The 72,089-nt window shown below is 40.3% G+C and overlaps 1 protein-coding gene across 1 annotated transcript; it reads left to right on the top strand.

Annotated features, from left to right (window-relative positions):
* The first annotated feature begins 20,739 nt into the window (after positions 1–20,739).
* Positions 20,740–68,378, top strand: MMP20 (matrix metallopeptidase 20). The gene is made up of 10 exons (XM_001500052.5): positions 20,740–20,965; positions 28,397–28,644; positions 32,975–33,123; positions 34,954–35,079; positions 35,889–36,050; positions 38,370–38,511; positions 50,756–50,892; positions 51,898–52,054; positions 65,072–65,175; positions 66,218–68,378. Exons 1-10 carry the CDS (start codon positions 20,840–20,842, stop codon positions 66,316–66,318), a joined length of 1,452 nt encoding a protein of 483 aa, XP_001500102.1. The 5' UTR covers positions 20,740–20,839; the 3' UTR covers positions 66,319–68,378.
* The last annotated feature ends 3,711 nt before the right edge of the window (positions 68,379–72,089 follow it).

Here is a 72,089-nt window from a genome sequence, read left to right as displayed (position 1 = left end):
GGTGGCAGAGAAAGGGCATTTTATTACAGCTTGCTAGCAAGAGAGAAGATGGCCGACTAATGTCCAAAAGAACCTTCTTAAGCAGGGCACAGAATCTTGAAGCAGTTATATAGGCCAGTGGGTTATAGCGGAGGGAGTTAGGGATACTGACCTTCTGGTGTTACAGACTGGGAGTAGCCACAGCAGATCTTTCAGTTTCATTGATGATGGCTATCAGCATAGACTCGCTGTTTGGGGGGTCATCACATTCCTAAGGATCTCAAAAGAACTAAGTTATCGTCCTATCCCAGCTGGAAGATATATGCACTAGCAGGGGTCATAAAGTCTAGAGAACAGGTGGCTCTCCTGGAGGGTGCAAATCCAGCCGGGTTAGTTAGTCAGAGGTCATTCAAAGTTGTGACATGGTCTCTTTTCAACAATATGGCTTCCCTTATGATGCGGGCTTGGCGAGACAAGGAGTCGAAAGAAAGATTTCTTGGACTCTCAAGGTCTGGTAGTAGTGTTCCTTTTTTCAGAGACTAGCATAGAGTAGCATGGGGACAGAACCCATGGGCAGCGAAGAGCTGCAGACATGGGAACAGGACCCATGGGCATCAAAGACCTGCAAGGGTTGAGGGCACGGCTAAATTTATAAGGCATAGGTATATGAGTTATTTCTTTACAAGACAAAGGAAAGAGTATGGGAAAAAATCGTTGAAATGGTATTGGTGTAGGTGGGGTCTGGTTATTGCGTGGTCCTATAATTTGGATAAGAATTAGATCAGATCAGGTCAGGACGTCCTATGCTTCCCAGAGGATGATACAGATTCTGTGTCGGGCAGGAAGACTTGGGCTTTTCTCCCTGGGGCAGGCTTGATCTTCATCATCCTCTGTCAACCTTGTGTTGAGTTGGTTTCAAAGCTAGAGTTAATTTGCATGGGTATGGTTTCACAGAATGTTTATAATATTTTTTAAAATTTTTTTCTTACTTGAGTATTGTCAAAATAGTTCCTACTTTTCTAGGGTATTTATTCCTCTCTTTGGTTAATACAACAATTTAAATTTACAAATAATTTTCACACTCTTTCATTAGCTCCTCGGAGAAACACTGTGAAGTAGGTCTATTTTTTAAAAAAGATTTTATTTATTTCCTTTTTCTCCCCAAAGCCCCCCAGGACATAGCTGTATATTCTCAGTTGTAGCTCCTTCTAGTTGTGGAACATGGGATGCCACCTCAGCATGGCTTGATAAGCGGTGCCATGTCCATGCCCAGGACCTGAACCAGAGAAACCCTGGGCTGCTGCTGCAGAGCGCGTGAACCCAACCACTGGGCCACAGGGCCAGCCCCTGAAGTAGGTCTTATTGTTTGAGTCTGAGTCCTATATTTCCAGCGTAGGAAATTGAGCCTGAATTATTTAGCTGGCAATTTAAAAAAAAAAAAAAATTTAATGTCGAAGCTGCTTAAAACTTACAGAGAAGTTGTAAGAATAGTAGAAAGAACTCCCACCCAGAGACTTCATTCAGGTTTTGCCAATTGTGCCACTAATGTCCTTCATGGCAAAGGGTCCTTTCTGGCACCCGTTGTCATGTCCTTCTGGTTTTTTTCAACCTGGAACAGCCCCTCGGTCTTTCCCCCCCTTTCACGACCTTGACATTTGTTTTAATTAAAGGTGGTTATTTTATAGAATATCCCTCGATTTGGGTTTGTCTGCTGTATTCTCACGAACAGGCTCAGGTTAAGTATTCTTAGCCAGATACTACAGAAACTTCATTCTTTTCTTTGCAACCCATTGAGTGGCACACGATGTCTATTTATCCCATTACAGGCAATGGTAACTTTTTTCCTTGGTAATTAATACATAGTTTGTGGGATGATACTTTGTAATGATGTAAAAATTCCTTTCTTCACCCACTAGTTTTAGCATCCCTTGATGTTTCTTGCCTGAATCAATTATCACTAAGATGGTTTCCAAATGGTTATTTTCTAAAGCCATCATTCTTTCTACACTCATTTACTAGCTGGCTTTCTACTGAAAAGAAGGGCTTTCTCTTCTCTCCATTATTTGTTTCTTTATATCAGTAGAGACTCATGGGTTCCTATTTTATTCAATGGACTACAACCCATTACTATCATCATGTATTTTGTTGCTCAAAGTGTCCCCAGATCAGGCCAGAGGAGGCTCCAACAAGATGGCTTGTATCCTTTTGACACGTCTCCATCATTATTTGAGCACTTCCTTATTACCCGGCACCAGAGGATATTCCAGGTTCATCTTTTAATTTTCCTCCCCCAGCTCTAGAATCTGCCATTTCCAAAGATGTCGAGGTTTTTTTGTTTTTGTTTTTGTTTTTATTCCACCAGAGGTGGTATTTGGAAACCAAAATCTGGTGCAAGGTGTGCATGTTGTAAGGGATGTATCCCTGCTCCCAGCCCTTTGACTCTTTCAGTGGACAAGGTAGAAAATGTATGTGTGTATACACATACACACACTTGCACATTTGGCTTCATGTTTATTTGTATGCCATGTGAGCTTACACCATTACCCTCACTCCCACTCACTCAAGCTTCATTGCAGCTTTCCTCCTGTCCATATCTGTACCTCTCTTTTCTGATGGTGAGAAACCTGGCTCCTGTCATCTTAGCCCTCTGTATGTAGCCAATCTCTTGACCTTGCCATGCTGCCGCCTCCCACTGACCCTCATACCTACACCCTGACCTCTGCTCAGGCCTGCTGTCCCCAAGTAGCCATCCCCCTTAGGTCTTGCTTAATGGCTTTTTGATAAAGAAGGAAGGAAGAGAGGGAGGGAGGAAGGAAACCAATAAATTATTTTTTAAAAAAGGAAAGGGAAGACCAAGGGCCAGTTTAGGAGCTAGAGAAGCAGGCAACTAGATAACTTGTTTAATGCTGAGGAACCCCCAAGTCTGCCTTATTTCTCTTCTCTCTCTACTCTCTCCACAGGTGATCTCATCTAGTCTTGTAGCTTTAACATCATCTATACTTAATGCCTGCCAAATTTATGTCTCTAGTCTTAACCTTTCCCCCGACTCCAGATTTATATCCCACTGCCTGCCTAAAATCACATGTAACAGATCCAACACAGAACTCTTGATTTCCCCCGCTATCAAATTTACACCTTCCCTAGTCTTCCATATCTCAGTAAAAAATAATAATTGATATTCACTGAGTGCTTACTATGTGTCCAACACAGTTCTAAGAGCTTTATATTCTCTAACATTTAGTCCTCATGACATTCCCATCAGGTATGCATTATCACCATCATTCCCATTTTCCAGATGAAAATATTGAGGCACAGAGAAGTTTGGGTTGCAGACACTGTTAGTGACCCATTCTTATCCCATCAGCCTACACGAGAGGTTACCTACAGACAACTGTCTCTTTCTGAGGCATTTTCTGATCGTGGGTGCATACCCAGCTCGTGTGGGAGAGTCTGGACGCTCCTAAAAATGAATGTCCCAACCAGCTTCCTCACCCTTCCTGAGGACAATTCTGAAGTATGCTCCACAGTGAGGCCCCACTGGGGCTGAGTCCCAAATGCCCACAACAGTAACTTTCTCATTAATGTCCCCTTTATTGGCTTTCTTCCTTTCCCTGGGAAATGACACAGGAAGCCCCTCCTACTACTTCCGGTTTCACTGCACCTAAATTGTTGCCTCGGAGTCTACTTTTGTAGGAGACATTAAATAAATTGCCCAAAGTCACACACGTACTTAATGTTGGAGTTAGGAAATAAACTCAAGCAGAGTGCCTCAAACGAATGCTCAAAATCACCATTCTTTACTACATTCCCTTCACCATTTGCTCAGACTGAATAGGATGCATTCTTGATGCCTCTCTGTGTCACCACATTCATGCCATCAGTAAGCCCTAGAAGTTCTCTCCCTCTATATCCCAGATCTGACAACTTCTTCCCACCTTGGACTAAGCTAGTGGCCCTCATACTTAAGCATCTATCAGAATCCCCTGGCAGGCTTATCAAAACACAGGTTACAGAGCCCCATACCTAGAGTTTCTGACTCAGTAGGTCTGGATGGGGCCCAGGAATTTACACATCTCCAAGTGATGCTGCTGCCGCTGGTCCAGGGGCCACACCTTGAGAACCACTGGTGTAACCATCATCATCTCTTGCCTGGACACTGAGCAGCCCTCCTGGCCTCCCTGCTTCCACTTGCACATCTCCACAGCAGCCAGTCACCCTATCAAACATGTTAGATCCTGTGGTGCATCTGTTCAAAACCCTCCAGGGCCGCCCCATCACACACACAGCACAGTGCAGGAATCCAAAGGCAGCCATGATTCACCCGCTGCTGCTCTGCTGCCTCCTACCACACTTTTCTCATTACCCCGCTCTAGCCTTCTCCTTGCTCCTGCCTCTTCCCCAGACACACCAGGCTCTTTCCCAGCTCAGGCCTTTGTAGCCACTGTTCCCTCTGCCTGGAACATTCTTCCCCTTAAATATTGACAAGACTCACTTTCCAGTACTTTCAAATCTCTACTCAAATGTCATCTTCTCACTTTGGTATCCCCTGCACTCAGAACAGTGCCTGGCACACATACAGGACACTCAACATTTTTGAACATATATAAAACAAAACTGAAGAGGGGGATGTGGTGGGGGGCATGGTAGATCCTTCAAAATGGTTAAATTGATTTTATGTATAGACAGAACTCTAGAGGAAAAAAATAGAGCCTTCAAAAGAAAACTGCTGGGCAAACTATCAACTTCTAGAAATCGCTGATTCGTACACTGAAATACGTCTATAATTTAGCAAATTGACTCACTAAAACGATTGGGTGAATGGAATGTGCTCTAATGAGACTTCTGACATCCCACCCTTTACCTGGCTGCTGGAAACACATTCACTACCCAACCTCAAAAGCTTACATGGGTGATCACTGCACAACACGCCCGGGATTTTACAAAAATAAACAAAATGCTAACTATACTGACATGCTTGGTTCTCATGGATCATGATCTGAGATAAACATAACTGTTAGCCCTCTGACTTGGGTCTCCTACAGCCCGCCCCTCAGTGACCCTCTCATCTCCATCCTCATTCCCCTCCAATCTGTGCTGCATACTCCTTTCAAAGCAATCTTTCCGTAAATACAAACCCAATCATGTCATTCCTGGGAAAGAATCTCTCCAGTGGTTTCCCATCACAAGCCGTTAATGTCTAGATGCCTTAGCCTGGCACACAAGGATCCCGTGACGTTGCCCAGTTCACCCCTCTCCGGGCCCTTTAAATAAACTCAGCAAGCCCTCAAAAGCCCTCGCTGTTATTGCGGCTGCTCCAGACTTGATCCATGCCATTCTGCTCACCTTCTGCCTTTTTTGTTTTGCCAACCATGTTCCAGCTCTGTGCCTTGGAACCTTATTTCTGTCCTGTCCCTTGGATCTGCAGCTTGGGTTAGAACTTGCTCTCCTGGCTTTCACCGTTGGCCATGGCTCACCCAGCAAATGACTCCTGGCCTCTGCCTTCCTGTTTGAGTCATCGGAACTGCGGGTGAGAGGTGTTCTCCAACAGACAGGTCTCTGCCTACCTTTCTGTCCTATCTCCTGGTGCTGCCTCCAAATCGCCTTATACATAGAAATGCCTTCAATTTCCTAAGAATAGATGCTTTTTTGACATCTCCTCACCCATTATCCCCTCAGCTTGGAATTCCTCTCTCCACTTCCCTTTTTCATTCCTCCTTCTCACCTCACCCATCTTGCGGGTGAATTCCAACTCCTTCAGCAATCAGCACTCAACTAAAGCTCATTATAATGGAAAGCACACTCTGATCACTCCTTTTCTCCATCCCACTCCCATTCTCAATAGCTTAGGCGGAAACAGGCTTTCCCTCTTCTGCTCACATTTGAATCTTTAAATACTTCTATTATTCCACTAATTACACTGTAGGATATTTTGAGTTTACATCTGAGTCTCTCCCTGGAGACTCTAAGACTCCAGCAGGAACAGGTTTTTATTTACGTTTTGTATCTCCAGAACTAAGGCTAGTACCACCATATAGAATAAATGCAAGTTTTAGACTAAGAAAATAGATGACGAATGGTCAAAAAAATGAAAAAGTAAAATATGCCACTGAGTTCATCATATAGGTCTTCTGTTTTGTCAAATACAAACTTAAAGGGTAAATTGACACAGTCTTTCAAAATTTCACAGACTGTTTAAAAGATGTACGGTAACGTTAAAGGAAAGTTTACGAGAATGGTAGGTATAAGTTCTTACCACCTTAACACTACTGTTTTCATTTCTCCAGATTTCCAGCTTTTTTAGTCTGTATGTACATACTTTTCTATAGCAAACAGAGAGTCATATTTTTGTCTGACTTTGTATTTTGTTTTTTTGGTTAGAATTGTTCTTTAAATTATGTAACATTGAGTTGTCATGACTTATGTAATCACTTCTCTATTTTTAGACATTTAGGTTGTTTCCAAGATTTTGCTTTTATAACTAAACATAAAATAAACCTCTTTGTTTTTATTCTTTTAAATGATTTTCTTAGTAGAATTTCTAAGAAATGGACTATGGCCTAAAAGATATGAAACCGTTTACAGTTTTGAGGATGTATTGTATAATTGCTTTTTAGAAGGATTCTACCAATTTGCAATATAAAGGCTCATTTTTCGCCACAAAGAGTCAGGCCATTTTTATGTAAGATCTTACTCAAGTTCTCAATCTTACTGCAGTAGTAAATTTTGAGCTCCTGGAGTGTAAAAATAGTGTCTCATATCTTTGTATTCCCAGTGCTTAAAAAATAATTGATGTTCAATAAATATTGAATATGTGAATGAATACAGGTATTTTATGTATATAGAATAGAGGTTTCATATTACATATACACACACACATATATAATTTGAAAGAATCACCTAACCTAACTTCTCCACGTACATCCTGAATCCAAGCAGAAAGGCAGAATCCCACGTAACTCAATCCCTTGTGAAAGTGTGGTGTTCTATCCTATAGTCACAGACTTCTGGAGGCAACTCCACAACCTTCTTTAATAGCTCATTATAATGGTAACAATTGCTGGATCAGATGTTTCCTTCTCTCAAACCAAAATCACCTATGGTACAGGGTGAGTGTGTTTTCCTCTCTTCTCCCCTCCTCTCGTTTCTTTCTTTTCCTACTCTTGGTAAAGATGAGCAAGTCAGTTTCTGAATCAGAGCCTGCCCGGCCCTCTCTGAGCTTCTCATTCTCACAAGCGGTGTCAGATCCTCTGCTTATTTTCTGTATGGGATTCAGAAAGTAGTCTTTAGTTTCAAATACACATCTTTCTTCTCTTTTTATTCCATCTGATTCTATAATATTTGTTTACCTGGAAATTCAGACCATCCATTATTTTCTATTCCTAATAAAAGCTTCTAAACTTTTAAAAAATAATATCATTAAGAAACAAAGTATGTGATTTACAAGTTAAATAAATAAACATTTTTTAAAAGGCAGGCATTCAAACTAGGATATATTTACTGAAGAAGTTTGGAAGAAAGACTGTGGTAAGGCTGGGTGTGGGCTAGAAGGCTAGCTGGTGGCTGATTGCTAGAAGCCTGACTCACTGAGAGGCATTCTTCAAGACTGCGACTAAACTTGGCAGCCCAGAAATTTAATCATTTATGAAAGCTAAATTCACTAGAGATAGAAATATAGAAACCAAAGTAACAATTGGATCATTTGCGATGAGAAACATCATCATCAGTTAGGGAGCTGGGGCAGTCTGGTCAGCCCATCTTCTTTGTAGGCAGACTCACGGGAGTGCTAGAGAGCTGCTTGGTGACTGGAGTCAACCAAGTGGTCTGCCTACCAGCCAACTAGAGGTCCAGTATTCCCCAGGACACTGCTCACCATACACACCAACCAATATTCGCTTCCAGTAAGTGTTAAGAACACAGACATTAAGCACTAACAGATCTGGGTTAAAATCTTGGACCCACCACTTAATATCTATGTGCATTTCAACAAGTTATCTACCCTTCCTAAGCCCAAGTTTCTTCACTTGAAAAACGGAGCATTCTACAGTTGCTTAAAAAATGTACAGAAGGTGCTTGGCTCAATGTCTGGCATATAATAAAGGCTTAATAAATGTTCTGACACCTTAGGATAATGCCACACACCTTTGTTTGATTCTTTATATGGGTTCATTTAAAATTTATCCCTCTGAGGACAATCTTGTTTTTCTTATTCCTAGCTTTAATCATTCAATCAGTCAATCATTCATGCATTCATTTGTTCAGCAACTGTTTATTGAATGCTTATTTTGTGCCAGGTATTATTCTATGTACTAGGGATAATGTTGTGAACAGAATATATAAAGTCTCTATCATTATGGAGCTTACATTCTAGTGGTGAAAGACAGATAATAAGAACATAAACAATATATATAGTATGTCAACGTATACATTTAATGATGTAATTCTTTTTATCCCCACAATTGTTATTTTAATTGATGGTCAATTCAGTAACCAATGGTATCTTAGAAGTAAGAAAATGTCATGTATTCATTTTTTATTAACCCATCACAATATTTTTGGGAAATATTTGCAATTCATGGAAAAAGCAATTCTGAAGTCTCCCATTGTGAACTAGACTGAGCACTAAGCATCCATTGGCTGTTTTAATCCTCTCAACATCCTTCTGAGATAGGTATTATGCCCTATTTTACAAAGCAGAACATAGTTTAGGAGATTTCACAGATTGTAGTACACATTTTCTGGGTTTGGTTTTTGATTTGTCCCTTGACTGCCAGCATCAATTTCCTCTCTGGGGAACATTCCCAATACATATATATTCCCACTCCCATTATATGTGTATATATGTATAATTGGTGGTCTGTATGGAAGATGTCCTGCCTCTCAGTATGGAGGCCAAGTTGAGGAGGTCCTCCTGCTTCTTGCCTCTGGACATCAAGATGACGGCACATGAACCAGGCCCAACCAACAGAATCTCCCATTCCTCAGACTCTGAATGCTGAGAGTGTGAGACAAAGACAGAAACAAGAGCCCAGCAGCAGTCACCTTGGCCGTCCCGCTGGAATACTATCCAGTGGTAAGAGGCAAGGTCCCCAGCAACAGATCACGTCTCAGTTTTGGTTTCTAGTGCTCTTGGCCCTGCTGGTTCTCCCAGCCTGATACTCCGGCCTTCCTGACAATTCTTTGAGATACCTAATATTCTTTCAAAAAAAAAGCATATTTTCTCTTAAATTAGCCAGAACTTGTTTTCATAGCCTGAAACTTAAGAACACTTACTGGTAACACATCTAGAAAATGGCCAAGTCAATGTTTAATTCTTTATCTATCTACATACAAAGTCTGTGCCTTTTATTTAAGCAAGGCAACTAGGTAGTCCATTATTTATTCAACAATTATTCATCAACCCATCACATGCGTAGCAGGCACCGTCTCAGAAACTTACCTGTTGGGGATTTACTAAAACACCCATGGAATTGAATTCGGCTGGCACCTAGCAAGTAGTTCTCTACAGTGAAATTAATTCTATCATTTAAAACCCCATCTCCTTGTGTTAATGGTACATGGAAATTTGAGTTCTGTTTAAAGTTTCTGAAAAGTAGGATCCCCAAAACATCATTCCTGTCCGGAGGTTCCCAGCCTTCTGTTTCACGTATACTATTTTTATCATCCAATTTTTCTCCTCTGCTTTCCACATTTCTCTGTTGTATGGTCTCTAATTTCATTGCCTTTTCATCATTGACTTGCTTTGACATGATCATTTTAGGTTCGAATGATTTGGATTTAACTTAGATTTGATAAAAGAAAGATTGAAAGAAAACAGCCTATGCTCCCCTGTGAAGAGAGAAAAATCAGGATGAGGAAATGCCTAGTGAGAAACTACCAGCTTGAGTCTGTCACTCTCTTTGGAAAGGTCAAGAGTGTTGCGTAGCACTGGCCTCAAAGTGCAATCTATTCAAACCAACGTGTAAATGACTTATAATAACATAGCTTGGTATTTCTCTGCAGTTTTTGCACTTAACAATCAAAGTGTCATACTTGGGAGATTGATTGTATTTATACATTAGAAGAGTGGATACTGGAATCTTCTAGAAATATCTAGGTCACACCTTACAGGCAGTTATTTATCTCAATTTGCTTCCAAAAATGGAATTTAGCATACTCTTTAGAGTTCTAGAAGTGAGAATATTTTCTGATGTGGATTAAGGCTGCCCCAGCTAGAGAAGCCCAAGGTGACCTGGCCTACGTGCCAAACTATACGACCCAGTGGACTTTTTTTATGGTATGAATTAGGACTGCCCCAGGGAGAGAAGCCCGGGGCATCCTCACCTGCATGCCGATCTATATGGCCAGATTCGTATCTAAAGTTATATGACCGCACAATAACCAGACCCCATCTGCACTGAAATCATTTAATGACTTTTTACATCATCTTTTCTTTTTTTTCCAGTAAAAATAAGTCACGTACCCATGCCTTATTAGCCCTAACCCTCAACTCAGGGCAGCAGCAGGAGCTCTGACTGCCCGTGGGTCCTGTCCCCACGCACCAGCTCTGCCTGCCCATGGGTCCTGTCCCCATGCCAGCGGGGGCAGCAGCAGCGGCAGCAGCAGGAGCTCTGACTGCCCGTGGGTCCTGTCCCCACGCACCAGCTCTGCCTGCCCATGGGTCCTGTCCCCATGCCAGCGGGGGCAGCAGCGGCGGCAGCAGCAGGAGCTCTGACTGCCCGTGGGTCCTGTCCCCACGCACCAGCTCTGCCTGCCCATGGGTCCTGTCCCCATGCCAGCGGGGGCAGCAGCAGTGGCAGCAGCAGAAGCTCTGCCTGCCCATGGGTCCTGTCCCCATGCTATTCCACACTATTCTCTAAATAAAAGAGCACTACTGCCAGATCTTGAGAGTCTAAGAAATCTTTCTTTCGACTCCTCGGCTCACCGATCCCGCATCATTTCTGGTGGCCCGTACGGGGACTTGCTTCATCGGCTTGTGAGCTCGAGTTCTGGTAAGTGCCCTTTTCTTCCTTATGCCTTTCTCTTTTTCAAGGATGGATCTAGATTCACTGCTCCATCGGGAACATTCTCGGACAGCTGTATGAATCCACGTTTGCTGCCCATGGCTACTCTATGGGGCAAATTGTGGCATTCAGCTTGAAGAGATTCAGTACCTTAAGCCTCAGGGTGATGGAGAATGAATTAATCCATTCCTTCCTGCTCTTTTTCAAGGATGGATCTAGATTCACTGCTCCATCGGGAACTTTCTTGGATGGCTGTATGAATCCACGTTTGCTGCCCATGGCTACTCTATGGGGCAAATTGTGGCATTCAGCTTGAAGAGATTCAGTACCTTAAGCCTCAGGGTGATGGAGAATGAATTAATCCATTCCTTCCTGACTCTATCTCTAATAGACAAATTTTACGTGGGCGCGGGTCGGCCACTTAAGTCATTAGGCCGGCCGCCAATCTCCAAGACTCCCGTGGAAGGTTTCTTTTCCTAAGGCTGGATTGGGATCCCTCCCTCTGCCACCTGACCACGCTCTGAACTGCGAGGAAAGTCCCACTCGGGGCTCCAGTTCAAGGGAAGTACCAAACTCTAACCTTTGGTGGAGTATGGGAACCCCTTCTTGGGAGAATGGCTCCAGGATGCAATTGGGTAGAATGTCCCCCAGACTGGCGGAAAATTCCTCACTGTCTTTCTCTTTCTCACTGTCTTTGTCCTTTTCTCTCCTGGGGACCATACGCCAGGCACCTATTACTGCCAGGCAGAATAGGGAAGATGTTCAAGGGATGCCCCCATCATCCCTTGCTACAGGAACCCCAATGGGGGGATTTTCAAGGTAATGGCTCCCTTTCTCTGGGACCATACGCCAGGCACCTATTACTGTCAGGCAGAATAGGGAAGATGTTCAAGGGATGCCCCCATCATCCCTTGCTACAGGAACTCCATTGGGGGGATTTTCAAGGTAATGGCTCCCTTTCTCTGGGACCATTCACCAGGCACCTATTCCTGCCAGGCAGAATAGGGAAGATGTTCAAGGGATGCCCCCATCATCCCTTGCTACAGGAACCCCAATGGGGGGATTTTCAAGGTAATGGCTCCTTTTCTTTCTCCTTTTCTCTCCTGGGGACCATACGCCAGGCACCTATTACTGTCAGGCAGAATAGGGAAGATGTTCAAGGGATGCCCCCATCATCCCTTGCTACAGGAACCCCAATGGGGGGATTTTCAAGGTAATGGCCCCTTTTCTTTCTCCTTTTCTCTCGGGAACCATTCACCAGGCCTATGCTGTCAGGCAGAATAGGCACCAGGCACCTGTTACTGCCAGGCATAACAGGGAAGGTATACAAGGGATGCAATGCGGGGGGGCGCCCCCATCACCCCTTGCTATAGGAACCCCACAGTAGGAACAACGGGTAGGACGCTGCCCTAGGTTCAGGGGGGATTTTTCATGGTAATGGACCCGTTTCTTTTGTCTCTCTTGGAGTTACAATGGCAATTTTCATCTCCTTTTGAGCCTTGTGACTGGGAAACAAAGAAATCTTTAAAGAGTAAAAGGCTCCACCCCTGGGAGCCCCAACTTTGGGTTTCTGGGCCTGATCACCCCAGCAACCCTAAGTGGGGGTGCCCTCTCTTGACAGTTGACTCATTGAGTATTTTAGTCACCTACTGAGTCGGTTATGAGGGTAGGAGACCTGTGATTTATTCTGTGAACTGTTGTGCTAGCGTAGTGTGCCCCAGTACAGGAACTGTTGTGTGACTCTTATCTTGATAACCCTCTGGAAGAGGCCATGAGGGTGAGGTCTGATCTCTTCTTTTCCTTTCTTTGTCTGTTTTGCTCACCATCTCTTCTGTTGTCACCAAGTAGAGGTTAAGTTCAGGCTAGACCTGAGCAGAACCTTGACCTTCTGTAAAATTGGAAAAATAAGCCTTTTGCCAGGGATTTAACTCTCAAACCTGGCTCTGGGAGCCCCAGCCTCCAGCCAGTTCCAGGCCTTTGCCTCCTGCTTCCCTACCTCAACTTTGCTGGCTCAGAGACAAAGTGCCCAGGCTGAGCGGGACTTGACTAAATCTTATAACTATGTCAACACCCGCAATCGGCCTCTGCACACCCGCAATCGGCCTCTGCACCCTTTCTCCAGCTGCTGTCAGTCAGACACTGGCTTTACCGCCACGGGGAAGGCTCCTAAGCATCCCCAGAGACCCACCCTGTGGATGCGTTCTAACTCCATCTGGGAGAAAATTTGAGGGGTTTCTCTGTGCCTTTGTGATGCAGTTGGACAGGTAGATCAACCTGGAATGTAATTTGAGTTACAATCCAGTTTCTGGGAATCAAGAGCAACTGTCCTTAGAAAATCCTTGCAAGACTGGAAATACAGCTCTAGAGGCAGTTCAGATTCCACCTAGTTCCTTTATCACAGAAAGGATTATCATCTCCCCTCTCCAGGAACTACTATCTAGCCCATCACTAATTCCTAAGACTGAAAAAAAAAAAAAAAAGAAAGAAAGAAAGAGGAGGGGAGAGGCAAAACGGCCATAAGCGTGCCCTTGCAAAAAATCTAGCATCTTGAGTATCTTCTCCACAAATATTGGTAAAAAACAATAGCTCTAACAATAGCTGTGCAGTCTCTGTGTACGTGTGTCTATGTGTACGTTATATGTGTGATATTTTACCTCCGGATGGTGTTACCAAAATTAAGAGCTCTGTTTAATTGGCTTCAAGTAAGCGCTTACATAAATTCTAAATGTAGTAGAAATTAATCCAATGTCTTTCAAGTTAACTTGATGTGAATTAACTTTTGGCAAATGAAAGCTTGTTTAAGTTTGTTGGTTTGATTGAAAATAGTCTTCTTGTCAGAGTTGTCAGTATTTGCATATGATGCAGGCATGCAGCCTGGGTTTACTAGTCAAATAAGTTCACATTGTCTGTTAAATTCGTCAGCAAAATAATAGCTTTAAAGGATGACCAGTTTTGTCTAATGTCTCATGAAGTTTTTGTGGGTACAATAACTGTTTTATGGTCTGTATACTTGAAAAAAAAAAAAAAAAAGCTTCCAAATTGTTTTGATAACAATCTTGAGTTTTGCCAAGTTAAGTTAAATGATAAAAATCTGAGCATCTGGGTCATTTTTGGATTGGATAGCACACAAGCATTACAGCTAAACTTATCTAAGTTATCTACTTTTGGCTTCTTATTGCAGAGAGGCTAAAAGTCTTTGGGTCTGTTATTGTAAAGCAGCGTGTTTCTAGAAATTATGAAGTGTTTAGAATGCTGGTATAAAAGACAATTCATAATTGCTTACCTTTTTAGTGTTTACTATGGTCTGTTAAGGGTTAAAAGTTCTTATTAACCTATATAATTAAAGCTACTGGAAATTAATAAGGAAAACAGCTCTGTATCTAAGGAAAGTTAAAATGTATGTTTTCAGTAAAGAGGGTATAAAGAATGGAAGTATTTTTGTTTGATGGGTTAAGAAAGATAAGTTTGCCCTAAAGTACTAGAAAGGAAAAAAGACAGACTTTGGGACAAGTTCTGAAGGCAAAAAGAAAGTTGTAGAAGGTTTGTGAAGGAGAAATTCTGAAAGGAGTTTTATGCCTGGTCAAGTAGACTAAAATTAGAGTAAATCCAATTAAGTGAATGAGTTTTAATGTTAAAAATAAGCTGGTACAGAAATTAAAATTTGGTTTCCTCTCAAAGCATAATTTTCTTGAACTTTTGGCCTGCTCTAATAGAGTTAGAACAACATAGACAGAAAATCTATGTTTTGTTAAAATAATTTCCTATATTCAGAAAGAAATAGGTCTCTTCTAAAATTTTTTGACGATGTTGTTTGCTCTTGACTGTCTCTGTTGTCACTTTGAATGGATGCCTGAGCATTGTTTAACAGTGATCATTGTTTCCTATTTGAACAAGCATTTTAAAAACTTTTGATATTTTTGACAAGCTTCTCCCTCAAAAAAAATATTCAAATCCTGAATGAAGGCTTTCTTTTGACCTGGTAGATGGAAGAAGAATTTCTCTGAGGATTTTCAGAGGGCCCCTGAGACTTCTCAAAGAAATTTGCTCTCTTCCTATAAGGAGGAAAAATACTAAATTAATTAGGTTTATTTGGTTTATTAAATTACATGGGAAGCATTGTCAAATAAGCGATGATAAACTTTCTTATGTGGTATTACGTGGGTGAATGTTATTAATATACGTGTCTTAACATTATATAGCATTCCTAAAATTCTAATCTGTTCTGGTTATCAGTCATAATTCCAGTTATTATCTTAAAGTGTTATATGTCACAGAAATAGCCAAGTTTCTTTGTCAATTGCCCTTTTGAGTCTTTTGTCCATTTGCAGATAGTTGTTTTACTGTGATACTTTTTGCTTTTGCAAATGTTTCGTCTTCAGAGAAATTCCTGGAAAGGATTATGACAAAGGTTCTAAACTATAGGTTTCTGATAAACTTTCAGATTGTAAAACTGAACCGGGTAAGAAATTACAGAATTCTAACAGAAACTAAGCTCATAGACCTGCTAACAGAAGATTAAGCTCAAGAACTGATTATACAGGACTGTGTGAACTGATGAGGATGATTATAATTTTTTATGACTTCTGTTTGAAATATTGCTGAGTTTTGATGTTTTGTTTTGTTTCCTCATGTTTAAGGAAATCTTTCTTTCTTTTCTCTTATGCTAACTATGACTTACAGCAATTTAGTGACATATATCTTTATAAGCAAAACTGAAACATTTGTCTTTTTCTCCCGACCTGATCCCTCCAGAATTTGGAAACTCTTTGTGAGTACGGTTATTTCGTGGCAATATAGTTATTTGCATAAGTTCAATAAGAATTTGGTCTCCTTATAACAGGACACATTGGTTATCTTACCAAGGCTTTGACTGGAATGTCATATTTGAGAGAAACATACAGGCTCAGATATGACAACACAGCTTTTCAGGAACAAAGATTGGACATTCTGGAATACAGCCACTTGGAAACATGGGCCTGGTACCTTGTTTACAGAGATTCTGGCAATCTTACCCGGTAAGTAAGGAAGCTTGCTTATCTGGCAGGTGCAAGGAACCTCAGAATATTTTGGGGGACCTCGAGAAGAGAGGAGTCCACCCAAACCTGTAGGTACTGCAGGCAAAATCTGATGGCAAGTCCTTGGCTTGGCTTTTCTGGCCTCGAGAGGCCTTTACAGTTCAATCTGAGATTCTTCATAAAAATTCCAGCAAAGCAGATTTAAAAAGCCTGTATAATCAATTGGTATTCTTGCTGCACTTATGTAAATAATTGGCAGACCAGTTAATCTTAATTTGGCTATCTTTTATAAAAATGAGGGTGATTTTAGGGAGAAAAAAATTATGTTTCAGTAGAAGGTATAGTACACATTCATGGATATTAGATTCTAGCTCTTCTGCAAGATTCATCTGTTACTAATCATAATGTTTCCTTGTGGCCATCCATCTCTGATACCTGGGAGTTCCCTGGCCACAAGCAAACCTTTTCCTTCAACACTACTGCCCAAATACTAACTAGATTTGCCTTGTCACAGGTGGATCATAAACGACAAGTTCCAAAGGTAAAGTCCCCAATTTATTGATACACACAGGATGGACTATATCAAATTTGGGACGAATATATTTGGCTCACTCCTGCTAGTGATCAACTCAGTAAAAGTCCACTCTATGTTGGGAACAAACCAATCACACCTGTGATACATGGCCTAATAGCACCCGACCTATGGGAAAATTCCCTGTCATATGTGTTCTCATATCATAACCTTAAAAAATACTGATTGGTTTGAGACTGACTGGGATAGACGACCAAGCACACGTTGGTTAGCCCCTAATGGCACTCAGTGGCTATGTGGCTCCAACTTATGGCCTTGGCTGCCACCTGGATGGATTGGACGATGCACCCTAGGCTTTGTCTGGATGCAAGGTAGAACTACATTTACTATATCTCCTCCTGCTAACCTACCCAACCTGCAACAGCGCTGGACCCGCTCTGTCTTCCACTGGTATGACCACGTTGCCTCAATTTTCCTTCCCCAGTTAGGAATCGAAAGTGTCATCTGGCCCATGGAAGCTCTAAACAAATTTACTATGAAAGCATTAAAATGATACACAACATAGCCTTTCGCTGCTCGATTTAGAAGTGTCCCAAATGCGTAAGGCAGTCCTCCAAAACTGAATGGCACTGGATGTCTTGACAGCAGCACAGGGGGGCACCTGCGCCATTATAAAAACTGAATGTTGTGTCTATATTCCTGACTACCATCAAAATATCTCCGGCTTCCTGTCTGATATGAGCCACCAAATTAAGTCCATGTCTGACCCTCCCCTATCTCTAAATGACTGGTTGAACTCCTGGTCAGGACCAGGTTTCTGGACTGCTACCAAAACCTTATTCATTGGGTTAATCATACTGCTTATATTTCTTATTATAATTTGTTGTCTGTTTCGTTGTTTGTCTTCCGCATGTCAACAAAGTTTCACCTCCTGGACCACCTCTCGTCAACTGATTCTCTCGTCCCCAGAGGCTCTGGATGCCTTGTCAGCCTTGGACTCCACGGGTGCAGCCTTCCGGTCCACTGAACTTCCTACCTATACCTATGGCCCCATTTAGGGACAGCTCTACGACCTTGTACAGCCGGAAGTAGTTACAGAAGACTGACCGTCGTCCATATCCCCAAAAGATTTTGGGGCCAAATGGGTTCAGGGGGGGTTTATGATGTGGATTAAGGCTGCCCCAGCTAGAGAAGCCCAAGGTGACCTGGCCTACGTGCCAAACTATACGACCCAGTGGACTTTTTTTATGGTATGAATTAGGACTGCCCCAGGGAGAGAAGCCCGGGGCATCCTCACCTGCATGCCGATCTATATGGCCAGATTCGTATCTAAAGTTATATGACCGCACAATAACCAGACCCCATCTGCACTGAAATCATTTAATGACTTTTTACATCATCTTTTCTTTTTTTTCCAGTAAAAATAAGTCACGTACCCATGCCTTATTAGCCCTAACCCTCAACTCAGGGCAGCAGCAGGAGCTCTGACTGCCCGTGGGTCCTGTCCCCACGCACCAGCTCTGCCTGCCCATGGGTCCTGTCCCCATGCCAGCGGGGGCAGCAGCAGCGGCAGCAGCAGGAGCTCTGACTGCCCGTGGGTCCTGTCCCCACGCACCAGCTCTGCCTGCCCATGGGTCCTGTCCCCATGCCAGCGGGGGCAGCAGCAGCGGCAGCAGCAGGAGCTCTGACTGCCCGTGGGTCCTGTCCCCACGCACCAGCTCTGCCTGCCCATGGGTCCTGTCCCCATGCCAGCGGGGGCAGCAGCAGCGGCAGCAGCAGGAGCTCTGACTGCCCGTGGGTCCTGTCCCCACGCACCAGCTCTGCCTGCCCATGGGTCCTGTCCCCATGCCAGCGGGGGCAGCAGCAGCGGCAGCAGCAGGAGCTCTGACTGCCCGTGGGTCCTGTCCCCACGCACCAGCTCTGCCTGCCCATGGGTCCTGTCCCCATGCCAGCGGGGGCAGCAGCAGTGGCAGCAGCAGAAGCTCTGCCTGCCCATGGGTCCTGTCCCCATGCTATTCCACACTATTCTCTAAATAAAAGAGCACTACTGCCAGATCTTGAGAGTCTAAGAAATCTTTCTTTCGACTCCTCGGCTCACCGATCCCGCATCATTTTCTACTGGCCCCAGAGTTTCCTTACTGTCATTCCTTCCACCCCAAAGCTTCCTCCCTGTTGGCACTGGGGCCATCACGATAGACTGGAGTAGTGATTTGGGAAGAAAATACGGGAATAAGATGACCAAATGGAGGGAAGTTTCAAGGACTCATTCCATGTGTTCTTCAATTTTGGCAGCAGTTATGAAGGTGTAGCAATTGCGCTGCAGAGGACAGGAGAGTATACAAACGCAAATTTTGAAAAATTACTGTACTATTCTTTTCCTTTCCTCAAACAAAAAAGTGACAATGAATATATGTTTGCACATTCACTCATTTATAAAACAAACTTTGTTAAGTGACTTTTGAATCATTCAATCTTCAAGGAGCTTACAATTTAGTTAGCTGAATATCTCCATCTACCAGAATCTACTAGAATTCTCTATCAGTAGAATTCTCTATCAGAATCTACTAGATCTGTGGTTGTCTTTCTTTTTTCTTGTGAAGATGATGTTTTGTGTGTCTCACAGTACATGACAGAGATGATATTCACATGTGTGACAAACTCTCATTGAGTACCTGGGGTTATTCGCGAGACCCCACACGCAGGCTGTCACTCCACTGTTTTCTCTTCTATGCAGGAAAGTATATCAGAATGCAACAGAGCAAGAGAGAGAGAGACACCACTGTAGTAACAATCTTGAATCTAGTCTAAGTGTGAAGGTAAGTCATTCACACACTTTCATGGCTTAACAAGCACTAGGAATAAATTATTTGCAACAGACTTCACGAATGACTTGCAAATACCAGGTATGTCACCACTAAAACACACTGCTGTAGATGGCAAGGGCAATACTGAATACTTTCTGTGACTGGGATGTTCTTGGCACTTTTGATACATTTTTTAATTTATCCTAGACCCCATAATTCTATTTGCTCAACTAATCCAGTGGTTTTCCAACTTTAGCATGCATCAGAATTACCTGGAGGGCTTGTTAAAATGCAGTCTGCTGGGCCCCACTCCCAGAGTTTCTAATTCAGTATGTCTGGGCAGGGCCTGAGAAGGCATTTCCAACAAGTCCCCAGGTAACAGTGATGCTGCCGGTCCATGAACCGCACTTTGAGAATCATTGATAAAGGTATCCATTCATCCCTTCCAAAAACATTTATTAAAACCTACCAGGTGCCTAACACCAAAGTAAAAAGACCAACTGAACATTATTCTATAAAAGCTAACCTCTATTGAGCACTCTGCTAAGGGCTTTGTTATGACCTGATTTACTCCTTTATGACAATCCTACAGTTAGGTATCTTTTCCACACAGTATTATTATGGTCAGTCTTTTTCAGATTAAAAAAAAGTCCTGATGTTCAACAAGGTTAAAGAACTTGCCCAAAGTCACACAGCTAGGAAGCATCTTAAACAAAATTTAATCTGTTTGTCTGATGCCAAAGTGTTTTTCTCACCATACCCTCTCTTCTCCAAGCTATCTCTAGATCAAGATCCGTCTAAATCAGAGCCAGGAAAAAGAACATGGCTCCAGTTAGCCAGTGTGCAGAGAATGGGGAGTTCTGTCTAACATTTTGGTTAGCTAAGACATATCTTTGTGTTAACTTATTCAAAAGCTTTCTAACAGTTATCAGTTCACTTTCTACCCTAAGTCAGCATAATATAATGTACTGTTTCCTTGATGATTCAGGATCTTACGTGTCCCAGAACCATCATTATACACAGCATTCGTTCCTGAGAAATGTCGAACTGACTGCAGAAGATAGAGGCAATTCGACTGAATGTGTGGGGAGCCCAGAATTACTGAGGACAGATTAAATTATATTCTAATTATTTCCCTTTTCTGTAATCAGAATGGAAAAGACTCGCAAAGTGAGACTAAACAAATGTTTCAGCTGAGCTGGGTTCAGATTAATCAAGTTTACCCCAATTTGTGTAAGTAGCTGACAAACTTCATTTAAAAGTCTTTTTCTCCTTTTGCGACTCGGTAACTCACAAAGAGCGAAGCTTTCCTTGACTCCTGTGCACCGTTGTGTTACCCCGTCATCAGGGAGAGAAATGAGCTGTATAATTACCTTTTGAGACATGAATCATCCTTGCTCTGAGGGCCCAGACCTGTTCGACTCTATAAAAGCAGCTGAAGGTGGAAGTGCAAACGTGCACTGTCTGTCGTCCCCCAGGCTGATATAATTACCACGCTACCGTGAGGAGATGAAGGTGCTCCTTGCATCTGGCCTCGCTGTCCTCCTCATCACGGCTTTGAAGTTTTCCACTGCAACCCCCTCCCTATTTGCAGCCACCCCCAGGACCTCAAGGAACAACTACCACCTCGCACAGGTTTGTGAATCTTTGCACAATTCCCTTTTCCTCCTCTTGCCCTGGAAAACTTAAAAGGGTATAACAAGAAAATAAGAAAAAATCTGTTATTGTTTTAAAATCATCGTCTAAGTCCGCTGAAGTCTGATAGATACTATCTCCTGGACAGCTAAGACTAAGGTCTGGTGCACAGTGGGTGTACATGTTGCATGAGTGAATAAATAAATGAATAAATATCTATCTAGGAATCTTGCTTCATACAGAATTTGAGGTGGCTTGCAAAATTACATGCAATACAATAAGACAAAAGAAATATTTGAAGAATAATGCAGGAGGAAAATAAGGGCAAAAAAATAAAAATCAAGGTGTAAGATTCCCACACTAGAGGTGGATTGTAAATTTAGTGCTAAGCTTCCTAGCAGTCACAATAAAAAGATTTCCTATGGGCACATTTTAGAAAATGGCTCTTCTACTCACAGTAAACTTGATCAAAACCTAAAGTGAACCAAGTTTGTCCTGAGTGCCTACCCTCTTTTTATTGAAGCGTCTTTCCTCTCGAAAGCATATTCACCAAGTACCTTATTTGCTTACACTTTCTGTATTTTCCTTTTTTAAAATCTCCCCCAAATAACTGTTGGTAAAGATCTGATACAAATAATTTGTAGTAGAATTTTTGCAAAGGCTACACATGACTCAAATTGATTCAATATACAGTCATGTGTCGCTTAACAACGGGGATGTGTTCTGAGAAATGCGCCCTTAGATGATTTCGTCGTTGTGTGAACATCATAGAGTGTACTTACACAAACCTGGATGGTACAGTCTGCTACACACCTAGGCTCTATGGTACTAATCTTATGGGACCTCCATCGTATATGCGGTCCGTTGTTGACTGAAGTGCCATCAGACGGTGCATGCCTGTAAATTTGCTTCAAAGTGTCATTTTGCATTTAAAAGGAAGGTGGCAATCTTCAACCTAAAGAAATGAGTCTCTAATGATGGAACTTCCAACGTTAGTGAAAGATGTGTGGATGAGATGTTTTTGCACCAGGGACTGTCTTTCAAAATGACAGCGTATCTGTGATTACCAGCTCTGCCTCCAGGTTGCTTTCCTATCTGTCGGGCTGCACCGTGTGGTGCTTCAGTGGTTGCGCTGCAGAGCTGACCTACACCCTGACACACCGGTGCGTCCCTACGGATTGCTTTGCTGCCCGTCCATTCTAACTGCTCAGTCCCCCTGCCATACCAGTCATCAGCTCTGCATATAAACAGAACAGTGGATGCCAAGTGCAGACCTATTGAATTGAAATTTCTTTGACTCAAGCCCACTTTTAGACGAACTAAATTCAAAAATAACATATCTCAGAATACTGGGGTCTATTTCAAATTGTATTTCACTGGTGCCACCTGGTTTTGAGTCCCTTCTCCCCAAATATAATTTTCCTCCCTAGCCTCGTGCCACTCTGATGCAGAAACTACAGAGTCTCTGCAACCTCCAAGAGGAGGGTCATGCAGAGGCCAGAACTGATCTGAGGTGGCCGAAGACTATGATTCTAGTCCAGGTTCAGACAAAGTATGGTCATCGGGCCAAAACTGGCCACATCTATTTGTTTACATACCATCTGTTGCTGCTTTTGCATCACAATGGTGGAGTAAGGTAAAACCAAAAATATTAACTATCTGCCCTTTACAGAAAAAATTAGCTGACCCCTGAGCAGTCTTACAGGAATAAAGCCAGAAAGTCTTAAGAAAAGCCATCCTTGCTAGGAGTATTTGCGAAGAATTAGGTGGCCTTGGAATGTTGGGGATCTTTGGTGATCCCTTACTTCTTCATCTCCAAAATAAGTCAGTGCGCCTCAGTCTCCCTTATGGCATACTCTCAGAAAGACTCCAACCAGAAACCAAGGAAACTTGTCAATACCTTGTCACCCAGCAAACAGCACCTTCTCTTGCCTGCAACGGGCTCAGTCACCAGCTCGGGACAGGACCAGTTGACACCTTTCAGCAGGCTGGAATGATCTGGGCAAACCTCTAAAGTGGATCTCAGTGACTTAGAAAGAATAATGTCTCACCTTATAGTTTACAGAAATATATAACAACTTTGGTGCAGCCTTATAATACAAATGAAACAACATGAAAATAGGCTTATTTCATGATAATAGCTTAAGGTCACTCATTCAACAACTATTCATTGAACATTTACTGTATGCTGTGTGCCAGCATCTCTTCTAAGTACAGGAGAAACGTCAGTGAGCAAAACAAGTAAAGTCCCTGTTCTTATGGCTGTTACATGGGGATGACGGAGGAGATGGGGAGGTGCTAAACAAGTCAGTCCATAAGCGCCCAATATGATTTCAGTAAGTGATGCTGGAAAATAAATTAACCAGGATGAGAGACAGTGACTGGGACAGTGGGGGTGCATTTTCACCTGAGTAGTCCAGAAAGGCTTCTCTGAGGAAATGACATTTGATATGAACTTGAACTATAAGAAGGAGCCAGTCATGTGAAGATCTGGAGACAGAGTAGTCAAGGCAGAGGAAAGAGCAAGTGCAGCAGCCCAGGGTGAAGAAGCGCGGATGGAGCATCAGGCTAGTGTGGCAAGAGATGAGAGACGACGGGAGGAGGGTACTGACTCAGTCCCAGAGTCAGGCCAGGCCAGCGGGTCATCGGAGCCAGGGAGCTGGATCAGGTAAGCACTTCCACACTGCTCTCTTCTTTCTAGATGGCTTGCTAAGAGAGAACAAGTGGTTTTTTGTGCCTGGAAACTCCAGACAGGAAAATTTCCAAATACCATTCGCTTCTTCCTAAACCCACGGTGACAATAATCTATGCTTGAAAACATAAACAGGTTTTTAGTTGATTTATTTAATGCCACTTGTATTCTTTAAATTCTAATTGGCTAGTTAGCATAAAGACTTTGAACATGATAGAAAGATAAAATGCTTACTTAGTCTCATAATCCAGGGTTTTATTCCACTTTTTTGTTTGTTTTTAAAAGGCAATATCAATACAACACTTAAAACAGATTGTTAAATTGTCCTGAAAAATAATATAGATTTTCATTATCATGTTATGAACTCATAATTAAAGAAAATGAAAAATAAAAACCTTCCAAATACAAACTGTTACATTCAGGTGCTTTTACTACCATTTTACTCTCTGTGTATAAAGCTATTTTTAAATTGTTATTATATTCAAAATTCAGTTCCTACTTTTCTGATTATTATGTCATAAGAAAATTTCGATTTTAATATTATTTTCATATTTTTAAAGAGTTGCAAATATTCCATAATATGAGCAAGTTATAATTCACTTAACTATCTCTTTTGTTGGACACACAGATTATTTTCATGTGAATAATGTTTCTATGAACACCTTGTGCATCAGCCTAATCTAAAGGATTATTGTTTCAGGATAGAATTCCAGGAGTGGAATTAATGAGTAAAAGGGTATATACACTTTAACGTCTTTTGATACATTTAAAAGCATTTTCACATTGAGGACCTCATTGGATCCTCACACCAGTGTGGTCAGTAGGACGGATTCCAATCCCGTTTGATAGATGAGTAAACTGAAATCAAAAGAAATTAGAATTGTTAGAATCCAGGATTTATCACACAGCAAAAATTTCCCATAGTTCCATTTTTGTGATTTAGCCAAAATAGAAAGAAATGTTGAAGAAACCATATCTTGAACTTCACCTTGTCCTGAAGCTTACTTAAATCTGAGTTTTGAACTCTTAACTCTCAGGAAGGACACTAGGAAAGTGCACTGAATGAAGAGTTGGGAGGGAGCTTGGGCCACTAGCTTGCTGGGACTGCCCTCTAAGGCCTCAGTTGTTTTTATCTATCAAATGTTGGAAGAGAAGTAGAGAGAGGACCACCTGAGAACCAATCTTATGATCTTCTAATTTTGACAGTGGGGGAGTGGGGAGGGCAGGGTGCAAATGGGACAACTCTGGTGAGTCTGAAATCTTTGACTCAGCGCCACAATCAGGTGTTGAGCAAACAACACACAAGTGTTAGAATTAACACAAACCCAATTCTAAGGGCACATCTAAATGCCTCATTGAACATTGTGACTCTAAAAAGTATGCTAAAACTTTGTGAATAACTTTGGCAAGAAAGTGCCCAGAATCATTTGGGCTCTCAGCACCTCAGAACATCTGATAATTCTTCAAAGAAGCGTATTTTCATATTTCACCTAAAGAAAAAGAGTTCAAATATTAACTAAACATCTACTCTGAGCCTAGAACTGTGACAGCCACAGGGCCTGTATTTGTGAAGGAGTCATGGTCCCCACAGGAAGGAGCTTGCCACCCAGCAGGCAAGAGTGATGAGAAATCTGTGGACAACAGTGTCACGTGGCAAGTATTTCCTAGTAGAAGAACCACATCCTGTGGGAGCAACTCCCTTGTATCACCATAGACACCAATTTTTGTTCTCTTTTTAAGTAGAATTAGTTTCCAATTTTATTTTACTTCACTAAAAGGTACTGTTTTAATCCTATCTACTATGATTGGTCTTAAGCCTTCTGAAGCGCAGGTCTAGCATCTTAGTCATATTTTAAAGTAACATTTTATTGTAAAACTGTATATGTTCACAGTAGAAAAATTATAAAACATATATAACTAAGAAAGAATTATCCTCAATTCCGTCACTAAGATGCAACCACTGTTAATCCTTCGCTCTTTATCTTTCAAAACCACTTTTCTATGAGTTAGGGCCGGGACTAGGGCGACGGGAGGGAGGCAGGGTTGAATGCTGGCTTTACTTAAAAGTTTGATGCTTTGTGTATCATGTATTTTTTCACATTAATTTTGATATTTTTTCAATATTGCATTAAAATACTATTTTTCTTGATTATTTCAGTTTTTGGGCGATTTCTCACTTCCTCACCCTGGTGCCAGTTTATGACTATATATCTGTGTGTGTATCCATATACACACACTTTCATTTATAAACATGGCTTATACTATACGAGTAGTTTTAAACCTATTTTCTACTTAGTGTATCATGAGCATCCTCCGTTATACAACTATATTTTTTAATTATTTCAATTTAATTAATTTATTTCAAAATTAGAATATAGAGTGTAACATATAACCTAAGAAGGGAAAACATATTTGAAATCAAAACTGTCTCAGAAAATAAGAGCTTACCTCTGAAGAGCATAATCCAGATTTACCATGAGCATCACGTTATCATAGCATCAACTTGAGCAAACAGGAATAGCTCAGAGAACCAACGTCATCTTGAAAAAGATCGGAAACACAAGATGCTTACTTAAGATGGTGGCCTAACCAGAGATGGACACGGAACCAAATAGTCACACCTCTGTTTTAGAGTACCTCAGCCAGGTTCCAGGGCCCGGGAGCTCGCTCCACACTGCCTCTCCCTTTGCCTCCTCTGGGCTCTCCTCTCACTGAGATTTGTAGAAGGGATGGCCACCGGGGAAGGGAGCTTCTCTCACAAGCAGGGCAGGGAGCAAGGGTCAGTTGACCCCACAGTAAGGAAACAGCACCTTGTCAAACAAGTGAGCAAGTCTTACTCCTTTTTTTCTTTCCTTAACAATTAAAGTCCATGTTCATAGCAGAAAACTTTGGAATATAGGAAAGGGCAAAGAATAAACTTTCACCCATAGTTTTACAAGGCAAACAAGGTTAATATCCAGGCATATTTCCTTCTAATATTTATGTTACTCATGTTCATTATAAATTATATATATAACAAATTATATGTATTACATATAAGTTATTTATTATATATCAATATGTGGATTAATATCTTAATTTTAAATATTAACATATATTTATATATATATAGTGAACATGAGAATAAGATAAATACATACACATATATATTTGATTTGGTTTATTTATGAAATTATGATAATTTGCATAAAGCTTTCTCCTCTGCTTATTTCAATGTTATCACTATTATATTGAGTGCATTATTCCATATCATTAAATGTTTTTCAAAAATGTGTCTTAGGGGAGGCCTAGTATTACTTCACGTGAACATATAATAATATATCTAACAAATCCTCTATTGTGAGATATTGTTTGCTTCCAATATTTTACTACTTATATATATAAATATGTATATATAACATATAAAAGTCATATACATAATTGATAAAAAATATATATAGTTAATGTGATATATAAATAAATATTATTATGTACAGTAAAACGACTTACATATAATATATAAATATAACATTTTATGTATAATAAAAAATATACATAAATCTTTAGCTGCTCTTTGTTTATTTTCCTGAAATAAGTTGGCTGGGTGAAATTCCTGGGCGAACAGCAGGCTCTAACCCTGCATTTGCCTGACTCTGCCTTGCTCACTTCACCTAAGCAGCATAGACAAGTTTTTGAATCATATATTACAGGTTCTAAGCCTTTACGTACAAATGAAAGCCTTATAATTTATGGTTAATTTTACCTGTCTCAAGAGGCAAAGAGCCTGTCCCAGGAATCCTGCCTCATGAAAACAATCTCAGTCCCACATATTGAACACACTAGAACTGATTAAAATCTTCAGTTGGGAAACAGATTGACGCTCTGCCCACATATAAGATGAGAGGCTGGAACATAACTTTTGAGAGTTAAAAACATACTGAGCTTGCACAATGTATAGTGAAAATACCAATAACTGCTTACCTAGTGGTTCAGTGGTTAAGATTTGGCGCTCTCAGCACCACAGCCGGGGTTCATTTTCAAGTCAGGGAAGCACACCACCCAACTGTCGGTTGTCATATTGTGGCGACTGCATGTTGCCGTGATGCTGAAAGCTATGCCACCATTATTTCAAATACCAGCAGTGTCACCCATGGTGGACAGGATTCAGTGGAGCTTCCAGACTAAGACAGACTAGGAAGGAGGACCTGGCCATCCACTTCTGAAAAAATTGGCCATGAAACCCCTATTAAAAGCAGCTGAGTGTTGTCTGGTATAGCACAGGAAGGTGAGAGGATGGCGCAAAAAGACAGGACAGGGTTCCGCTCTGTTGTACACAAGCTAGCTAGGAGTCAGAATCAACTAGATAGTGCTAGCAACAACTGCTTACCAGAGACATAGGATAGACTGTTTCATAAACTGGGTAAAGATTTCGATGCCAAATGATCCATGGGGAAGAGGTGTTCACATCATTTTCCTTCCATTATTTCTCCCTCTTAAAATATCTACTCATTGCAGAAAAACTATAAAATGTAGGTGAGAAAAAAAAATCTAAAATTCCCACTACCCAAAGATAATTATAGTAATTTGGCGTATATCTCCCTAAGCTTTATCTATGCAAATATATCTAAGTTTTTTCAAAGATGGGAATATGCTCTACACTGTAATTTTAATATATCAAGAATATTATTCTTGTCTTACCTGAGCAGGAGTATTTCCCAGAGACTGTGCTATAGATGTGTCAGCCTACCTCTCCATTTCAGGCGTACCTCGACAAGTATTACACGGTCAAAGGAGGCCACCAGATTGGTGAGATGGTTGCACGAGGAAGCAATTCCATGGTGAAGAAGATTAAGGAGCTGCAAGTGTTCTTCGGCCTCCCGGTCACCGGGAAGTTAGACAAGTCCACGATGGATGTGATCAAGAGGCCTCGCTGTGGAGTTCCTGATGTGGCAAACTACCGCCTCTTCCCAGGTGAACCCAAATGGAAAAAAAATACTTTGACCTACAGGTAATGAGATCTGAGTCTCTCCAAATTCAGAGAGAAACATCCTTTCTCTTTCCTCCTTTTCTTTTAAAAATATCTTCCTTCTGATCTGTATAAAAATCATGACTCATCAAAATCATATAAGAACACTTAGGTTGAATCTTTAGACAATGACGATGAAGACAGCACAAGAAAGTATGATCCCCAGATTATTGTAGTGGCTGGCCATCTTAGGCTTTACAAACAATTGTATCAGTTAGGGACAACACATTTATCTTTAAAGAAAAATAATCTAGTCTAGGATTAATAACCTGACAGTGCCAACCAGTTTTCTTAAAACAACCTGCTTAATCAGAAGGATATGATGAAACTCACCAATCAATAAATTAATTTCCATTGATTCCAAAAATCATTTATTGATGATTTACTAAGTGCCTACTATAAGCGTTCAGTTTTGAAAATATAAAGGTGACTAGATAACCATCTCTGACCTTAGGGAACCCACAGCCCTTTGGGAGAGGCACACACACAAGCAGATAGTTGCAGCTCTGTGTGAAAAGTGTGAAACCACAGGTCTGAGCAGAGAACTGTGGGAGTACTTAGAGGGAGCTACCAAGTCGCCCAGGGACCGGGTAAGTGACATCTGAGCCTAAAGTCAAAGTAAAGTAGGAGCCCGTCTGCCTTTAGCCCCAGGCTCCCCAGTCACCCATGGTATCCCTCCCACCACCACCACACTGTAGCATGCCCCCAACCTGGCCATCCCCTGGCCTCCTCCTGCCTCGGAACAAGGATTCTGTGTTGTCCGAGGGGGCATGCCCAACCAGAGTCTGGTCCTCTTTGCGCTCTGCTTATTCAGGCTGAAATTCCTGCTCAGCAGTCTGGACCCACTTGCTGGGCTGGCCCAGCCTCCTTCCCAGTTCAGTCTGGGTTGGACCACCCATGGTGCCAGCCCTTCCGCCTGAATGTGGGGCTGGAGGCAGGCTCAGGGTATGTGGGCTTCGTGCGTGCCAGACAGCGGTGGCATCGGAAAAGAAGGGCGGCCTTCATTTGTACTTTTGTCCCAGGCCTCGCAAACGTTAGGTGTTTTCCACTTTGAAAAGCAGACTGAGCAAACAGTGGCAGAGGGTGGCAGGAGTAGAGGATGCAGGAAGGGGAATGGTGGGAGGCCGGGCTGGAGAGACAGCCTGAAGGGCAGCTAGAAGGTGAGACTCAGCAGTTTGGGCTTTTGCCGCCGGTTGTTAAGTTTCCAAGAATTTTGTGAGCTGGTTGCCAAACACAGCCATTATTAAAATTAAATTATGTAAACTTACAATTAAATACATTTATTAAAAACAAAGGTAATCAAAACGTCGCTTCCTAATTATTTTTCTTTAAGATTAGCACCTGAGCTAAACACTGTTGCCAATCTTTTTTTTTTCCTGCTTTTTCTCCCCAAAGCCCGCCAGTACATAGTTGTATATTTTAGTTGTGGGTGGCTCTAGTTGTGGCATGTGGGATGCCACCGCAGCGTGACCTGACAAGCAGTGCTATGTCCGCGCCTAGGATCTGACCCTGCGAAACCCTGGGCCGCGAAAGCCGAGAGCATAAGCTTAACCACTCGGCCACGGGCCAGCCCCCTAATTATTACACTACCTTTTACTATTATGTGTTCACGAAGTCTTTTACATCTATTTTATCTGCTTAGTGGAAATGATGTCCTGCCCCATATCTCTTCCCAACTTTGCGTTCTGTGGTGGCAAGTTGGTGGCTTGAAATTCACCATAGTGAGAATGTTTACAGTATGGAAATGGGCAAACCCTATAAATCAGGAGGATTGGTTATGGACGCAGTTATTAAACTGTACCAGCACACTAGCCAGTCCCCGTGGTCAAATGAGAGAGGGCGCAAACCCCGAGAGAGGCTACATGATTCCTGAGGCCACTTGTTAGCTGCTATGAGTCTATGAGCCCATAAGGTGGTGCTCTGAACACAATTATTAGCCTCTGCTTGAGCAAAACAATTCCATGAGAATCAAAACATTTGGGGAAGAAACCCCACAAAAGGAACCAAACACACGAGTGATTATGACATAATTAAGAGTAAGATAGGAAAAATTTACATACACTCATGGAGTCTTTTCCACCATTTTCTTAAAATAAACTGTATCATAGAATTTTAGTCTATGACTGTGAACAGCAAAGACAGGGGCATAGATCAAGATAATTTAGGATTTGGAGAAGTATCATATTCTTGTGATAAGTTGGGCAGACCCCAAACCCACAAGCTCCCACTGCCCATCCCCTCTCGCTCTGGAACAACTCCCCTGCCCCCTCAAAAAAAAGAAAAAAAAAAGCACTAGGAGCTATCTTAGTATTCTGTCTGTATAGCTACTGGATCCCAGAACAACTTCTTATAATATAAGCCAGAGGATTAAAATACATAAAATATATCATAGTGCTTATGTGCATAAGCTTTGGAGTCAGATAGAACTTGGCTCAAATACTGACTAATCATAAAATGTGGGTGATTACTAAGACCTCCTAAGGGTTGCTGTGAGGATTAGATGGCATACCACATTAAAAAAGTGCTTAAAACTGTGTCTAGCACTTAGTATGTGTTCAAGAATATTAGCCATTAGCACTGTTGCTTTATCAATTTCTAGACCCTGGGTCAGGATTTTTCTCTAGATTCTCTTCTTTTCTGGTGCTGTCCGTTTTGGCAACTCTGTCTTCTCTAGCTCAGCACACACAGTCAGCTCAAAGATATGGCTGGCTTGTCTACAATGCAAGGGAATTCAAGGTATTACCCATACAGAGTCGTGATAAATCAGAGATTCATATTATATAGTGGGCTTGGAATATGTATATATGTGTGTGTGTATATAAATATATATATATATATATATTTTTTTTTTTTTTGGTGAGGAAGATTGGCCCTGAGCTAACATCTGTGCCAACCTTCTTCTATTTTGTATGTGGGACGCTGCCCCAGCATGGCTTGATGATCCGGGATCCAAACCAGCAAACCCTGGGACACTGAAGTGGGGCACACAAACTTAACCACTATGCCACCATGCCGGCTCAGGCTTGGCAGTTTTTGAAAGCACTAAATGATCCCTTTTAGTGTCCTGGTTTCCTCTTCAACTCTATAGCTCTTTCCTCTTGGCTACAATCCCTGGACTTAAAGATCTCCTTGCTCCTTCCCTCTCCATTGCTAAATTGTGCTGTGTACCATCCTCTGTGTAGGACACGTTCCCTTCCTTTTGGGCCCCAGGACTACTGCTGTGGGTTTCTGGTTGAGATGGCACCACTCGTATCAGACTAAACTAGGATACTTGTTAAAATGCAGATTTCAGGATCACACCTGTGTATTTAACAACCTTCCTAGGTGGTTAGCACAGGGCCTAAAATTTGAGAACCACTGAGTCGGTCCTAAAAACCACTAGCTTTTATTCATTAATTCACCCATTTATCAAGCATTTGCTAAGCACCTACTCTGTGCAAGGCTCTGGGCTAGGAGCTGGAAAAAGAGAAGGTAGGCTCAGTCCCTGCTGTCAAGGTTGGCTCTTACAGACCTAGCTTCTCCCTCCACATTCGTCATTCCGTCCCAGCCCGAGGTCCCAAGTGGAAGCTCCTCTCTCCTGCCCTGTCTTCACACACATGCTGCCAGAAACCCCCAGCCCCAAGCTCCAGAGCAGCACGTCCTAGAGTCACCAATTGTCCTAGAGAACCACCAAACTGTCTACTTGCTTTGTCCAAAAAGCTCTTTACTTTTCTGCCTTTAGATGTCACTGTCACACAGCATTTGATGAAAGCCTCAAGCCTTTTTTCAGTCCAAGTGAGAATCCTTGTTCAAGGCTAGCACTTCCTCTTTAAGAAATGTATTATTTTAAGAAAAAACATTCCCCCGTGGCCCTGGGGAAATCCTGATGGCCTTTGACTAAGAATTTGCAAAACCTCAAAACTCCACGTTTTTGTTTTTTACAATTCAAAATTTTCACTCCCTTTTAGGGAAACAAAAGCTCCCTTCTCAATTAAAACCGCTTTAGGGACAGAGGACTTCTTGACACTTGTAAAGTTACACATGGTATTACTCTTTAAAATTAGTGACAATATAGTAACAATGAAAGCCCAGCTGATTCAGCACCAGATTATCTCAACTCTCATTTCTCCCCTTCATTTCTCCTATGGTTTAACATGTTTCAGTAATTTAACAAAATGAAAGCAAAACCAGAATTATGGCTCTGGAGAAAAAAATCTCAATTGTAGATTTATGTTCAATGTTTTGATTTTTAACACAATCTTGACGTAATTCTTGCCTTCTTCACTTAGGAGCATTTTACTGAAAGGAAAACGTGTTCCTTCTATTTTCACAGAATATCCAAATACACAACTTCCATGACTCCTGCTGATGTGAACAAAGCAGTAGAGATGGCCCTACAGGCCTGGAGCAGCGCTGTGCCCCTCAACTTTGTTAGGGTAGACTCTGGAGAAGCCGATATTATGATATCTTTTGAAACTGGAGGTACTGTGGGGCTTCTTGGATACTGTCTGCTAATCCAGAGGAGAAGTGTTCCAATACTTTTCCTTCTACAAAATTTAAGCCAAGTGATCAATGCCATCCTCCTTCACACAGTGATGTTATGGGCAGAAGCCAAGGTCACGGCAAAGTCATGATCTTCGTCTGACCAGAAACTAGAAACTGGGGAGTTCTCAGCATTTCTTGTCATCATTAGACTCAGCCGTAGAAAGGACTCAGTATAACAGTTCTCAGGATGGTTTTGCCCCATTAAGGGCGGATTCTGTCAGATTTAGCTTTCCTATTGTCTAGGAGGCCATCTGACCTCATGCTATTCCCATGATGTTGTGCATCACTATATACCCTATTCCATATTAGCCAAGAATCCTCACCTCGAATCCTCGCTGAAGGCAATCAATTCCACAGTGGCCCTGACGGCTTTCCCCCTGCAGCAGTGGTTAGGAGAGTGGCTTTGCTGTCTTGCCTCCATTTGCAGACTACCTTTTGGGAGTCACAGATTGCCTCCAATTTACCCATTTTTTCTCCATCCCCCCACTCACTCTGGTAAGTTGTGGAGGTATAACTTTGCACAGGGATGGGTGGTGGACTCTGAGCCCTTTTCAGAGAAATATGTCTAGTTAGGAGATAAAGTTAGCAGTTAGCAGATAAAGTAGATGGCCCATGAGATTCTCTTCCCTTCTCAACTTTCTAACAGTGAAGGAAGTGAGTGCCACTGCCTTTTTCCCTCCACAGATAATGTTTCTAGACGTCCCTGCTATTTCAAGTCTTGATCTTAATTTTAATCTGATGTCACTGGGGGAAAACATGCTTAGGAGCTAGGAGAGAGAAGATTAAGCAAGTACTGAGTATGAGCCCTTCAGAGATGGCCCTGGGTGTGACCTGGCCCATGGCAGGTCCTGCTCCTCCCAGAGGACCAAGGCCACCCCCAGTGAAGTGGCAGGGCAGGGTAGCGCTCTTGATCTTTCAAGCTTGTACTCTGTCCCCTAAAACACAAGCTGACTAAGGACTGCGCTACCATTCCACCAGGCCCTCAGGGCACGCAATCTGATTAAACGGGACAGCACCAAATCCTCAGAAGTGGCACACTGGAACTTTGTTATGTTGGTTTTTAATAAAACACCGTATCCTCACTAAAATCCTAAAAAACTGTGAAAAGTGACTTCTACTGCATCCCTCATTTTATTCTTCTTCATTTTCTATTAAATGTAATGAACTGTTAATTATATATAGACAAACAAAAGCATATAAAGCCTTAAAAGTTAAGATTTTATAAACACCTTTATTACTTTCATTTTACATATCAAAGTATATGAAAATTACAGAGAAATTTTCTTTTTTTTGGCACTTCCTTAAATTGTATTATATTGTGCTGTAGAAACAGAAAGCACACGCTTCTTCAATTTACTGTTAATGTCTTAGCTGAATCATATGTTGAAAGCTACACTTTGCCAACACGTTCATCTTCCAATCAATGGATGAGATTGCTGTTGGATGGCCATTTGTTCTTTCTCCGTATGTAATCTACAGCATGCGCTTAGTCCACAGTGTGCCATGTGGCAATTAATAGACGTTGCAGTAAAAACAATAACAAAAGCATATTTTTAATGTTTACTATCGTTGAAATACAAAATACCCCTTTTAATTTTTCGATGGACAGATTACTCATGGACATGAACTTCTTACAACAAAAATCAAATATTGGAAAGTAATACTATTTTAGATGTCGATGCTATTCAAAAAGTTCTCCATTCCCTGTACCCCTCAAAAATTGCTAGAAAGACTAACTCCTGTTGACATTTCTCCTCGCTTACTTAGATCACGGGGATTCCTATCCATTCGATGGGCCTCGAGGGACTCTAGCCCATGCATTTGCCCCTGGAGAAGGCCTGGGAGGAGATACACATTTCGACAATGCTGAGAAGTGGACTATGGGAACGAATGGTATATATGCACAATTCACCATAACCTGGAAAATATTGTACCTTCTTCTGGGCCTCCATCATGAAACCTTGAGGTTCAACGTCCCAAGCCACCCTTTAACTAGGGAGGCTGGCTAGGAAAAACAAGTAAGCCAAAAATCCAAAAGGGAACACCATAAGGGAAAAGATTCGCCCTTGATTGTGCTGTAGACTTGTCTGATCTCTGGTTCATAGCATATAATCTCAAGAAGTAGCAATGCTCCCCGCAACACACAACTTTTTTTCTTTAGCTATACAGTATTTAGTGTTTCTTACTTGTACTTGGAAATAGGCTATGTTCAGAAATATCCTGAGGGAATCACTAGTCTCTTGAAAAATGTGATGGGAATGGGTATAAAAGTTCCAGAATATCATGCATGTCACCTGGATATCTTTAGTGTGAAATTTTTGTAGATAAAAAGAAGTAGGCTGTCATAGCAGGGAACTAGTAAAACATTTGTGGCCTAAATCTATGAATTATTGCCAACTATTATCATTTTGCCATTATTAGCTCTAAGGCCCTTCTATCAATCTATTTAGCATCACTGACAATAAACAAAATGGATTGACTTACATTTCCATCCTCTCCCACCCCCAAGCCTCTTCTAGCCAAGGGGGACAGAACTAGACAAAAGTAGCAAAGTGCCAGAATAACCTATCAACCTTTAAATAATCCAGTTACGAAAAGAAAAGGAGTTAACTGTGATTTGGGTATATTCTCCTGTAAAGACAGAAGATATGGATGATAAAACCCTGTGTTGATACTGTCTTTTTCTTTCTCATATTGTCTAGGTTTCAATTTATTCACTGTTGCTGCTCACGAATTTGGCCATGCACTGGGCCTGGCCCATTCCACAGACCCATCAGCACTGATGTACCCAACTTATAAGTACCAGAATCCTTATGGATTCCATCTCCCCAAGGATGATGTGAAAGGGATCCAGGCATTGTATGGTACATTCACTCACAATTCTTTGACCACTAGCCCTGAAAGTGACAGGCATTCAGTCTCCAACTTAGAAAAACCATACTTTGCCAGGAGTTACCAGCATAGGTAAAGATTAAGCTAGAGACCACAGCCCCAAATATGACCTCTTGTGAAGAGCTTATTTACCAGAAATGAATAGTGCTTTCTTTTCTAAAATGTGTGATTAAATTTTACATCTTTCCTCCAAAGCATGTTGGTCCCTTGATAGCCATAGAAAATATAGGCATTCGTTTGTTTTTTGAGTGTAGGTCAGCAGTTAGACATTGGGAGAGGATGGCTATATTTTATAGTTCATATATTTAATGCTTACCCATTTGCAGATAAGGGACTTTTATCTTCCCAAAAACAGCAATGATGATGATGATAACTACACCACTCAGTCATATAGACAATCTACAGTTTACAAAACATGTTCATATGAGTCATCTCACACTATCCTCATGACCAGCCTGTGGGATGTGAAGTGCTTTCCTCATTTGATAGCTAAGACATCTGAGGTTCAAAGATTAGTAAGTATCCCAAGATATTCAAAATTATCTCATCTTAACATTCTTTCAAAGGTAATAAAAGATTATTAGAAATTCTATATCCAATTTTCCTTAACAGAAATACAAATCCATTAATCCAGGAGAAGGAATCTTGAAACATCATTAGACATTTGACACGTTTTCTTTAATGGGTAAAAGGAAGAAAAATCTAGGAAACTGATTTCCATTAAGCCTCAGAGCCTGGCTATTCAGCCTTTACTTGTCAGAGACTCTCTTCATCCTCTCAACCTAGAAAAGGACCTGGAAAGCCTAGAACCCTCATGCCTTCCTCCACGTTGGCCAATCCATCTGGCTGTTTAAAAATGGGCACACAGATCTACAATCAGATTTCGCATATAATCTGAGACATAAAAGACAAATTTATCCAAAGATGTGTTCAGCCAGCTCTACCTACTTGAGAGGCAGCTTATGTGCCAGTTCTGTCTCCCCTTTGACTGAAAGAAAAAAATGCTGTGAAGGTCTCCATTTTACAAACTTGGCTCCTGAGTGCCCATTGGCAGAGCTCTAATGTGAAGCAGTTCTCGTGGGCCACCAACAAGAACTGAACCCAAAGGCTTGCCTGCACTTTACAGGTCCTTGTGAATTAGAGAGCCAGCACCATTCTGATAGCCACTGTCACTCAGCCAGGAGCTGAAGCATATATTTTGATATGGCCATTTTTGCATGGATGAACAAAATGTAAAAACATGGTTTTATATTGCTGAGAAGCATACACATCACCCACCCCTGACCACCTTGCCACCCTTGACCATTAGTACAGTACTTGGCACATAGTAAATATTCAAAAATTGATAGCACATTTCTGATCTGACCAATTTCCAGTTCCTGATCTTTTCCCAAAGCCTCCCTGCCCCTCTGATCTTCACCCCATTGCTGACCCTGCTCCACCCCTGATCTCACCCATCCCTCACCTTCGTGGGCCCTTCCCTGTGCCGCACTCCTTCCCTGATCCTCACCTCTGGTTACAGCAAGACTTGATCACGGGCAGGGACCTGCTGGGACCAGCGGCTCAGGCAGCCCCAGCTCATTCTCCTGTAGCTGGCAGATAGTCCTCAGGAACGCACTGTGGGAGATAAAAACTCACCAGCATCTTTCCCAAGCAGCGGGTCCCTGTTTTACAAGAGGATCGCCCAGAAGATGCCTTTCAATAGCAAACACCTTCAGGGGTACTTCAATGCCCCAAGAATGTGCTCAGTCTTTCCTGGATGCCTGGTAAAAGGCTCTGCACAGTGCAGGATGCCCAGAAGTGGACAAAAATAATATGAAAACACACAGGACGGTTATAATCTTATTGAGTCAAAGAATTAAATTAGACAAATAATCAGTGGCAACTTTGAAAATACGTTTCTAATTTGGAACACCTGTAGCGATCAAGGAAGTTGTGTAGAATGATAAAATAATAGCTACCATTCTTTGGAGATTTACCATCTGCCAAGCACTCTACTAAGTGCTTCTCAGGCATTATTGAATTCTCACAAAAACTTTCTGAGATAGGTACTATTATTGCCACCTCCCATTTTACTAACGAGGAAACTGAGGCTTGGAGAGGTTAAATTATTTGCCCACATCACACAGCCCAGGAACTAGTGAAGCCCGAATTCAAACCCCAGTCTGCCCGCCATCAACAGCCATGCTCTTTATCACCTTGTCATATGCAGGGAAAGTGGGTCTGTAGAGAAGAAGAGCACAGACTCTAGATTCCTGGTACTATCTTGACCAAGTCACTTTGAATCCTAGGACCTCGGAGAGCATTCCTGGGAAAGCCCACCATGCCCCACGCCCCACCTCGTAATCCATCCATCCCTGACCTCTGTGACTCCGGCTCATCCTTTGATGCTGTGACAATGCTGGGAAAGGAGCTCCTGTTCTTCAGGGACCGGTAAGACAGTGCCACCAATCCTTATCAGGCCTCAGCTCCACACATTGCTCTAGAGGGACCTGTTGCTGCCGTGTGTGAAGATCACACAGAAATACTGTCCTGTATGGCAGAGGGGTGGGAGGCACAGGTCTTTAGGGAGATATGGAACTGCCAAAACTACTGTTTGTGGAGCATCTGCTATGCTCTTGGTGCTGGCTAAGTGTGTTCCGGAGGTGCACTGTATTTCTTCTAACCCTTTCCACTGTGAAGCAAAGATTAGAATCCCCAATTTACAGATTAAGAAAGAAGTTCAAAGAGAGCAAGTAACTTTGACAAGGTGACTCAGTTTCATTAAGTGACTGAGTTACGACACTAGCCCAGATTTCTCTGATGTCTCCCTTGTTCACCACTGTATCCCTAGTGAGAGCACATGGGGATGCTCAATAACTATTTGGAAATGAGGGTTGGATAGAGGGACAGATAAGTGGATGGATGGACAGATGGATGGCTGGATGAGTGACCAGATGAATAGATAAATGGGTGGATGGTTCCAAAGTCAGCACTCTTAAATCCCTCTTTCTCAGGACTTACTGACTTTTCAACTGTCAGTTAGCTATCAGATAATGCAGAGAAGGGGGAATATTGGTAAGTTTTTGTTATACTACAAAGATAGCTACTGAAGAATGCCCTGAGGTTTGAGTTTCTAATATTGTTGTTTTAGGAATGTTTCTTTTGAAATTATTAGTAGAAGTTTTAGTAGTTCTGTGAGTTGTAAAGAATGGTGAGGTGGAGTTGGTATTTAAATTTAATAGCACAGGGGCCGGCCCGGTGGTGCAGCGGTTAAGTGCACATGTTCCTCTTCGGCGGCCCGGGGTTCAGCCAGTTTGGATCCCCGGTGTGGACATGGCACTGCTTGGACAGCCATGCTGTGGCAGGCGTCCCACATATACAGTAGAGGAAGGTGGGCACAGATGTTAGCTCAGGGCCAGTCTTTCTCAGCAAAAAGAGAAGGATTGGCAGCAGATGTTAGTTCAGGGCTAATCTTCCTAAAAATAAATAAATAAATAAATAGATAGATAGATAAATAAATTTAATAGCATAGGAGATGGAGTAATTTATGGTACTGGAAATGCTGGGGTTTTTAGTGAAGATGTTATAGGAATATCGGCATTATTTAGCTATGAGAGTTGACTAGTGGTGGTAGCTGGTTGTTCTTTATTTATTATTATTATTATTATTGCTATGGTGATTACTCATCGAAATTACATAGAAGCAAGTAAAATTAGTGTAATAAGGAAAGAGAGGAAATATAATTTCATTAAGACTTTTTGGTTTGAAATTAATGTGGAAGTTTTTATTTGGAAATAGGAAATAGGTTTGGGTAAGAAATTTTCTAGTCAAATTAAGTCTAACAATACTGATGCTAGTTTTTGGCTTGCTGAAAGATTGCTGAATGGTGAGAGGCAGTAAGTAATAATCGGAAAAAAAACCGAGGGGGTTGGAAAATTTATATAGGTGGGAAAGAGATTAAATTTTAAGTTTTGTGTTATAAGGTTAAGTTCAAATGCTAGAATGAAACCTGAGAGGGTTATGGTGACAGCTATTAATTTTAGGTGTCGGGTATTGTTATTTGTAGATTAGTTGTTGGAAATAAAAAACCCAGTGGAAATGCTTCCAATTAAAACGCATTTAATAGAATTATTAGGAGAGGATTACTTTCATTCATTAGAATTAGAGTGGAGAAACAAGGTTGTAGTATAAGTGAGAAGAAAATAATTGGAGTGCTGTAGACCACTGTTAGGGAAGTGGCAATGAGTGTCATTAATAGGGCTCAGGCGTTGGGATCCAGCGTTATAATTCTGCTCACCACTTCCAATGGGTGGGTTTTTTTATGGAGGCTTCATTACATAAAAATTGATTAAATCATTGGCCATTGGTGATTGATTCAACTTCCAGCCCCTCTCTCCTTCTTGAAAGTCAAGGGGTCAGGTCTGAAAGCGTCAACTCTCTAATCTCATGGTTGGTTCCTCTGGTGATCAGCCCCCATCCTGAAGTGCTTTCCAAAAGTCACCTCAATAACATAACAAAAGACACCTTTGTTGCTCTCATCACAGAAAATTCCAAGGGTTTTAAGGGCACTGTGCCAGAAACCAGGACAAAGACCAAATATATATTTGTTATTATAAATCACAACATCACAGACATGTCAGTGGTTTTGATGATTAAGACTTTGGAGTAAGAGCCTGTAAGGAAATGCATTTCTGTGAGAGCTAGGCTTCCAATAATAAGTGAGGTTATAGGAAAATGTAAACCTTTAAATAAGATGCCTACTTTCTAGAGAATGTCTTCTTCATCGTCTAAGTTATGAATAATAGACCCAGAGGATGTAAATAATATGGCTTTAAAAAATGCATGAGTGCAGATGTGAAGGAATGCTAAGTATGGTTGGTTAATGCCAATAGAAACCATTAGGCCTAATTGGCTTGAAGTAGAGAAGGCAACAATCCTTTTAATGTCATAATGTCTGTGAGAGCTCAGATTGCTGTAAATAGTGTGGTAATAGCACCTAGATAAAGTGTTAATGTTTGAATAATTTTATTCTTTTCTATCAATGGGTAGAAACAAATTAATAAAAAGACACAAGCTACAACTATTGTTCTTGGGCGAAGTAAAGCTGAGACTGGCGCTGGGCCTTCTCTGGCTAAGGGAAGTCTCGGGTAAACGCCAAACTGGGCGAATTTACCAGTTGAAGCTAGAAGTCCAATTGGCAGAATGCAATCAGGATTAAGATTAACTATGAAGATTTGTTGGAAATCTGATGAGTTTAAGTTAAATAGTTCCTTTTCTCCTCAAACTCTGGCTTCACAGGGAGCATGGCTGCTGTCTCCATGACACTGGTTACTGTAATTGTCTCTTTCCTTGGAGGAAAAGAGAAACTTTCCTATACTCACCTCCATTTCTCCCTTTACTGGGGACAGAATTCAATCGCACCAGAATAGGCAGAGGTAGCTCAGAAATGTGCATGTGTGACATTATTTTTTATGCTTTTTTCTTCATTGGAAAAGTATTCATTGAGCCCATACGGTGTTCCAAGCACTGTTTTAGTGGCTGGAGATGGAGCAATACTCCCCCGGCATACCTCACAGTTACGTGAGGAATAAGGACATTCAAAAAGCACTGCCATCTCACTGTGTGCTCACATGAGCTCTTCTCTGTGCACCTGGAGAGAGAGAGAAAGCAAGCTCTCTGGTGTCTCTTCTTATAAGGGCACTAATCCCATCAGTCCAGGGGCCCACCATCATGACCTCATCTAACGCTGTTTACCTCCCACTGGTCCCATCTGAATACCATCATACCATCACTTTATGGTTTAGGGCTTCAATGTATGAATTTTGGGAGGAATCAAACATTTAGCCCTGTTGGAAAAAACAAAATTCAACCAAGTAAATTTGAAGACCTAATTGGTTTTATTAAATGATTAGTGAATCAGGCAGCCTCCCATCTAGCATGCAGAAGGTGCTCCAAGGGGTTGTACAAAATGGAAGGTTTTTATAGGAAGAAGGGCATGGCAAGGGAGCTATTAGCAAAAGAAAACAAAAGATTGTTATTTTTAGGCCAGGCCATCCCCTTTTGGGGGAAGGAAACAGCAGGGGGTTTTATCACTCAGATCACCCCTTCCTCTTCTGAGGATGGAGATGGCCTATGTGACAGATCACCTTACCAGTGCTTGACCAGAAAATCCCAGACTGGATTACATTTATGCGAGAGGTTGAAACTGCAATTAGACCAGATGTTACATCTAAGTTTCATATTGTGGGCTTTAGCATGAGTGATGCCATTTTGGGCTTGTGGTTTTCTTTTTAATAGTGCATAACACAGAGCAATCACATTGTTAAACTTGTTGTTGTATATCCTTCCAGATTTTTCTCTGGATGGGGGGATATATTGTAAGTATTGGAGGGGGTACAGGGATGTCCACAAAAATGGAATTTTACTAGATATGCTGATTTATAAATTTTTTTTAGTTTAAATCTGTCTTTTTTTAGTTTCTCTTAGTTTAGTTTATCAACAGCTCATTTTTCCATGTTGATGAATTTTCATCTTCATCTTCATTTTATGTAAGTATATGTTATTCCAATGAATAGATACATCATTACTATTTAACCAATCCCATACTTATGAAGATCTAGATTGCTTCTAATTTTTAAAAATTAGGAAGAGGTTGAGCTAAATCTTCAACAGTAGATGGACATCCACTTTTCAAAGGCAAATTAGAGCAGAGCCCAGGAACTCAGGATTGGTGTCAGACTAAGTTGGTTTAAATTCTAGCCATTCTTCTTAGTGATCGGGCAAGCCGCCACAAGTAATATGCCAAACACATAGTGAGCACTCAATAATTGGCACTTACTATATTTAGCAGTGGGAATCAAAAATATGTACAATGGGTTAAGCCTTAGAAACAACTTGAGATATTTTTCATTATTTATTTTTATTGATTCTTTTCTATTAAGACATTGATTATTGGCTTGATTTTATTGATGATTACCAAAAAGTAAACCAAAACAGAATTGGTAGGCATTGCCCCAGGAGCAATAGGCAAGGCACAAAGAAGGAGGAGCCTGGAACACCAAGCTAACTAAGGTCTGCTTCATCTGAGGGATAACATTTTCAAATTCTGCACTGCCCAAATGAGTGCATATAGTACTCGTTCAGTGATAAAGAAATGACATGCTAGCGACGGTGTAGCAGGTAGCTTATTCTTTTGTTAATTATCAGTGGTTGTGATGGGGCAAAGGAGAGAGTGAAGTCAAAGATATTTCACCGTTTCATGCAATTATAATTGCTTTCTTAGAAAAGCAAAAAAAAAAATCTAAAAAAAACCTCTACTTATCAAACTATGAGCATTTAGCAATTACAAAGGACTATTTGAAGATGACACATCTTTTGACAAAGTCTTGACTATAAAAACTGAGAGTGGTGACAGAATAGGGAGGCAGAGATGCAAGAGACATTTAGAAATGAGTGGTTCGTTGGGGGGGATTAAAGAAAGACAGGTGGCTGCCCAACATGTCTCTGCTTGGTCATCACCTTCTCATCTTCTCCCATTTCTGACCTGATGAGCTATTGTGGCAGGGCAGGTAATGCCAAAGAACTAGGAAGGGCTAGAAGGAGGACCGAGAGTCAGGAGTGGTCCCCTTCTGGCACAGGATTTGTTACTAACTTGACATGGGACCTTGAACTTCTCTTCCTTCTCTTTAAAATGAGGTGTTGTCTGACATTAATAGTGACTTTAATGTGTTCAGGACTTACTGTCTAAGGATTCTGTTATCAAAGCCTTACAATGGCCCTGTGAGGTGTGATTATTATTCTCTTCTTACAACACACAGAGAGGATAAACAATTTGTTCAAGATCACATAGCAAGTGAGAGGTGGAGCTGGTACCTCCACCCCTACTATGGTATGCCAGAGCCCATGCTTCTAATAACCTTGTCCTCCCACCTCCTATGATGCCATCCAGAGCTAGAATCCCATGACTCTATGGCTCTGATCCCTTCCTGGCTGTCCCCAAAAGTCCCAAAGTGCTTGCTAAGCCTGGACAAAGAACAAAGAATACTTTCAAGCCACAGTTATAATGGCAACCTGGGGGCCATTATGAAAGAGCTCCCAGTCTGTGCTCTCCCACCCGCCAGCCTGGAATTCCCCATCACCAACCATAATCTGTTAAGACATTTCAAACTGTGGACGTAATAACCACATGGTTTGTTTTCAAAGCAAGATGGAATGTGGTACTTTTAAAGTCACCATGAGATTGTTACATATTCTTCATAGTGTATAAAGGTACATTGGTACATTCAAATGTTCTGTTTGAAGAGAAATAAACTTTAGCTATAATAAGTTGAAAGTCATATATATATTTAATTCACATTTGTTCTTTGTAATAGATGACAAAATATTAATGCTATCTCAGATTTCCTTAGGCACTTAGGGAAGAGAAGAAGGAAATGACCAGAATTACAGCCATACCAAAATTAAATTTGCGTCTCTCAGATTATTCTGGGTTTTGCACAATATAATTTTAAGAATAAAATCAAGAATACCACAATCAGCTATAAACCTCAGAAGAATAATAACGTTTTACTAAGGGAATAAGCATAAAGGTTGATCATGTCCAAATCCTTTGTTAGAGGCAAGAAATCTAAACTCAGGTCTCAGTTTAGCAGAAGCTCCACTGCAATCTGGGTGTTTTGACTCCCAGTCCAGAGTCGATCCCATCACTCATACAGAAAACTTTCTGGCTATGTAATGGAACTACCAAGAGAAGCACTAACAATGACTTGAATGAACTTGTGCCTTTTGACAGGTATGCATTTGAGTTAGTAGAAAAAACACGTCAGGGCTACTCCTGTGCTCCCAGGCCCTTGGCCTGAAGGTTGGATAAACAGCCACAAGGAGGACGATATTCTTAGACTATCCAGGTTTCCTAAAAATATTTGATAGACTTCTCCACATTCTGTTTTATTCTCAGAATAAGATTATTTAAAAATGTCTGTCAATTGCCAATTGTCATGTTTTGAAAGAGATTATATATCTTAGGTTAGAATGCAAAGAAAGACATTTTTAAGGGTTATGCACATAGGAATTGAAGAAAAGGATAAATGTAAGAGGCATTCTGAGAGAGTCACCAGCAGGACTTGGATATTAATTTAATGAGGAGAACAATGGAAAAGGAAGAGTCAAAGATAGAAGCATCATTCACATAGACAGGAAAATCAAACAGATTTGTTGGACACATGAAGAAACACTCAGTGTTAGATGTGTCAGATTTAAGGGGATAACAATTCTAGTGGAGTTTTATAGAAATAAGCTAGTGCTCAGGGGAGAGGTCACAAGTGGAGGTGTCATAGGTATGGAATCTCCCACATGGAGGAGGCAGTTAAAGACTTGAAAACCAACTACAACAATAAATAAATCAGGGAGAATAAGATTCCTTTTTTTTAAACAATCAGTAGTGGAAAATGCTGCCAAGGTCACCCAACTGAGGACTGAAGAAGGACTGACTGGCCAAGATAACTAAAGAATGTAGTTTCAGTGGAGTAGTGAGAAAAGAATCCAGATCTTGTGGAGTGAAAAAGCAAATGGCGGGAAGTAAATGGAGATGGCAGCTATAGATCATTCATTTGAGAATCTTGTTAATAACAAAGGGAGGTAAGTTAAGATAATAGCTGGAAGAGGCAGCAGGGTCGACTGAGGATTTTTCAAGATGGGAAATAGCTGGGTGTGTTTGAAGACCTTGAAAGGGAGCCAATAGAGAAAGAAATGCAAAGCACTATGGGAAGGAGGGACAAAAAAGTCAGTAACCACTACTATTAGGTATGACGTTTGGAATTTAGCCTTTCCCAGGGTTCCATGGGCTTGAGGAAAGCCCGCACAACTGAAGAGGACTTCCTCCTTCGCAGTCTCCCTGGGGAGTGTCTTTTTCTGGCTATAAGGTTGCATCATTGAAAACCAACAAATGACATTGTAATTTACTTAGACTGATTCTCTATTATGTTTTAAGAATTCAGACAAAGAGGCAGAAGGTGTACTAAGATCCCTGACTCATTGTCATTTCTTCTGAACGCCCTCCTTCCGTCTAAGGACGGGGCCTTTTACATCTTCGCAGGTTATGGCTTATAAATATGGATCCCCATAGGCTCTTCAGATGGGTATAAATACTTAATTCAAGGACACTGTGCACAGCTTTGACTATTTTTAACTACTGTTTACACATGGGTTTTTAATTTTATAAGCTGTATTTTTCTTGGCCTCAGTGAGATGAATGCTGCATGTTTGATCTCTTGGCTTCTAAAGCCGAAATAAGCAGCCCTTCTGATACAAGCAGCCCTAGTCAGTGGTCCCCCCAAATGAATGTCTTCTCAGACAATAACATGATAGTTTGTACCTCAAAGTTTCTAGTGACAAAAATTTTGTATCAGTGAGATAAATTTAGTAGGAAACTTAGCTCCATTGGTAAACTCCGCTTAAGTTTTGCATATTATCAATTAATAAATTTGTAAGATGAAAATATATCTTTTTTAAGTATTTACAAATAATTGTAAGAGTAGTCCAAGATTTATAAAATACTTTCCTATGCATTATCTATGCATTATCTCAATTGAACCCTTGAAGTATTAGCACAGATATTATTATTATTCTCTTATTTGACAGAAGGAAATTGAGTCTCAGAAAAATTGACTCATATGAGGTCACATATCCAATGATAAAACAAAGTCTCAAGCATCCCTTGCTTCTCTGACTGCACTGCATTGCCCAATATCAGAAAAGATGAGTACCAATTCAAACTGTGAGCCACAAAAGATAGAAAGAAGAAAGACACCTCTACCCCTTGAAACTAGGGAAAGGATGACAGAGAAGACGAGAGTCAAGGAGAGTAAGGGATTGAAGAGGATGGAAAATGAAGGTTCCCATTCAGCTCGAGCTGAATTACCTTGACAGCCCAGCAAATAGGAGATGAAGGCACTTACTGAAAATGAAAGACTAATAGGATGGGCTTTGGTAGGTGGGGAGTAGAGATGGCTGAGTATAACAAAAAAAGAACAAAGGTCCAACAAACATAGATTTAGTCCCTATTGTGCCAGGCTCCAAGCTACACCCGAGGATAAAAAGATGAATAATAGAGGACCCTGCCCCAGACTGGCAAAGAGTGAATGTTACCAGTGACTTAATCGCTAACTTGATGGATTAGTTGCTGTTCTTTAGTAAGAGGGAAAGAAAATTTCAGAGAATAAGAAAATCGATGATCAAATAAGTTCCACTCAACCCTCTGGCACCCATTTTATCTAGCCAACAAGTATTTATTGAGCCCTGACCATGTGCCAGGCATGGCATTGGCTCTTGGGTACACAGAAGTCAACAGTGCAGTAAATATCTAATCAGCAGGTCTGTAATATCAACAAGCTCCATTGTTTTGCCCTCCTTATCAAACGTCTGATTACAGACTACTGATGTGATCTGTTTATCTGTTTTTATTACCAGTTTCAATACATCTTGCAGCTATTCTTTTCCAACAAGCTCATAGATATTTTTTGGTTTTTTTTTTTTTTTTTGCTTCTATTTTAAATCCCTTTACAGATGTACTGGGAGTTACTTGCTATACTCTTTTTTTTGTCAATTTTAATTCATTTATTATTATAATCTATAGCTCTAAGGTCGTAAGTTCTCTGAGTATGTGTTCTCTTGCTCTGTTACACACCAGACATAATTTTTCTTCAATAGCATATTGAAAATTTTCATGATTACAAATTCTGTTGGAATTTGTGATACTTTAAAAAAGTGATGGGTAGTGTTTATTTCTACCTCATGCATACAGTGTATACAGTGTACACACTATAATATGTCACAACAGTGTTTACACCAGGGTTTCTTAACTTTGGCACCACTGATATTCTGAGCCAGTCTTTGTTGTGTTGGGCTGTCCCCCGCATTGTAGGATGTTTAGCAGCATCCTTGACCTCTACCCATTAGACTCCAATAGCATTGCCCACTCCCAGTTGTGACAACCAAAATTGTCACCAGACCTTGCAGAATGTACCCCAGGGCACAAAATCACTCTTGATTTAGAATGACGACTCTACTTCAATTTAGTCCTCACGATATCCACAATGTCCTAAATCAAGGTTTATTTAGTAAGGAATTTAAGGTTCTGCTATCTGTGAAAAGTTCCAGAGGTACATTTTCAGTTTGCCTGCACTCTTAATAACTACACTTTACCACCTTTCATATTGAATCATTCGGGACATCAGTGTACTGTCACTTCAAATGAAAGGAAGGGTTTAATTTTGCCTAGAGTCATTTTGCTGATTTTTTAGTGAGAAATGCAAGAAAATTATCCTAGCTTTAGGGTGCCCAAGGAGAAAGCAGCTGGAAGTCAGCTGTACCTTATCAGAGATGTAATTCAGACAGAGCCTAGTTATCATGGGAGGATGTGTCTGCTCCTCCTTTTACCTGCTTTCCACACTTCCTTGTCCCCACCATTAAAATCCCCTGAAATGCACACTTTGTGCCTTAGTAAGCAAATAGCATAGTGACATGAACATGGCCATATTTCAGAACTAACTGTTGAACTGAATTAATTGGAAAACACTTGCTTCTTGGGTTCCTTATCAGATTCCCAATTAATCCGTTGTTTTACGCTCCTGATCAAAGATAAGATTAAGGGCTGCTGATGTGATCTGTGTATCTATTTTCATTGCCCAATTCTTCTGGATACCCAAACCTGTGCTCATTTTGTGGTGGTGGAGAGAAAGGAGAGGGGGAAAGCAGTCCCTCTTGCCTTCAGAAAAGGCTAGGTCTGACTGGACAAGGGGTCAAGTTATAAACAAAGACCAGAGATCACAAGGCTGAGAATGAGCCAGTAGGTAAAATACTATGGTATGTGCTGAAAATCCAGACAGCTGGAGTCTAATGCTCCTCTGTCTGCCTCTAACTACCAAAGAAGCTTTGGGCCCATCAGCTTTTCTGGGTCTCAGTTTTTCATCTGTTCATACATATGTCCTAGATAAGATTGTGATGTCTGGGGCCCGGGGTGAGGCAGTGAACCCTAAATGGACTCCTGCCACCCTGTGTGTTATCTATGGTGGGTGCCCAGTCGGTGGGTAGTTAAGGCCTAGGCAAATAACTTTTTAAATGAACGGTATCTAGCCATATGGCACTTTACAGTGCATTACCTCATTTGATCTTTCATATGCATTATCTCATTTGGTCCTCATAATGATCTCATGAGATATGCTAGGCATTATTATATGCACTTAAGAGATGATGAAACTGAGGCTCAGAGATGCTGGTCAGCAGTGGAGTTGAAACTCTAGCCTACATCTTCTAAAATACAATGGGCTTTTCCTGCTGCGTCATCATGCTGCTTAGGAAACATGAAGAAATATTTCTCTCTTCTCAGCAGAGTTCTCTTTTAGATTTCATCATCAGCTTAAATTGCCTCACTGGGACACCTTCACCAAATCTCTAAATGCAACGGGATATCCCTCCTGTGGGGTATGCTCTGTGTTCACAGAGCATTCTGAGCTTCACTCTCTGTAACACTAACCACTCGGAATTATAATTGCCTAATCACCCATCTGTCTCTACTACTAGATCAAAAGCTTCTCGAGGGCAGGGCCTGGGTTCTGTTCAGTGTTTCATCCTGGAGGTCTACCCCAGTGCCTGCTGATAGGTGCTCCATAAATATTTGTTAAATTAACTGAATAGAAAAACTCAATGTAGGATTTGAGGAGTTTCTACACTAACTACACAGAAAATTAAATTTCAAAACTTCACTACAGTTTCCCCTTCCACAATTTTATGTATTGATTCTAGCTTCTGTGGAGTCAAGTAAACTAATCATATTTTACAAAAATGATTTTCTTCTCCAAAATTCAAAATGACCACAGTGATATTCAAAGTTTCAGCCCAGTACCCTCGTGTATACTGCCACAATTTTACGGAAATAATATAGGATAAGTGGATGGATGAGTTGTTAAACCTTAAGCTAATTTGCGTCTACCAGATTTTCTGTTAACTAGCCATCAGGTTCAAAGATACAAACAATTCCGATAGATGAGTATATAGGCAACATGATTATTTATAATTGTTAATGTTTTTGCTTTTTTTACTGGGAATAATTAGCGCTTCCCAACACAAAGTTTTGGTTCATTTATATAATACTCATAGTGTTCACTTGGATCATATTTATGTTCATGAGATTTTAATTTTTGAAAGATCAGAATAGGAAAGGGAAATTTGTATTCATTGACATTTGGAATAGGAAGGTGCATAGCTTAAGTGTGTACATCATTGATGTTATTTCCTTGTCATATTCGTCCATGTTTTGAACATCCTTAAACAAATGAAGGAAAGAGGATTGCAGAGATACTAAGAAAATGAAAAGAGAGTCCATGACTAGAAGGACCCACAACTAAGATATACAACTATGTACAGGGGGGATTTGGGGAGATAAAGCAGAAAAAAAAGAAGATTGGCAACAGTTGTTAGCTCAGGTGCCAATCTTTAAAAATAAAGAAGAAGAAGAAGAAAATGAAAAGACAGAAGTTGTTTACTGAGGTCAAAAAACATGTTCTCCTTAAAAACAAGACAAGGGCAAGTGGCATTCAGCAATGGCTTCTGAAGTGTGGCTTGCAGTACAGTTCAGTCCAAGTTCAATTAAAGATCTAAATCAACCTTTGATCTTGATTTCTTTTGGATTGCCCAATAGGATTTTCTGGCGTCGGCAGATTCACTTGGCGGCAGGGATCCGGCCCAGCATGATTACCAGCTCCTTCCCCCAGCTTATGTCTAACGTGGATGCAGCTTACGAAGTGGCTGACAGGGGCACTGCTTACTTCTTTAAAGGTACCCCACAGATTTCCCAAAGAAAGAAATGGCAGGGGGCAGTGCCCTCTGTGTTTGGAACATCCAGTGCTAACAGTGTTTGTTGAGTGATCATGGAGTGTGTTCCGGTCACTCCTCCTCAGGTTGGGTATGAAATGCCACTCAATGGTATTATAACAATGACAGGAATGACGATGACTATCAAACTGTTCTCAGAGCCAAAGCTTTAACCTAGTGAGAAACTGCCAAGTCTCAGTGGCCGGGGAGCTAGAAACCTGGTTCCTGACCCCAGGACCTCTGCTCAGAGTGACATGACATACCCCACGGAGAGCCTCTAATTAAAAAAGCCAATATGGAACCCAATGAGGAGAACAATACCTTTGCTGCTATGCCATGCTCAGAAGCAATGGGGAATGGAGAGATACCTGTGATTCCAGAAGGTAGCACACACAATATCAATCTCTAGCTCCAGCCCTTTACTGCCTGAGTGACTTTGGGAAGTTACCTAACTGTTCTGAGCCTTCATTTCTTCCTGTGCAAAATAATTATAGTAATATCAATCTTGAAGATGTGACAATGGCTAGCCAATGGGAGTTATCCAATAAGTGGTAACTATCAGTTTTAGCTTATATTTTCTTGATCCTAAGGGATAAGAATAGAAGGCTAGTTTGCCAATATAAGTTAAGAATCATAGCATTTGCAAGTCACTTGCCCCCTGTCTCTCACAGATATATGAGACTTAAATGAAATTATAAATGAAAAGCTATCTTGAAAATATTGTGTTAAGATACAATTGTATCAACATTATTCATTTCTGTAGGTATCACAAGGGATTTTTGCCTTTAGGACAAACTTTAAGTCTTTCACTGAATTGAATAGTTAGAGGCTTATATCTCTTATTGGGTTATAGCCATGGCAAATACCCCAGAAACTAGCCCCAGTTATGATCCTGCCTAGAAATCCTCATGAGTGAAGTGCATCACTAAGTGGTACAGAGTTTTTGTAAACTTTAATTTCCGTTTTCAGGCCCCCACTACTGGATAACACGAGGATTTCAAATACAAGGTCCTCCTCGGACTATTTATGACTTTGGGTTCCCAAGGTATGTGCAACGAATAGATGCTGCTGTCCATCTCAAGGATGCACAGAAGACTCTTTTCTTTGTGGGAGATGAATACTACAGGTATGCTTTTCTCCTTTTGATTGTTCAAATGTATTCAATGGGAAGGAAAAAAGCTTTTTGCAGAATGAATGAAAGGCAAGTTTGCAATAGCCCATTGACTCTTCTTGGCCACTGGGGTGCCATTTACTCTTGGTTGACACTGTCTTCAAGATATGGAACTGTCCAAATGATAAGTGAAACATTCCTTCATTAGTCCCATTCTTTGGTGTCTGGGACCAAACATCCTGACCTTTCAATGCACTTAGTAACTGAACATCTAGTGGCCCAAAAGAGTGGATACAGCATCCCCAAATACATAACTACCCACTTGGAATGCCTGAGGGGAGAACTGACTCCCTGTTATGTGAGTACCAATGCATTCCTGAATACTCTGTGATTTTGTGCCAAATGGATGTGGTCACGACTATGGGGCTCTTTGAAGGAAAGTTCTGCTGAAAGGAAAAGGCATTATTGCTAATTCCTTTTATCCAACCTAGGACATGAAGATACTTCTTATGCAAAGTGGATCATGTATAATTTCCATGCCTGTCTTGCAGAGGGTTATTGTAAGCAGATCTGAGTAAGGTGTCATCTGTCATCTAATCACTGCACATGGGGTCACACTTCATCTCGCCTACTGGGTTTCTATCCTTAATTGACTCATGTTGAAGAATGAGTGCAGCTCTTTGCCAAGCTCTGCTTCTGCATACCTCCTCTTTATTCTCACTTCTCACTTTGGCATTGTTTGTTTCGCTGAACTTCAAAAGAAGGAAGCAAAAACAGATTGTAAGCAGGTGACAATGCTAAACACTTGAGGCCCATGATAGGGTCTAGTTGGAAGCAGGAGAGCACCCAACTTTAGTCCAAGGTTTCCATTTTATTTTATATCATCTATTTTTAGTAACCATTTCTGTGGCATAAAAGAAATTTATAAATAAATATTTTCCTCTTCTTCCACCTGACTGATATTATCTCCCAATTTGGCACTGAGACAGTAAAGAAACTGGAACGTAGATATATTTCATGAAAAGGAAAATTTATTTTATAAAAATGAATGCCAAACAAACGTTGACTCTTCTGGGCCACTGAGAGCCCTGGTAGCATTGCTCACAGTATCATGTGGTGTCATGAGCTGTCACTTTCAGTGCAATGTTTAAACCACTAAGCCAGCTATTTTTCTTTTAGATCTTGCTTTCTGAAACTGTGATAGTAATTCATTTATTAAGCCCCTAATATCTGCTGGACAGATTCTCCAAAGTCTTTCTTAAGATAAGGTGGCTGTAATCACAATGCTGATATACGGGAAGACACATATTAAGAAACCTAATTCCCGTCGTGGATTTTCATTTCAAAGAATGAGATCAAGAGATGCATGTATGAGCATGCGTGTGGGAGTGTGAGGGCAAAGCTTGTTCACAGCCTCATTCTCGTTGGGGGGATTATCCACTCTCCTGTTATTTCTCTTCTCCATTTATCGTCTGATCTTTGGACTAATCTACACCCACCAGCACCCACAGTAAAGCATGCACCTCCACCCAGGCAGGATTGAGTCTTAACAGCTGACACAAGAGGCCTGATGAAAGTTTAAAATTTTCCGTAAATTTAAGGTTGAGGAGAAAGAGGGTCTCTGATTTTAATGATACCTGATGCCCCCTCAGGAAATAATATGGAACCTTTCTAACTGGGCCTTTGTGAGTGTCTATTAAGGAAATGTCTTTAGTAATCTAGAAAAAAATGAACCATTAAAAAGTTGGTCTAAGGTATGAACTCGAATGTTAAAGAGCTCGTTTTGCTGGTAAGGGAAGGAAATTGTGGTAGGCACTTTTAACATTAACCTTCTCCGTTATTGAGAGTATAAAGTGAGATAATGCATGTAGACACCTAGCACAGTTCCTGGCCCATAGTTGAGTACTTTCAAAAAAGGTAACTGTTCAGGATTAGAAGGAATTTAAGTGCTAATTAACAAATAACTGCTTTAAAAGCTGTGATAATTAACAAATGATTGCTTGAATATTCCTCTGAGCAGCAATGCAGTCAAAGAGGGGATCAAAGGGAATTTCCTTTCTAAATACTGAAGGGTTCTGACATTGCACTGAAATTACTCCTTTTGGCAAAACATAGGCAATCCTTTCAGCAATGACAGTCTTCTACACACTCCAACACACATCGGCTTATGCACGAAGGAATAAAACAGACAACCTTTACCTACAGCTCAAAAGCTCAGAAAAAGCTCTTGTATCAGCTCTGTTAAAAACTCGCCTCTGAATTCTACCCATTTTGTTTAGCAGGGCCTCATGTATATGACATATTATTGTCATGTAAAGCCCTGTATTGGTTAAAAATTGTGCTCAGCTACTAGTAACAGAGACCCCAAAATAATTGTGGCTTAAACACATAAGAGTCTGTTTTTCTCATATATGTAAATGTCTGAAGTTTAACAGATTTAGGGCTGGTAAGGTGGGCCCACGGTCATTAGGGACCCAAGCTTCTTCTGACCCTTTGCTCCACTATTAACAGGTAGCTTCCACTCTCATGGTTGCCACCAGATTAGAGGTGACCAGTGAAGCTTCAGTCATTACATTCCTGTTCTAAACAGGAAGAAGGGGGAAGCTGGGAGGAAAAGGCAGAGGAGACAAATGAGTTTTACAGGTAAAGCACATTGCCACACTCAAAAATATAGAAGATGAAGAATTTACTATGTTGACACCCATTGACAGTGTGTTAGGACTTATTTCCCTCAGTCCTTCCTCAGGTTCTTCTTTGGTCCCCATGCTTGTTCAGTCTGTGACACCAATAATGTGCCAAGGGAAGAAAAGTCTCTGGATATGCTTGCTGTCAGGGAAATTCTCCAGGAACTTCTAGTGTTTGGGACCAGGTTTAGTAAATGATGCCATGAGGAAACTGTGGAGTGGAACTTCCTCCACTGAGGACTGAGGGTTGCTTGGGGCCAGGTTGGTTTAGGCTCTAAGAGTGAGAACACACATGTCAGCGTGGTAGTAACTTAGAAGGGAGCTACCCACAGACAACCACAAAGTAAAACCTAAAAGGGGGTTCTACCATGCTGATGCCGTTACATGCTATGTCACGGGTTGACGTGCTGGTTAAACTTTGCCAAGTAGGGCTACTTCTCCACACATCCATTTGCTTTTATTCCTTCTTTCCTCTTTCTAGCAGGCTCCAATGATCCAGCCAGTTTTTCTTTCTTTACATTACTTCCACCACCTATAGCTAATTTCTCCCTTTAGATGTTAGCCCTTACCTACCAATAGAGCAGAGGCTACACCAAGAAGTTTCTGGGGAGTACCATCAACTCCATCATTCTTTGAGATGGTCAGTGTTTTCTGAACTTTATGTAAAGTGTCTTGCAAATCTGTAGGTTCCATTCCTAAGTCACTCTTTCTATACAGATAGACTGGAGGCATAAGTGATGCTAAGTAGGACACAATCTTCTGCATTCTTTCCTTCCTGGATGCCTCAGGAATACTGGAAATGGATTTATTTATTTAAAAATCTGATACTTAGTCACCACAGAAAAATAAATAAAAAGTAATAAAAATAAGAAAGATGAGTAGAGTTAAATATCTTGCTTTTTAATCTTACATTTTAAAAAATGCATTACCAAATCAGCACATTTAACCTACATATATTGGGCATGATAATGTATCAGGCTCTGTACTAGGACCTTGACCCTCAAAAGAAGAAAGGCATAGAGTTTGCTGTTTAAGGGTGTGGGCAGGAGTAAGAGAGTGCTAATCTCAACTCTCACAGCAACCACCTGGCAACCTGGATCACCTTTCTGTTTTAGTTTCATCTTGTTCCAAATGGGGACAGAAATAGCATCTACTTCACGGAGTTGTGGGAATGAATGAGAAAAATGTGAAATGCATGTTGTATAACAAGTACCCAATTCATGTTGGGTGCTATTAATGCCCTCAATAAGTCGTACAGTTGAGAGAACATATATAGATAAATAATTACGAGCAATCCAAGCGCCACAAATCCCCTGACGGAAGACTGCACAGGGATCAGTGGGGCAAAACAAACAAAAAATAGTCAGCTCTAGCAAAGGTATCAGGAAAGAATTCTTAGAGGAAGCCATGAGTGAGCTTCATTTTGAGAGTTGTGTAGGAGTTTCCCAGGCAGGAGGCGGGAGGGGCGGGGGTGGCTTCCAGGCAGAGAGAGCAGATGAAGCAAAGGCACTGATGCATGAAATAGCCTGTGTACATGGGAAAAACCTCAAGCAGTTTGGTATGACTAAAACACAGGCTAAAATGAGCAATGTGACTCAAGGATAAGCAGGGTGTAGATCACGGAGGGCCTGTGCTTCTCTAGGGAAATCAGTATTTATTACACAGAAAAGAAGAATATCTTGAAGCATCTTCAATAAGGGAGTAAGCCAAAAGATTTGTGTTACAAAAATAGCACTCTGGCAGCGCTGTGACTGGATTAGACAGACAGGACCAGACTGGCAGTCAGCTCAACCAGTTAGGCCAGAAGGGAGTGGGAAATGAATTCAAAATGCTCCAAGAAAAAACCATTTTTCAAACATGAAGGCAAAATAAAGACATTCCCAGATAAACAAAACCAAGAGCATTTGTTGCTAGTACATCTGCCTTATAAGAAATACTAAAGGAAGTTCTTCAGACTGAACACAAGTGAGCCCAGACAATAATTTTCATCCACATAAAAAAACAAAGAGCACTAGTATATGTAATTACATAGTTATAAGAAAAATAGTATAAATGTATATATCTTCTCCTTTTTTCTCTTAACTAATTGAAAAATTAACTGTATGTTGTGGCTGGCCTGGTGCTGTAGTAGTTAAGTTTGCACACTGCTTCAGCAGCCCAGGGTTCGCAGGTTTGGATCCTGGGGATAGACCTAGCACTACTCATCAAGCCATGCTGTGGCAGCATCCCATATAAAATAGAGGAAGATTGGCACAGATATTAGCTCAGGGCAATCTTCCTCACAAAAGAAAAAAAAATTAACTGTGTAAAACAATATATATATAATTGTATTTTGGGCCTATAATATATAGAAATATAATATATTTATCAATAACAGCACAAAGGAGGTTGATGAGAGAAAACAAACTTTAGATTCAAAGATACAAAAAGATTGAAAGTAAAAGGGTGGGAAAAAAATATATATGTAATGCAAACAGCAACCATAAGAAAGCTAACGTGGCTATACTAATATTAGGCAAAAGACTTTAAAATAAAAAATGTAACTAGAGATAGAGAGGGACATTTTATAGGGTCAATAAAAGGGTCAATCTACCAGGAAGATGTACAATTATAAACAAACATGAAGCTAACAACAGAGCCCCAAAATGCCTGAAGGAAAAACTGACAAAAATGAAGAGAGAAAACAACAATTAAATAATAATAGTTGGAGACTTCAATAATGGAAAGAACAACTATGCGACAAGATGAATAGGGAAAGAAGACTTGAACAGCACTATAAACTAACTAGACCTAACAGACATCTATAGACCACTTCACTCACAAAAACAGAGTACACATTCTTCTCAAGTGCGTGTGGAACATTCTTCAGGATAGATGATATGTTAGGCTACAACACAAGTCTCAATAAATTTAAAACAATTGAAATCATACAAAAGATCTCCTCTGATCACGAAGGAATAAAGCCAGAAATCAATACCAGAAGGAAAACTGGAAAATTTATAAATATGTGAAAATTAAATAATATACTCTTAAACAACCAATGGATCAAAGAGGAAATTACAAGGAAAATTAGAAAATACTTAGAGACGAATGAAAATGAAAATACAACATACCAGATCTTTTGGATGCAGTGAAGGCAGTGCTCGAAGGGAAATTTATAGCTATAAATGCCCATATGGAAAAAGAAGAAAAATCTAATACAAACATCAACTTATTATGTTATATATCTGAATATATATATATATATATATATATATATATATATCTCGAATCAATAACCTAACCTTCCACCTTAAGACACTGGGGAAAAAAAAGAGCAAATTAAACCAAAGGCAAGCAGAAAGATGGAAATAATAAAGATTACAGTGGAAATAAATGAAGTAGATAGTATAGAAGCAATTTGAGAAAAATCAACAATACTAAATTTGGTTATTTGAAAAGATCAACAAAATTGACAAATTTCTCATTAGATTGACTTAGTAAAAAAGAGAAGACTCAAGTTACTAAAATCAGAAAAGAAAGAGAGAACATCATTATCAATCTTTCAGAAATAAAATAGATTATAAAGGAATACTATGAATAATTGTATGCCAATAAATTAGATAACTCAGGTGAAATGGACAAATTCCTAGAAAGATACAAGTTGATGAAAGTGAGTCAAAAAGAAATAGTCTGAATAGACCTATAACAAGTGAAGAGATTTAATTCATAATCAAAAAATTATCCACAAAGAAAATCCCAACCTTAGATGCTTCACTGGTGAATTCTACTAAAACATTTAAAGAAGAATTCATCCCAATTTTCCACAAATTCCTCCAAAAAATAGAAGAGGAGGGAACACTTCCCAAATAGTTGTATGAGGCCAGCATTGCTCTGATACCAAAACCTGACAAAGACATCACAAGAAAATAAAGCATCAAACCAATATCTGTTGTGAATATGGATGCAAAAATCCTCCAAAAAATACTAGCAAACCAATTCAGCACCATATAACAAGAATTACACAGCATCACCAAGTGGGATTTTTCCCAGGAATGCAAGTCTGGTTTAACATCTGAAAATCAATTAATGTAATACATCATATCAAGAGAATAAAGAACAAAAACCATATGCTCATCTCAATAGATGCAGAAAAAGCCTGTGACAAAATCCAACACTATTGCATGATAAAAATACTCAACAAAGTAGGGATGGAAGGAAACTTTCTCAACCTGATAAAAGGCATCTATGAAAACCCGCACATATCAGCTTGTAAGACTGGATGCTTTCCCCCTAAAATCAGGAATAAAACAAAAACTTCCATTCTTGACACTTTTATTCACCCTGTACTGGAAGTTCTAGCTAGGGCAATTAAGCAAGAATGAATGGAGTAAAAATCATCCAGATTGGAAAGAAAGTAAAAATATCTTTATTTGCAAGGCACATCATCTTTTACATAGAAAAACCTATGAAGTCCTTTAAAGAAACTGTAAGAACTAATAAATGAATTTAGCAAGTTTGCAGAGTATAAGTTCAATATGCAAAAGTCAATTGTATTTCTATACACTTCAATGAACAATCTGAAAATGAAATTAAGAAAACAATTCCACTTACAATATCATCAAAAAATATTTAGAAAGAAATTTAACAAAAGAAGAGGAAAACTTACAACCTGAAAACTATAAAACATCACTGAAAGAAATTAAACAAGATCTAAACAGAAAGATATGTCATGTTCATGGTTTGGAAGCCTTAATATTTTTAAGATGGCAGTACTCCCCAAATTGATCTACAGATTCAACACAATCCCTCTCAAAATACCACTGGCTTCTTTGTAGAAATTGTCAAGCTGACCTTTAAACTCTTAAAAATATGGAAACTCGTAGGTCCTAGAATAGCCAAAATATCTTGAAAAAGATTAACCAACTTGGAGGACTTAGACTTCTTGATTTCAAAACTTACTACAAGGGCTGGCCCCATAGCATAGTGGTTAAGTTCCATGTGCTCCACTTCGCTGGCCTGGGTTCATGGGTTCAGATCCCAGGTGTGGACCTACACCACTTGTCAGCCATGCTGTGGTGGCAACCCACATATAAAAATACAGGAAAATTGGCATAGGTGTTAGCTCAGGGCTAATCTTCCTCAGCAATAAATAAATAAATAAAACACTATAAAGCAACAATAGTCAAGACAATATGACACTACCATGAGGACAGAGATATAGATCAATGGAATAAAATTGACAGTCCAGAAATAAACCCATATATCTATGGTCTGTTGATTTTTGACAAGGATACTAAGGCCATTCAATGGGGAAAGAATAAAATTAACAATTAAAGGATTAAATAGGAGTTCCATTTTGTACATGTGGAGTTTGACGTGCTGGTGGGACCCAAGAATGGGAATGTCCAGAAAAGAGTTGGATATACAGGTCTTAAACTCAGAGAACTCAGCCTAGAGAGATAAATTTAGATTTTATCATATAATCAGGTGGTAATTGAGGCCATTGATATTTTTCCACTTTGTTACAAATTCCTTGTTCCAGAGTCTTCTCACAATTATTTTCCTCATGGGCTCCCAGTTCCTGATTCTTATCTGGGATAGTACGCCACATCTTCTCATTCTTCTCACTTCTCTTCAATCCTGACCACTCTCCCCTCTGCCCTTTTCTAGTGTAGATCACAAAAACCCCTTCCTCCATGAAAGCCATGTGATGCCTGGCTAGAAGTGGATTATCAGCTTCAAAGGGGGTTCCAGATATCCATTTCCCTAGAAAGGCCTCATTGAAGAAACTTCCTGAAAACTTATATCTTAGGTATCTTACGAATAAATTCCCCTTTTTGCCATCCTTTTTCACATTCTGTTTAAGCCTCTTTTAGCAGACTCAGCTCCCCGTTCAGTACTTCAAAGGAGGCAGAATGGAATCATTTGTGCCGTTGACATATGATGGAAATCATCACAATCAAAACACCAGAAATCCCTAACAAATCTAAGTTCTGAGTGTAAAATTAAACAAAATGCAGGCACTTTACCAAAATAGTCCCCAAGACCTTAGATTACAAAGGTGAAGAGTAAGATAATATATCTGCAAAAGCACGTCAGATATCTATAGCACTGTGACACCACTAGTAAAGGTTAACTGTCAGCCATGATTTACTTAATATCTATACCCGTTAATCAACAATAAACTATGAAACAAATGCCCATAAAGAAAACAAACAAAATTACAAGCCAATCACTTTTAGTTGGTATTTATGTTTCACAAATAAGACCTCTGTGATGAGAAAATGTATGCAATGATTTTAACAGGTACTAGTATATAGTTTATTCACAGTAAAAATTTCTCTCTTTCCTTAATATTCAAATTTAGCTAAAATTTATTAATGGTTTACTATGTGTTAGGAATCATGCCGAGTACTTTTCTCATATTCTCTCATTTTCCCGTCTGCCTTCTCAACAATCTTGAGAAGTAGGTATTGCTATCTCCATTTCACAGTTAAACACGTCAAATCGCAGAGATTAAGTGATTAGGTCAAGGTCACACAGCTAAAAAATGATCCATCTGAGGGTGTATTTCATGTCCTCTGACTCCAAATCCAGAAGTTCTTCCCATCCACCACATATAATCGTTCTTCATTCTCTTCACCATTTACATATTTATTTACTATCAATTAAAATACCCATCCCCATGATTCTCATCTTGTCATATAATTTCCTTTTCTTTTACCCTTGGTAAAATCCTCAACATACCGGTAGACCTTCTTAATGTTAATCGTTTCTGTGATTTGGTTCTCTGGTCCACCTCTTTTTAATCTCCAACATTCTCTAGCCCCCCGTCTCCACCTCTTCTTAAGCTTGCCTATTACTGCAGAATGTTATCCTGAAATGTGTGTAAAGATTAGGTAAAAATTAAACTCCTTGATGTCTTGGGATCTCAGATCAAATCACAAAGTTCACTCAATCTCGTACGAGCCAGTCAGAGTAAATGCTTCTTGGAGCCAAAATAAACTACAAAGTCTTATGGATTGGGCTTGCCTGGGTGCCTACATGTGCCAGGCAGCAGTGTGTGTGTCTGTAAATTGTCTCTCATCCTCTTGACCACTGTTTTCCAGATAAGGAAACCAGGGCTCAGAGCTCAGAGCACTTTCCCCTGATCACAGAGCCAGCAGATAACAGTGAAAATTCAAGCTCAGAGCCATGTGACTGTTCATGTTATGCTCTTTGCTCAATAACAGAAATCCTCAAATATCTGTCCACAATCCAAGGGCTAGATCATCACAAAGTTTTTCACTAGTCCACACTAGTCCACAGCAAAATGAGAACAACAGCACAATATTATAAATGTAGGAGGTGTGGTCTGTGTCAGTATAAAGACGTTATTGGCAAGAACTATTTTTTATTCTGAGATTATGTTCTTTCTGTGTTTTTGGTGTAAAAGTTTCTTTTCTTTGTGAAATGACGATGAAAATAGGTGGTAATTTTTTGAGGGTTTGATGGTAACGTTCTTACTTGGTAAAATGAGAAGTAGGTAACCCTATATTAGTTTTTTAGGTCCTGTCTGCATCATGCCTACATAAAAGATCCAAATGAAATATTAACATGCTATCCGCTACTCCAAAATGTTGATTTGTGTGTCAGACTGATATTTTGAAATATTTTGAAGTAGAGTTTGTTAAGAGTAATGTTCTTTGGAAAACAGTCGTAGGATAAAGGTTGGGAGGGCAGAGAGGGAGAGGCACTATTAAATACAGTCCTACGATGCTAAACGATGGGGGTACATTCTGAGAAATGCATCGTTTGGTGATTTCATCATTGTGCGAACATCATAGAGTGTATTTACAGAAACCTACATGGTATAGCCTACTACCCACCTAGGCTATATGGTGCTAATCTTATGGGACCAGCGTTGTATATGCGGTCCATTGTTGACGTCGTTCTATGGTGCACATATATAAGTGCACTGTATACAAGTGGTGGAAGGGGTGGAGGAAAGAAACAGTGTTTTTACAGTTCTGCCAAGGATTTTGCCTAGGTTTTTATAAATATGACTGAGAATTAAAATTCTGAGCTGGATACTGCTTCTCTAAAATTTCTTCTAAAATTTTATTTACATATAGTATTATCACCTCTGTTATCTTCTGAATAGGTATATATAAGATTTTAGATGTCACCACCACCCACCTTAGTGAACTAAGTGGACAGATAAAAAGAGAAAAATTTCTTTTTCACATCTTTCTGTTGAATTAATATTTTCTCTTTAAAAGTTATTACTGTATTACTTAAACTGTCTCTATTCTCAAGAAAGAAGATCTTTGCTCTGTCTTTTCATACTTTCCAGACTTCCCCATCCAATTTATATATAATAGAAGCAGATCCCAACTTGTAATAGGTTTACCTATGAAGATTCTTCAGTCAAGCCATTTGTTTGAAACTGAAAACACATTTTGCCCTAAAACAGTATGAATGATGATTAAGTTTTCACACTCATTCGTAAATGTGTGTTTAACATACACAAAGGTAAGGCATAGCTCTAATTTTAATAGCTCAGCTTCCTATCTTCTATTCAGAGCAGACAAAAGAGGATAAAGACATGAAAGGCATTCCACCATTTTCCCTAAGCATAGGGTCAACATTAGGCAAAGAATTCAAAAGAGGTCAGATTCTCTGCTGTCCTCCCCCTGCATCTCCCTCTATATCTACACTCACCAAAGGCATCTTAGTCACTTTGTCTTTTCTTTGGCATCCTGCTCCCCAAATGTTTTAAGCTTTAGAATTATCTTCCTCACTCCCTGCAATCAAGGCTTTCATTTTCTTAATACAACTGTCTCAGGGAAGTAAGAGAAGAAAAACAGCTTAATGAACAAAGATTAACATGTAAGCAAGCTGCACTTCCATTTTTAATAAAGGACTCCAGATTTCAGCCTCTGCAACAAAGTGAATAAAAGAATCTAGGCCATGGTGGAGTCAATGTGCCTGGACTGTTTCTCTTTTTCTCCAGTTTTTCCTAACTCCACTCTTGACACCTTCCAATCACCCCTGCTAATACTGTACGGGTGCCCTGTCCCCACACTCTGTATTGGCACTTCTGATGAAGATGAAACACAATAAGTGATTTCCATTTTCATCTGTGCTCCAGTAACTCATCTAGTTCAGTTTTCCCCTTGGCTTACTGGAAGGTTCTAATGGTTCTCCTGGAAAGGGAGTTTGGGGGAGTTAGCTTCCCTTCTATCCTCAACACTCCATAAAGCAGCTCACCCTCTAGTCAGTTTCAGCCTAACTTCTTTCCCAGTGTTTGACTCCTGCTCAATATCATGAGAGATCTGCCCCCTGACCTGTGTAGTCATAGCCACATGAGAGGCAGGAGAGGGTCCGTGTGATCTGTTGCCATAGGAAACTGCCCAGTGGCCGAGGCACCAGCAGACATTGTCTGACCTTTTGGTGGGAAAGGATCGGGTGTCCACCTTGGGAATGTACCCACTGGGAGCTCTGCTGATAAAGAAGGGACTTTCTCACACTTCAAATGAATTTTTCTTGAAGAGGGGAGAGTCTGCTTTGCCTACTTGCTGAACTCATACAAGTCATGCTGATTCATATAAGTCACAGGCTTTTTTACAAGGGGTAATTTAGATGACAAAGAGATGCATTAATCAATCTTCAGAATTATCATTGCATGGTGGTTGCTGATCCAGAAAAAAATACCTAAACTACTATTCAGTCAGTTGTATAATCTTTCCAGGAAACAAAAGCGATTTAATTTACTTTAACTGATTTAAAAGGCAGAGGCTCATATTCCACATTTTCTCACTTCTTAAATCTATCTATTGACCATTCACATATTTGTTTATTCATCTGTTGTGCATTATTTGTTCAATCCGTCCTCCATGGGTACGTGGCAAGAAACCCATGAATAAAAGCCCCAGTGAAGGGCTTGCAACTGGTGAGCCGAGAAATTTACACATGGAAAGAGAGAGAGAATAATTACAACAGTAAATACAGCACAAAAAAATATATGTAGAGTTCCTTTTGAAAGATAATACATATTTTTTTAATTATAGGAACATGTTGCTATAATATAGAGAATAGCTAATTCTAAGCAATATATCTAGCAGTTTTTTAAAGAGATTGTTTAGAGCAAATGACTTCCAAACTAGTAGTCCCAGAACCTCAGGACCCTGGGACAGCAGTGATAGAATGTGTGTGTGTGTGTGTGTGTGTGTGTGTGTGACAGAAAGAGAGAGGGACAGAGACAGAGAGAGAAATTTAAAATAGGTCATAAGTCAGCCCTAGCTAAATATGATTGAGCAGCACAGCGCCATCTACAATCAATAAAAACCTCTTATTAATATTGTTTATGAAATGATACTTCCAGCTATGATGAACGAAAAAGGAAAATGGAAAAAGACTATCCAAAGAGTACTGAAGAGGAATTTTCAGGAGTTAATGGCCAAATAGATGCTGCTGTGGAATTGAACGGTGAGTGTTTCCACCAAAAACTTTCTTCGCGGCAATTATAACAAGAAATCTGGACTGTGCTTTAACATAACAGAAAATGGTTTTCCACATGGGAGTCCTTGATTCTTATTTTGGGTCCTGAGTCCCTTATAAATTTAGCGAACCAGATTAACCACTAGAAAGAATAAGTATAAAAAGTCTGCCATGGTTGTTCTCTCTTTGCAAATGAAAAGGTTTAAAAATGTAGCGTCAGTTCATTAGTCAATCACATCATAAAGTCCACCCAGGGCAAAATTACCCGTGTCATCTTTAAAATGCACATACTCTCAATCTTCTCAGTGCCTTTCCCCACTCCATCACCCAACACCTGAAAATTAACACATAGCTGGGAAAGTCGAATGGAAATGAACTGGGTTGAATAAATTTAATTGAATCTTTTGAATCAGTCAACACAGTTTTCCTGAATATATCGTATAGAGCTGGACACTGTTCAGAAATGCAAAGATAGTTCCAGATGTGGTCTCTGCTCTTGGAATGGTTAATATCTTTGGGAAATACCCCTCCATGTAACACAGATGAAATTAGTAACAAGCAAGACAATCTGTAATTTATATTGAATTCTGTGTTAGTCTTCATAATAATTGCAAGAAGTGATCTGAGAAAAAAAAAGATCAGAACTAGAATCAGTAGTTGGAAATTTCATGGTTTTGAAGAATGGCTAGAGGTTTGACTAGGGAAAGAAATGGGAAGGTGATTTCCAGGAGGGGACAGCCTGGGCAGAAGCATGAAACATAATTGAGCGTGAGCTGTTGGATGACCCCAAGGAGGATGCCGTACCCTGGTTAGGACAGAAAAATGAGAGATGATTGAGAAGTCAGAGATATCAGATTCGAGGGCTTGGTGAGAGCTGTCACCAGAGGTAATAGAGGACTAGCTAACTGCCACCTGACAAATTCCAAATTCCCCTTTGACACCAGCTCAAGAAAGTTAAAATCACAATCCTCCCATTTATATACTTGCAAGTCATTTTCAGTAACCACAGTTTCAACTTTGTCTCTTTTAGGCTACATTTACTTCTTTTCAGGACCAAAAGCATACAAGTATGATACAGAGAAGGAAGATGTGGTTAGCGTGCTGAAATCTAGTTCCTGGATTGGTTGCTAAACAGAGAAGTCTAGTCTTTCCTAAGGAATGAAGATGTCTGCAAGCAGCTGGTAATTGGATCTTAAGGACTCAGGCAGAATGCAGGATAGGGATTCTTCCCATGGCCTTCAAGTTTAAGGACAATTTAGAGTTCACTGAAAATAATTATGCTTCTAAATTTTTTCACAGTTGTGGATTCAGAATTTTAATCCAAACGGGAAATTCCTATATGATCAACTTTACACAAAATCAGAATCGACACAATGCATTCTTCTGTTAGACACTCATTGTTTTTTTCTTACCTAATATATTGAAGTAAATTGATAAGTTAGGTTTTTATTTCTAGGAAGAAGCCTACTTGTGGATTCCCTGACATATATTATAATTCTTTTAATAGGAAATGTCGTTACTTTACAAACTATAATTATTCTTTACAAGTGCTGGCTTTTGTGGCCTTAACATTTGTTATGATGAATATAAATTTATCCATCTTTACTTTAAACATATCACAAACAAAATACTGTGTAAGTTTTGTTTCTCACTGTTTGTTTGTTTGTTTGTTTAACTCTATGTGTACCCACTGGTCTTTGAAGCAGGTTATGGTGGGCAAACTTTTTCAAATCAATTTTCGTACTAGGCAAGAGCTGGGCACTTCGCAACAGGAAAACTTTCAACAAAGTCGACAAAAAGGTTGTATAAGAACGGTTCCTCATTTCTCTTTTCAGTTAATACTTACTAGCTTCTATCACACTTTATCTGGCAACAAATTCTATGTGCCAGTAGAAAACTCAGAGCTTGAGATGGTATCATAAGTATGCAGACCCAGAAGAAATAACAGTAAGTCACTCTATTTCCTGCTTCCTGGCATTGAAATGCCTCAATGAAACTGTCTTTAATCCATTGAAGTGAGTCTCTTCTGGATAGCTTTCCACTTACGGGAGTTTGTCTTTTGTTTTAGTTTTTCCTACTTCAAGCTAAACTTTTTTTTCCTACCTAGTCATCAGTATAGGTAAAATACAGCTGTCTATGATTGTTACGTTTTTTTAATCTTACCCTCTAGAATGTAAGGATTCTAAACCATTTTAGTGGATCTAAAAGTAGATGACATTTAACACATTAAACTAAATACATTTAACGTGCTACACAGACTGCCTGGAACATCTACAGTGTTTAACACGTTAGCTATTACTGTTACTACCATTTATTAAATTTGTTTCATACACTCACTAAAAAGACTTAGTATTAAGAAGGGATAGGGCAGTTACTCAAAGTTACTCTAAGCTTTCCATTTGGATTCAGTTACGGAAAGTGGTTATTTATAGCCACTCAGATGTTGAATCTTTACTGTTGAAGACAAAGTCTAGTATGCTTGCTTTCCAATGTCAACTGCCTCTATAGAATAAGAAAAGTCAGTTTTGCAAAAATAGTCAGCTGAGAAGAACTTCTTAACATCAATAAGCAACGAGGGAAAATAGTCCAGCAGCTCCTCAAAAGGCTAAATGTGGGGTTACCATGTAACCCAGCAATTCCTGTTCTAGGTATATACCTGCAAGAAATAAAAACATACGTCCACACAAAAACGTGCACACATTTGTTCATAGCATTATTCATAATAGCTGAAAAGTGGAAGCATGTCCCTCAAATGATGAGTGGATTTTTTAAAGGTGGCAAATTCATACAATTAAGTATTATTTGGCAATTTTAAAAAAAAGAGGGACTAATACATGGCACAACATGGATGAACCTTGAAACATTACACTAAGTGAAAGAAGCCAGGCACAAAGGCCACATATTGTACGATTCTGTTTATACGAAATGTTCAGAATAAGAAAATCCAAAAACACAGTAAGCTGACTGGTGCTTCTCAGGGGCGGGGGGTAGGGGGAGTAGGAGGTGACTGCTAATGAGTATGGGGTTTCTTTGTAGGGTGATGAAAATGTTCTGGAAGTGATGATGGTGATGCTCACACAACTCTGTGAATTTAATAAAAGCCATTAAATTGTACAATTTAAATGGATGAATTGTATGGTATGTGAATTATATCTCAATAAACCTGTTATATTAAAAAGCTAATAAGCAAGGAGATCAAGGAGATATGATGATCTGTGCATGTCATGCCATCTGGCCAGCTGCGACAGGAACCACATGGCGATGGAGAGTCAGCCTGAAGACATCTGGTGCTGAGCACAATCAGCCAGATGTCCTCCTGTGTCCAGCGCTAGCCCAGGGGCACGAGCATTATAGACACTTCACTGAACGAATGAATGTTCCTGGAAGCAAAAAGCATGTGCTCTGAGTGCTGACTGACTGGATTCAAACCCCAGATCTGCTACATTTAGCTCTGTGATGTTGCTTAAACTCCCTAATCTCTGTCTCAGTTTCCTCCTTTGTAAAATTAGAATAGGAAGAGTACTTACCTCCTAGGGATATTTAGAGGCTTAAATGTATGAGTCAAAATATGTAAAGCTCTCAGGTAACCCCTGGTACCCTCTAGGAGCTCTATAATTGTTTGTTTTTGAAGCAATTGGAATTAATTTTGTTTTGAGATATTTTGGAGAATCTGTGTATATCCCTTGAGATAGGTGTACACGTGATGAACTGTGGCACCACAAGGATTGATAACCAGTGACCTGAAATTTTTCCTTCCCAAATTGCAAATGAAGGCAATAAGCAAGTAATATACTGACTGTGGTTAACCCCCATTCCCTAAAAATAATTCTTATAAATCTTCACTCTTTTGTTGAGCAGGAGAGCTCCTGGCTCCCAGATATAGTTGTGTGTATTTTAGAAAGATACAGTCTCTCTAAAGTACGAGAAATAGTGATTGTGTTTATGTCAAAACTCAATCAGAACTTTTATATGCTCACTTGAAACCAGAATTTTGTGCAGAAATAATTTATAACATGTACTCCCCACTTGGCTTCAGAGTAACTAAGTACAAAAATGTTTTGTTAAATAACAATTTTGAACCAAGTATGGTTCAACTGCTGCTTTTAGGATCAAGAAGCAGCAGAACGAAGTTTGCTTTCTGATGACCTCTGTGTATTGTCCTATTAACCTCAGTGATAACTGTTGATGGGCAGTCCAGAAGCCCATGGAAAGCACCAGAAAGGCTACTAAGGGATGAATGGATTCACCCAGGGCGCATGGGGGTGGTGGGGGCGGTCGGGGGATGGGGGCGCGGGGTTGGGAGGAAGATTCCCTGATAGTTCCACATCAAGTTTTCTGTGGCTAGAACCAAGCTCGCTTCCGTTTAGCCTGGTGTGAAATGGCAGACCCAGCTTTGCTGAGCCCTCTGTTCCTTTTCCAATGTTATATGCAAACACCTTAAACTTGCATTTCACATAGGCGGTGACAAACAAACTACGTAGTTTTTTATTTAGAATTCTGTGTGCTATACTCAAAAATTATCACAGAGTCTTCGAGTGCTTTCATTTATATCTTACTCAGGTGTTTTCTCTTTATGCCTGTTTTTCGTGATTTCCTTCTACAGACAATGATATTGAAGGTTCTTTGTGAATATTCATAGCTAAAATTACCTGATGAAAAGGCATTTGAGAAGAAATGCCTAATGCTGGTCAACAGGTTGGAGTTTTAGGCTCCTATAACAGAGTATAGGAAAGTCTAGGCCAAAAGATTTTCTGCATTTGTTCCCTGGAGGCCTGAATAAAAGGAGGAAATAGTATCCTCTGATCATCTTCCCATTTCCATCCCCAAGTGGCTTGTCAACATGATCAAACTAAAGCACATCCTGTTACTCTCAAAATGCCGTAATCCCTGCCTTGCTCCCGCCACCTAGACTCTTGAACTGAAATAAGGGCAGAACTGGGAAGCCTGCTGGTAAATAAATTATGGTAGGAAATTAATGAATGACTTTGGGGTCCAAAAGAGGTTTCTTTTTTAAGGCACATATCCTCATTTTAATCTCTTCTCCATTAATCTGAGTCCAACATCCTTTCCTTTAATTCAATACATCATTTTAAATGGTTGGGGATGAAATTAAACATGTGTTGCACAATGCAGCACTTTGTTCTGACAAAAGTGGGAGGATAAATCAGGAGAGAAAAGGATGGGAGAGACACAATGAGAAAACAGTTGCAAAAGACCAATTGAGAAATATAACCTAAAAATGTAACATTTTAGATCATCTGCAGTGGAAAAAAAAGCATGTCTGTATATATAGTTAGCAATTTGTTTATTCTTGGAAAATCCCGAGCCTGTAATGCAATGATAAATAACGTGAGCTCTTGAGGTTGGGTAGTGAATGTGTTTCCAGCTGCCTCTATAGAGGACGGGATATCAAAAATCCTATTAGGGCGCATTCCACGTGAATCTCAGACTGCCCATGATTGTAGTAGTAACCTTACAAAATTTTAGACATATCCGTATATGAATTGGCAATTTCTGGAAGTTGATATTTTTATCAGCAGTTTCTTTAGAAAGATTATTTCAAGTTTTATCTTCATAAATAATTCATTCAGGCTTTTTGAAGGACCTACTACCCCCACCATCTCCACCCTCACTATTCATTCTTTTTTTTTTTTTTTAAAGATTTTTTATTTTTTCCTTTTTCTCCCCAAAGCCCCCCAGCACATAGTTGTGTATTCTTCGTTGTGGGTTCTTCTAGTTGTGGCATGTGGGACGCTGCCTCAGCGTGGTCTGATGAGCAGTGCCATGTCCGCGCCCAGGATTCGAACTAACGAAACACTGGGACGCCTGCTGCGGAGCGCGCGAACTTAACCACTAGGCCACGGGGCCAGCCCCTCACTATTCATTCTTAATTCATTAAAAAATATTTATGAGCCTTGACTTTATGTTGGCACCAGCCTAGGTGCAGCTGCTTTTCTAGTGTAAACTGCTGCCCTCAAGGAGTTACATTCTCATGGGAGAGACATTGAATACTCAAATGAATAAATAAATCTAGACATATTGAAAGACACTGGAAATGCTTTGAAAAAAAGAAATAAAGCAGGGAAGGGGAAAGGGTGTTGGAGTGTCATTTTATAAAAGAGTGTTTGGGGAAAGGATAGACTGAGTCGGGGATGTTTATGCAGAGATGTGAGTGAAGGGAAGGAAGGAGCCATGGGGGTCTCTATGTAGAGGAAGCCATTAGTGCAAGCCTTTGAGCTAGGAGGGGGTTGGGTATGTTTGAGGCACAGCAGGAAGGCCAGTGTGGCTGGGAGCAATGAGAGAGAAGAAAAGTAGAAAGAGGTGAAGTCAGAAAGGAAGCCAGCCAAACTCTGGAGAGCCTTGTGGGAGACCTAAGGAGACTGGATTTCACAGTAATGAGATAAGAAGGGTTTTGAGCAGACGCATAACATGATCTCAGTTATGGTTCAAAGGGCACTCTGGCTGCTGGATGGCACACAACTTGTAAAAGTGTATGAGTGAATGCAAGGACACCAGACAGTGGCATTTTCCATGGAAGAGATGATGATGGTGCTGATCGAGGAAGGAACAATGAAGATGCTAAGAATGGTCAGATTGAAGAAAATTTTCCAGGGAAAGCCAACAAGATTTGCTCCTCAAGTGTATGTGAGATTTAAGAAAAATAGGGGAGTCAAGAATGACTCCAAGGTTTTTGGCTGAAGCAAGTGGGAGAATGGTGGTGAAAGGAGGAACGCTAGAGGAAGCACAGGTTTATGAGGGCTGGAAATCAAGGGTACGATTTTGAATTTATTGGGTTTGAGTTGCCTGTTAGACATTCAAGAGGCGATGTCTAATTAGGTAGATAGATAGAAAAGCATGAGGTCAAGGAGTAATTTGGAGCTGGAGATAGAAATTTGGGAGTC

The sequence above is a fragment of the Equus caballus genome, chromosome 7 (assembly GCF_041296265.1).
Source record: "Equus caballus isolate H_3958 breed thoroughbred chromosome 7, TB-T2T, whole genome shotgun sequence".
NCBI classification, from domain to species: Eukaryota; Metazoa; Chordata; class Mammalia; order Perissodactyla; family Equidae; genus Equus; species Equus caballus.
The sequence above is the reverse complement of the archived record's forward strand: the minus strand, read 5'-3'. Positions and strand labels throughout refer to the sequence as shown.

Coding starts and splice junctions, on each gene's coding strand:
- MMP20 (XM_001500052.5), top strand. CDS start 20,840: ATGAAGGTGCTCCTTGCATCTGGCCTCGCTGTCCTCCTCATCACGGCT. Junction 35,080..35,888: donor GTGGACTATGGGAACGAATG/GTATATATGCAC, acceptor CATATTGTCTAG/GTTTCAATTTATTCACTGTT. Junction 36,051..38,369: donor AGGGATCCAGGCATTGTATG/GTACATTCACTC, acceptor TTTGAATCCTAG/GACCTCGGAGAGCATTCCTG.